The sequence below is a fragment of the Elaeis guineensis genome, chromosome 2 (assembly GCF_000442705.2).
Source record: "Elaeis guineensis isolate ETL-2024a chromosome 2, EG11, whole genome shotgun sequence".
NCBI classification, from domain to species: domain Eukaryota; kingdom Viridiplantae; phylum Streptophyta; class Magnoliopsida; order Arecales; family Arecaceae; genus Elaeis; species Elaeis guineensis.
In genome coordinates, this window is record NC_025994.2 from 90,030,498 (window position 1) to 90,102,358 (window position 71,861).

General features: G+C 43.9%; 3 protein-coding genes across 8 annotated transcripts; 2 read left to right on the plus strand and 1 right to left on the minus strand.

The window, feature by feature from the left end:
* Window positions 1-21,055: 21,055 nt before the first annotated feature.
* On the minus strand, window positions 21,056-29,219 carry LOC105054054 (uncharacterized). The gene is made up of 4 exons (XM_010935448.4): window positions 28,432-29,219; window positions 28,155-28,354; window positions 21,863-21,943; window positions 21,056-21,781 (listed from the first exon to the last, which is right to left on the minus strand). Exons 1-4 carry the CDS (start codon window positions 29,078-29,080, stop codon window positions 21,374-21,376), a joined length of 1,338 nt encoding a protein of 445 aa, XP_010933750.3. The 5' UTR covers window positions 29,081-29,219; the 3' UTR covers window positions 21,056-21,373.
* A 13,435-nt stretch (window positions 29,220-42,654) lies between these two features.
* Window positions 42,655-55,137, plus strand: LOC105054038 (uncharacterized). Of its 6 annotated transcripts, XM_010935426.4 has the most exons (9): window positions 42,664-42,932; window positions 46,572-47,136; window positions 47,443-48,513; window positions 48,622-48,809; window positions 48,948-49,005; window positions 51,131-51,279; window positions 53,877-53,963; window positions 54,171-54,299; window positions 54,804-55,137. In XM_010935426.4, the coding sequence occupies exons 1-9, from the start codon at window positions 42,864-42,866 to the stop codon at window positions 54,903-54,905; spliced, it is 2,418 nt and encodes an 805-aa protein (XP_010933728.1). In that variant the 5' UTR covers window positions 42,664-42,863; the 3' UTR covers window positions 54,906-55,137. The 6 variants fall into 6 exon arrangements, 5 of the variants coding, with proteins under 5 accessions (XP_073108234.1, XP_010933720.1, XP_019702238.1 ...); XM_019846679.3 differs by having other exon boundaries at window positions 42,660-42,932; window positions 46,572-48,513; window positions 48,688-48,809; XM_019846676.3 differs by having other exon boundaries at window positions 42,661-42,932; window positions 46,572-48,513.
* A 1,834-nt stretch (window positions 55,138-56,971) lies between these two features.
* On the plus strand, window positions 56,972-57,908 carry LOC140855703 (thioredoxin H2-1-like). Its single transcript, XM_073252134.1, has 3 exons — window positions 56,972-57,195; window positions 57,334-57,456; window positions 57,605-57,908. Exons 1-3 carry the CDS (start codon window positions 57,070-57,072, stop codon window positions 57,734-57,736), a joined length of 381 nt encoding a protein of 126 aa, XP_073108235.1. The 5' UTR covers window positions 56,972-57,069; the 3' UTR covers window positions 57,737-57,908.
* Window positions 57,909-71,861: the final 13,953 nt, after the last annotated feature.

Sequence of the window (71,861 nt, forward strand, 5' to 3'; positions counted from 1 at the left end):
GACAGCCCCCACGGCGACATGACGTTTTCACGGCGGCTCTGACAGGCCACAGTGAGTTGATAGTTCCTCACTTGTCTGCGCCATTAATGACGGCGCCATACCACGCTCCACTATATAAACCGGGGAAGGCAACAGTGCAAGGGATCCGCTCCCCCCACAGGCTCGCCCCTCTCCCTCTCTCCCTCTCGCTCGATCGAGCTCTCTGTCTTCATTTCGCTGTTGCCCAGTCACCTCTCTGACTTGACCGTCGGAGGGTCCCCGCCAGAGCCCCCTCCGGTCAGTGCGGACTTCATTTTGCAGGTGCTCGTTCCCCGACGATCGGACGACGAGGCGATTGGCCGCAACAGATTGGCGCGCCAGGTAGGGAAAACGATGACAAAGACAAGAGCCCAACGATCGAGGATCACCGGGTCGGCGAGGCGCTCTTCCCGCCGGGAAGAGGCCTCCCCGCCACCATCGGCGGCGGAGCCCAGCTCTCCGCACCCCGCGGTGACCACGGAGGCCCAGATCGCGGCCATCGTGCGGCGGATGACCGTACTGACGGACGCGGTCGAGAGCCTCCAGCAACAACCGGCGGCCCGTCCGGTGCCCCCCAGGAGCATCCGACCGACGTTTGGCCGGGCCCAGAGGCCCGAAGGAGGAGCGGAGGAAAGGTCGGGAACCCGCCGAACCTAGCAGGCCCCCCGACCGATAGTCGGGTCTCGCCACCCCGACGAAATCAAAAGTCACCCCGACGACGGAGTCCGAGACCGACGCATCGCGGGTATGACTCCTACACCCTCTCCCTGCTCCTTGTGCGCAGATCCTGATAGAGATCGAAGGAGCGGAGAATCTACAATGGCCGATCGCTGATCGCCGAATCAACAGCTCGATCACCGATCGCCGAACCAACGGCCTCGGTCTCTGAAGGCAAAAGGCCTCGACCAACACGGCCGATCGTCGATCGCCGAATCAACGGCTCGATCACCGATCGTCGAACTGACGGCCTCGGCCTTTGAAGGCAAAAGGCCTCGACCAACACGGTCAATCGTCGATCGCTGAATCAACGGCTCGATCACCGATCGTCGAACCGACGGCCTCGGCCTCTGAAGGCAAAAGGCCCCGACCAACACGGCTTGATCGCTGATCGCCGAATCAACGGCTCAATCACCGATCGCCGAACCAACGGCCTCGGCCTCTGAAGGCAAAAGGCCTCGACCAACACGGTCGATCGTCGATCGCCGAATCAACGGCTCGATCATCGATCGCCGAACCGACGGCCTCGGCCTCTGAAGGCAAAAGGCCTCGACCAACACGACCGATCGTCGATCGCTGAATCAACGGCTCGATCACCGATCGCCGAACCGACGGCCTCGGCCTTTGAAGGCAAAAGGCCCCGACCAACATGGCCGATCGTCGATCGCCGAATCAACGGCGATCACCGATCGCCGAACCGACGGCCTCGACCTCTGAAGGCAAAAGGCCTCGACCAACACGGCCGATCGTCGATCGCCGAATCAACGGCTCGATCACCGATCGCCGAACCGACAGCCTCGGCCTCTGAAGGCAAAAGGCCTCGACCAACACGGCCGATCGTCGATCGCCGAATCAACGGCGATCACCGATCGCCGAACCGACGGCCTCGACCTCTGAAGGCAAAAGGCCTCGACCAACACGGCCGATCGTCGATCGCTGAATCAACGGCTCGATCACCGACGCCGAACCGACGGCCTCGGCCTCTGAAGGCAAAAGGCCTCGACCAACACGGCCGATCGCTGATCGCCGAATCAACGGCTCGATCACCGATCGCCGAACCGACGTCCTCGGCCTCTGAAGGCAAAAGGCCCCGACCAACATGGCTTGATCGCTGATCGCCGAATCAACGGCTCGATCACCGATCGCCGAACCGACGACCTCGGCCTCTGAAGGCAAAAGGCCTCGACCAACACGGTCGATCGTCGATCGTCGAATCAACGGCTCAATCACCGATCGCCGAACCGACGGCCTCGGCCTCTGAAGGCAAAAGGCCCCGACCAACATGGCCGATCGTCGATCGCCGAATCAATGGCTCGATCACCGATCGTCGAAACCGACGACCTTATCGCCGATGACACATCGGACCTTGACTTGACGACCGATGCATCTACATTGACGGGAGTCAACACTCCTTCTACGGTCGAACTTTCGGGCCAGACCATCGGCTAACACGCCGATCGGGCCCGGACCAAGAAAGGGCGAAATGCCTTCGCGACCGACGTCGCGACTCCCGATCGAGCCACGGCCGGTCGAAGGATATTCGGCTTACCACCGTCTATCGCACGACGCGACCTTAGTCGCATCTACTTGCCGACCGAGCTACGGCCGGCCGGACAATATGCGGCTTACCACCGTATATCACAAGGCGCAAGGGTGTGCCCGACACAAAGGTATCGGGGCCTGACTTATCGGTGCCCCATCGACCGAACGCATCGGACGACATCCGACTGAACGCGTCAGAGGGGACCCGACTACCGAACCTTTATCACGGTCGGTCGGCTCCCGACTCAACAGACGCGCCCGACGCCGATGGGATGAGACGTCTGACACCGACTAGACGACGGACGCCAGCAAGCCTCTCGACATTTATGAGGCGACTGACACCGTATCAACCGGCGGTACGGTCGGATCTTTGCGTACGACGAATCCACTCCTGTTCGCCCAGGGTCGCTGTCCCGATGGAAGCATCGGCCAGCTTACCGTCCAACTCAGGAGTGGAGGGGGGCAACTGTTGGGGGATATCCACCGACCGACCGACTGATGGCCGGAGGGACCGACCGACCGACTGATGGCCGGAGGGACCGACCGACCGACCGACTGATGGTCGGAGGGATCGACCGACCGACTGATGGCCGGAGGGACCGACCGACCGACTGATGGCCGGAGGACCCGACTGACAGACCGACTGATGGCCGGAGGGGCCGACCGACCGACTCCGACGGCCGACCAACCGACTGGCCGACCGACTGGCCGACCGACCGACTCCGACGGCCGACCAACCGACTGGCCGACCGACTGGCCGATCGACCGACTCCGACGGCCGACCGACCGACGACTGGCCAACCGACCGACTCCGACGGCCGACCGACCAGGAGGTCTGATGGCCGACTCACATGAAGCTCGCCGATCAACGGAGGAACCCGATGCCACTCTGCTGGCCACCGACCTAGGGTCGGCCGACTCCTCCGATCGCCGTACAGCCGCCAGATCTTGTCAGTTCTGACAGCGACATGCGGCTCGACCATCGAGGGACATTGTCAACCCTGATGATTTGACAGCCCCCACGGCGACATGACGTTTTCACGGCGGCTCTGACAGACCACAGTGAGTTGACAGTTCCTCACTTGTCTGCGCCATTAATGACGGCGCCATACCACGCTCCACTATATAAACCGGGGAAGGCAACAGTGCAAGGGATCTGCTCCCCCCACAGGCTCGCCCCTCTCCCTCTCTCCCTCTCGCTCGATCGAGCTCTCTGTCTTCATTTCGCTGTTGCCCAGTCACCTCTCTGACTTGACCGTCGGAGGGTCCCCGTCGGAGCCCCCTCCGGTCAGTGCGGACTTCATTTTGCAGGTGCTCGTTTCCCGGCGATCGGACGACGAGGCGATTGGCCGCAACACCAAATTTTTTCGGTGAGAATTCCAGTCATGAATCGAGCCGCGTGGGTCAAACATTCATCCAGTCTTTCGAACGGTAATGCCTATCTTTATGAAGAAATTACAATGTGCACTTCGTTGGCTTGGGTCATGCACGCCTTCACTGATGGAGATGTATCGTATGGATCAATCGCTAAGACAAGCATAAGATGAATAGAATCTATGCGTCTTCCACGTGGTGTATGCGCTAATTTCTCCTAATTATGGTCTGGATTGGTTGGATGGCCCCTACCTCTAATTTGTGGCTGAAGTGATCTGATGACAAGTTAAATTTCAAGATCTGATCGGCCTTTAAAAATGAAAAATTACACCGTCCATGGTCATGCATTTAGCCAATCACAATCATTTATTTTGTAAATCTCATATATCACATGCTTATCTCGGTCACCACTACAGAAATGAGCGGTTGCTATTACTAGCATGCCATTTGATATAATTTCTCCTAAAAAACGGTCACTTCCGAAACCATCGGACCCGGTCAGATGGACGGGACCACAGGAACCAAGAAAAGTAGCAAAACTCCCAACTAAAAGGAGCTCAGATAGCTTGGGATTGGGTTTACGTGGACATGAGTGGAGAAAGATCGCTGCAGTCCAAAAGCAAAGTGAGTGGAAGGGAGAAGGATAAGGCGAAAAGCAACAGAGTCCCGTGGAATTTAACTATAATTACAAGGTAGGTATCGTTACATGGCCCAGACTGGTTATCAAGGTGGTTCCCATTCCATTGTGGATGTGGTGATTTTTGTGAGAAGTGTGATTTCCAAGTGCAGTTTCTCGGTGCCCAACGTCTATGTCTTGTATCACTGTCGATAGCTTGTCGTATGCATAATGATTGATCCGCAGCATGTGGTGATGAGTCCCCCACCGAGGGACAACATATCTGCAATTAAAGACATGATCTGTATCTGCATCGCATGTGAGTTGTGAGGATTGGTCTATAAATTAAAATTAGAGCAAGTAAATGCTGTATTTACTTTTAATAGAGTGACAATAAAGGGGCAGAGCTGGTGCGATGCACCTATCTACATGCCTTTTTCCAATTTCACGTGTCCAAAGCCATGAGTCTCGTGCCAGTTGCTGTCGCCTACTCTTTTTTCCATCAATTTGTCTTTCTGAATGAAGCTAATACTGTACACTCGGCGCGCAGAAATGACATTGGGGTACGGGAGCCCACTGAAAGCAAGAGTAGGTCGTGACCTTATCCTTCTCATCTAAGAAATATGCATCATCACCACGTAGTGCTGGTAGTGGAAGTGGCGTAGGAGTGGATAAGATAAACAGTCAGCCATATCCATAGGTGGAAGGCCAAACAAAAGATCAGGTTTCAAGTTATCCACATTTGCAGGGAATTATGTGGAGTGAAAGTAATTGAATGCATGGATATCAGGATGCGTTTGAAAGAGCAAGTGGTTCGTGGTTGATGAATGAAATTTTTAGCTACATCAGATCTACTGCTTAGCTGATGAATTGATCCAACCACGAACCAGCATACATAAATATATTGGTATTGTTTTTCTATTTTCTTTTCATCCATCTTTATCTGTGTTGGTTTATGGTTGGATTAGTTCCCCACTGAGTCGATGGATCTAATCCGATCAATAAGTTTTCAATTCATAATGTACTCCAAATATGGCATGGATGCAATAGACATCACTACTTGAATGAACCATATTTACAAAATGAAAATTTTATAGATCATAGAGCATATTGTATTCTGTAGGGAACTAAGGTTCCTACAGCAATCCTATATCCCTCGAATTGTATTCCAAGGAGCAACGATGGTTAGTAGCATGAATTAAATATTATCAATTTAATTTAATTTAATTAAGATAATTTTGAAAAATCTAAAAAAATTATAAAATATAATTTTAAAATTATTAATAAAATTTTTGATTTTAAAGAAGGGGTATGCAACCACCTGGGCAAGCTCCGATTCATATTACTAATCAAGATTTTGTAATATGATATATTGAATTATATTATAAAATTTTAAATTACTATTCTTAGCACTAGATTTTAGAAATTTGGACTTGAATAATTGTAGTGCAAGAGGGACACCATCCCTAATTTCAAAAAAAATCAATAAATTAAATTTAGATTTTTGTCTTTATCATAAAAACTTTCTATATTGAACATTTTCTATCCGACAGTGTAACACCTTAAATATCTAGAACTTTTTTTAAAAAAATCAACCATTTCAAATCATAGCTATAATAAAATTATTTTTTTAATCTAAAATTCTTGCTATATCTGGAAATGATAGCCAAACAAGATAGCATCAATGATATTTTCGTGATAATGATGATAATGATGATAATGATACTGTTGTTGTTGTTGTTGTTGTTGTTGTTAATCCTTGCAATACCCAAAAATAATAGCAGAACAAGATAGCATCAATGGCATTTTTATGATCGTGATGATGATGATATTATTGTTGTTGTTGTTGATGACGCGTAATAGTAGACAATAACTCGTTGCCAATAACACTAACTAAGGATTATAATATAGATATCTAGAGTATCTACTCTAATAGTAAATTGTTGCCGCTGTTGTTGTGGTTGACGATGATGATGGGTACCAATCGGCAACAATAATGATTATGGATGATAAGACAGATATCTGGAGTATCTAGTCTAACAGCTAATTGGCAATCCAATGTGAATTCATTGTATGAATTAACATAAAGCTGCGCTACAACAAGGTTTAGATTTTGCATGACCCCAATGCCTGGTTGCTAATCCTCTAAAAGCTTTCGAGTAAATAGATAAAACAGTGCACTCCCTAATATAATGATCTACTTGTATGCTGTATAGAAAAGTGATCTAATCATCAGAAGTGCTACGCGGCTCCACATAAAGCTAGCTATTCTCTCGATCACCTAAGGCTAAAGCTGCAGGCAGCAATTTAGCAGCGAAAGTATCCCGGTTTTCTCCAAAAAAAAAAACCAATGAAGTATCACTTCAAGGAGGGGAAAAAAGCATACCTGGACCTTCTTACACTGGACAGATTTTAGATATGGGCCAAAGTATTATTATTATTATTTTTTTTGGTAGAAAAAAAAATATATATATATACTTGCCAAATCAGAGCCAGGGAAAATGGTGCACCGATGGATGAGCACCCTGAAGGAGGACTAACTTAATTACCTTGCCAGACTTTTCCGTAAACAGGCTGTCAAGATCATTAAAAATATATAAATTATACAAAAAAAATAATTAATTTGAGGAGGCTCAGGTATTTTGTGACAAAACATATCCTTAGCTCTCGATCTCCCCTGTTCTCCCTAGATACTTGTGTTGGGATATCATTCTCACGGTTATTTAATTCCGGCCTATGCGGCAGATTATACCAGGGGCTTGAAGGTCTAACCAGTGGAACCAATCAAAAATAATGTCACAGAAGGAACATTGATTGACAACGAACACTACATAAGCTGCTCGAAACCCAGCAATTACACAAGACAGCATAATACCTCGGCTCACCAATATAGTTTGCGCGTTACATGAGCAGCACAGGGACAACCCAGATCCATTGGTGGCAGGTCAAAGATCAGGTTTTTCACCAAAAAAAAACAAAAGATCAGGTTTTAAGTTTTCCACATTTGCAGGGAATTATCTAGAAGTGAAAGTAATTGAATCATGTATGGTAGGATGCATTTGAAATAGTAAGTAATTGGTGGTTGACAAGGGAAATTTTTAGCTAAGCCTACCGCTCGGTTGGTGGATCGGTCTAACCACGAACCAACACACACAAATACGTCCGAATTGCTTTCTTTTTCCTCCTACTTTCTTTTTATCCATCTTTCTGAGTCAGCAGATATGGTCCAACTAATAAGTTCTCAATTGATGATGTACTCCAAATGTAGCATGAATGCAATGGGCACCACCTGCTTGGATGAACTATATTTTTATAAAATAAAAATTTTATGAATCACAGAGCATGTTGTATTTTATAGAGAACTGACTACTAAGGTTCCTACGGCAATCCTAGATCTCTTGAATTGTATATTTGTATTCCAAGCAGCAATACATACTAGTTAGTAGTGTGAATTAAATACTATCAATTTAATTAAATTAGGATGTTTTTCAAAAATCTAGAAAATCATAAACTATAATCTTAAAATTATTAATGAAAATTTTAATTATAAAGAAGGGGTATGTAACCACCTAGGTAAGCTCCAATTCGTATTACTAATCAAGATTTTGTAATATGGAATATTCAATTGTATTATAAACTTTTAAATAACTATTCTTAATACCAGATTTTAGAAATATTGGACTCAGGTAATTATAGTGCAGGTGGGTCACCATCCCCTAATCTCAAAACAACTCAATAAATCAAATTTAGATTTTTATCCTTATCATAAAAACTTTCCATATCTAAACATTCTCTATCCGACAGGTTTGCACCTAAAATATTTGGCCTTTTGGAAAAAAATCAACCATTTCAAATCATGGCTGTAATAAAATTATTTTTTTAATCTAAAATTCTTGCTATATCTAGAAATAACAGTCGAGCAAGATAGCATGGTATTTTCATGATAATAATGATGATGATATTGTTGTTGTTGTTGATGATGTACGGTAGTCACCGACAACGATGATTATAGATTATAATGTAGATATCTGGAGTATCTAGTCTAACGGCTAATTGGTAATCCAATGTGACTTCGTTATATGAATTATCATAAAGCTGCTCTGCATCAAGGATGAGATTTGGCATGAACCCAATGCATGGTTGTTGCGGCCAATCGCCTCATCGTCCGATCGTCGGAGAACGTGCACCTACAAAAACGAAAAGTCCACACTGATCGGAGGCGGCTCCGGTGGGGACCCTCCGACGGTCAAGTCAGAGAGGTGACTGGGCAACAGTGAGATGTAGACAGAGAGCTCGATCGAGGGAGAGAGAGAGAGGGGGAAACGAGCCTGTGGTTTCGAAGTCGGGGAGTGGGAGCGATGGAGCGGATCCCTTGCACTGTTGCCCCCCCCGGTTTATATAGTGGAGCGCGGTATGGTGCCGTCATTAATGGCGCAGACAAGTGAGGAACTGTCAACTCACTGTAGATTGTCAGGGTCGCCGTAAAAGTGTCATGTCGTCGTGTGGCCGTCAAATCACCAGGGTTGACAATGCCCCTAGGTAGCCGTGCCGCGTGTCGCTGTCAGAGCTGACAAGGTCTGGCGGCTGTACGGCGATTGGAGGAGCCGACCGACCCTAAGTCGGTGGCCAGCTAAATGACGTCGGGCCCCTCCGATGGTCGGGGAGTCTCACATGAGTCGGCAATCAGACCTCTGGGCTCAGTCGGTGGGAAAAGGTGCGTCCGACATATCCTCAGTCGGTCGTGAGCCGATAATTGGCCGGTGATGACGCCCGTCAGTCGGTCGGACGGTCCGGCCGTCAGTCGGTCGGTCGGACGGTCCGGCCGTCAGTCGGTCGGTCGGACGGTCCGGCCGTCAGTCGGTCGGTCGGTGGATAGCCCCCAACAGTTGCCCCCCTCCACTCCTGAGTCGGACGGTGAGCTGGCCGATGCTTTCGCTGGGGCAGCGACCCAGGGCGAACAGGAGTGGATTTGTCGCATGCAAGAGTCCGACCGTACCGTCAGTCTGATATGGTGTCAGGCGCCTTGTAAATGCCGAGCGATTCGCTGGCGTCAGGCGTCTAGTCGGTGTCAGAGGTCACGTTGGTGTCGGGTGTCAGACGGCGCGTCTTGTCGGCGTCAGACGTCGCGTCGGTGTCAGAAGATCGGACGCCACACGATACGGTGTCAGACGACCGAATATCCGGTGCTGTCAGGCGTCTAGTCGGTGTCAGAGGTCACGTCGGTGTCGGGTGTCAGACGGTGCGTCTTGTCGGCGTCAGACGTCGCGTCGGTGTCAGAAGATCGGACGCCACACGATACGGTGTCAGACGACCGAATATCCGACGCTGTCAGGCGTCCCATCGGGAATGCGAATCGGCGCGGACACGTCAATGCGGGACCGTGGCTCCGCTCACCGCGTGTCGAGGGTGGTTGGCCGGCGCCCCCCGCATTTAATCTGGGCGGTGCCGAATCCTCCGCCAACCGGCAGGCGCCACGCGTCGTGCATCTGTGGGCCTCCGGTCGGTGCGGAAGCATCTCGGCCGTCAGTCGGCCCTATATATATAGGACCTCCCGGACCCATGACCCCACACTTGCCATTTTGCTGGAGAAACTCTGTCCGGGCGATTTCTCAGTCGTCGCGGGTAGAGCTTTCTTGCTTCCAGAGGAGTTCATCTGGTTCGTGGTCCTCCTTTCCCATCTTCTTCTTCTTCCTCTTTTCTTGTTTGGTTCCGGTGCAATGGCCGGAAATCCGACTCGGGGAGGTCGGTCGGGAAAACCGACTGACAACTCCCAGTCGACTCCGGAAGTAGAGGTCTCCTCGCTTTCGGGGCCGAATGTCGATCGGCTCCGGGAGTAATATCGCATCCCGGAGCAGTTTCGGCTCTCCGCTCCAGGGGCCGGCGGTCGGGTTAACAGCCCTCCGCCTGGCGATCTGGCGCTGTATGTCGAAGACCTTCGCGCGGGTCTTCGGCTTCCGATTCCGGAGTTCGTCCGAAATTTATTGGATTATTACGAACTCTGTCCGACGCAACTGGTGCCGAACTCCGTCCGTCTCATCATCTCTTTCGCGTTGTTGTGTCAGCTCTTGCCGACCAACCCTCGCGTCTCACTCTTCCAGGCATTTTTTGTGCTCCGACCCCACCCTAAAGCCCGAGGGTGGTGGCTCTTCAACCCTCGGAAGGGTCTTGCCTTTATCACTGGTCTTCCATCGTCCATTCATGGGTGAAAGAACCAGTTTTTCTTCGTTTCTTCTTCATCTTCTTGGGGCTTTCCTTCTCGCTGGGGTGTGCCCCGAATCGAAGCCAACGACAATAGCCGGGTGGAGGCGGACGACCGGGAGGACTTCCACCAACTGAAAGACATGTCGGTCCCGAAGCAGAGGGAGCTTGTTACCGAACAAGCTCTCTATGATGCCGGCTTGAGCTTGGTCCCCCGACTAGGTATCGCCCGATCCCCCGATCTCCTTTTCATTCGGCTCTTGGTTCGGTCCTTTACTTAACATTTTTGTCGGTGTCGCAGGGATACCTCCGAGGATGCGGCCGACAGACGCGGAGATTCGTCAGTTCGCGACAAGGAAGAGGCCAGCATCGGGGGCCGGACCTTCGCGCCCCCCGAAGAAGCCTGTCCCAGCAGTGCCGACCGTCGAAGTGTCGGTGACCGATCAGTCGGAGCCCGTCATCGTGCTCGCGGCTCCGGAAGCTCGTACGGAGGAGAGGCCGATAGAAGAGGCGGCCGAAAGAACATCGGCGGCATCACCGGAAGCGGGGGAGCCGGATGTAGTTCGGGAAACCGAACGTCGTCCGGCGGCGTCCGTTGGCGCAATGGGGGGCGCCGGGTCGAACTCAAGCGTCCCCTCGCTATCGGTTCCGTCGGTCGGGGCAGCCGATCGGGGGAAAGCCCCGATGGACCCCGCGGAGGAGGCAAGATCGGGGAGCTGCTCTATGCCGCCGAGCGTGCAGTTCCCCGAGGGAGCGTCGGCATTGGCCGACCACAACCTTGCGAGGAGGTTGTGTCAGGGGATCCTCCTCCCAGCCGACGTAGAGTCGCTGAGATCTCGGCAGGTGACCGAGATGCTGTCGCGGTTCTATCCGACCATGATCGAGGTAAGCTTCGCATCATCTTCTCTTTCCCTTAGAAATTTTTCTTGTTATGTGATCCTGACGAAGCCTTTTCAATCGGCAATTGATCTATACAATGTCGGAACTGGAGGCCGGGTACCGAAGGTTCGGCAATGTCCGGGCCGCTTATAAGGAGAGGTCGGTGGCGGCTGAAGCCGAGAGGGCGATGTTGGCCGACCACCTTCAGCAATCGGCCGACCGGGAGGCCAAGTTAGTAGACGAGGTCTCCCGGCTGGGGTCCGAACTTAGGTCGGTCAAGAAGGAGGCCAGACATAAGGGTCGGGCAGTGCGTCGTCTTCGGCGCGAACGGGACGGCGCCACCGCCGAACTCCAAGGTGAGCGGGAGCAGCTTCGGGTCAGCCTGGAGAAGCTCGCCGAAGCCGAAGAGGAGCTATCAATCGCCCAGGTCGACGCCGAAATGACGAAGGCTGAGGCGGAGTCGGCGAGGGAGTCGCTCGCCCGTGCGGAGGACGAGGCAAGGTCGGCGAAAGAGTCGGCCGATTGGGCGGTGGAGGATTTTCGGGCCTCCGACCAATACCGGGAGGAGATGCTCGAGTCGGGCTTCGCCTCGTACCGGGTGGGGTTCGAGGACGGTCGGGATGTCGTCCAGGCCTTGTACCCGGAGCTGGACGTCAGCAGCGTCGTCCCGCCGGTAGCCGAGGAGGAAGAAACCGAGGAGATGGCCGACCAGCCGTCGGGAGGCGTCGTCATGGCGGAGGAGGCCGTCCCGGAGCGGGTAGCACCGACCGATATCCCCTCGCCGACCGATGCCCCTCCTTCAGCCGCCGACCCCGCACCGCTTATGGCCGACACGCCGGTCATCCCCGATCCTCCGTCGGTCGAGGAGATCGACTAAGGCAGATGATCGGGCCCTGCCGACTACCTCTGTTTTTGTTTTTCTTTTTTCCTGAAGCACTTGTAATCGGGCTTCGACTCGACTTTGTAACTTTCTTTCAGTTTTGAATGAAACTTTTTTCACTTTCTCCCTTTGTCTGTAATGTCGAGCATTTCTGTAATGTCGAACTTTTATGTGAGTCGCTAACTTCCATAGGTCGGTTAGGACGTCCGGCAACTTGTGCCGTCACGAAGGTAGATTAGGTCCCGACTTTAGATCGGCTTCTGATAGTCAAGGCCGTTCGTCGGGCGCGTCAGTTGAGTCGGGAGCCACGAAGGTAGAGTAAGTCCCGACTTTAGATCGGACTTTGATGGTCGAGATCTTCGGTCGGGCGCCCGTTGAGCCGGGATCCGACCGACCGTGATTACGGTTCGGCAGTCGGGTCTTGTCTGACTTGTTCGATCGAAAGTCGTCCGACGCATTCAGTCGGGTGGGCGCCGATAAGTCGGGCCCCGATATCCTTATGTCGGGTACACCTCCGCACCTCATGATATACGGTGGTAAGCCGCATATCCTTCGGCCGATTGTGGCTCGGTCGGCAAGTCGTAGATATGACTAAGGTCGCGTCGTGTGATAGACGGTGGTAAGCCGAATATCCTTCGACCGACCGTGGCTCGGTCGGGAGTCGCGACGTCGATCGCGTAGGCATTTCGCCTTTTCTTGGTCGGGGCCCGATCGGCGTGTTAGCCGACGGTCTGGCCCGAAAGTTCGACCGTAGAAGGAGTGTCTACTCCCGTTCATGTAGATGCATCGGTCCTTGTAAGGATCCGATGTCTCGTCGAACGTCGAAGGAGTGTCGACTCCCATTAATGTAGATGCATCGGTCCTTGTAAGGGTCCGATGTCTCGTCGAACGTCGAAGGAGTGTCGACTCCCGTTAATGTAGATGCATCGGTCCTTGTAAGGGTCCGATGTCTCGTCGAACGTCGAAGGAGTGTCGACCCCCGTCAATCTGAGTGCGTCGGTCCTCGCAAGGGTCCGACGCGTTACCGACGATAAAGTCATCGGTTTCAGGTGGACGCTAGGTCCACGTCAGCATGTCGGGGCTCAGGCTTGGCGAGCGCCGATCGTTAGTCGAAGAGTTAGGACTCCGAGATTTCAAACCGAGTTTGTATTCCGACCGAACAATTACAAAGTTCATTGGTAATACGACTTCAAGTTGTCGGCATTCCAAGTTCGGGGAATGGGCTTCCCTTCAAGGGTCTCCAGTCGGTAGGCTCTCGGACCATAAGTGTCTGTGACCTTGTAGGGCCCTTCCCAATTTGGAGCCAACTTCCCTTGATCCAAGGGCTTCGAGACCTCTGCCTTCCTCAAGACCAAGTCACCCGGCCTGAAAAGTTTTGGTCTGACCTTGGCGTTGTAATACCGGGCGACCCTCTGTCGGTACGAGGCCATTTGGATTTGAGCCTCATCTCGTAGTTCGGGGAGGAGGTCTAGGTCGGCCCTCCGACCTTCGGAGTTGTCCGGCTCTTGATACCGCTCGACCCTTGAAGATGGCAGTCCGATTTCGAGCGGGATCATCGCCTCTGTCCCGTAGGCCAAGCTGAACGGCGACTCCCCGATCGGGATGCGGGGGGTCGTTCGGTAAGCCCACAGAACGGAGCCTAGCTCGTCAACCCAGAGGCTTTTGGCTTCATTCAGTCGGGTCTTGAGTCCATGGAGTAAGGTCTGGTTGGTCACCTCAACCTCACCGTTGGACTGCGGATGCCCGACTGAAGTCAGTCGGTGCGTGATGTGGAACTTGACGCAGAAGTCTCTGAAGTCCTGGTTGTCGAATTGCCGTCAGTTATCGGTGATGATGGTGTGCGGCAATCCGAACCTGAAGATGATGGATTTTTGGATGAAGTCCTCCATCTTCCGCTCGGTGATCTGCGCCAAGGGCTCGACCTCGATCCATTTGGTGAAGTAGTCGATGGCGACAACGATAAACTTCCTCTGGCCCGACGCTGGTGGGAATGGACCGAGAATGTCGACTCCCCACTGGGCGAAGGGCCATGGAGCGATAATAGGAGCAATTTGGCTGGCCGGTAGGTGTTGGATATTTGCATACTTTTGACATGGCTCGCACCTCCGGACCAACTCGGCTGCATCCCTCTTCATGGTAGGCCAGTAATAGCCCTGTCGCAGGACCTTGTAGGCCAGGGACTTGCCCCCCAAGTGGTTTCCGCAAATTCCTTCGTGAACCTCTCGGAGAGCATAGTCGGCGTCGGTCGGTCCCAAACACCTAAGCAGGGAAAGGGAGAACGACCTCTTGTAGAGTCGGTTGTCCATGATCACATATTGAGAGGCCGACCATCGGAGCCGCTTGGCCTCCGCGGGATCTTCGGGACTGGTCCCGTCGGTCAGATACCGAACGATCGGATCCATCCAACTCGATTCGGCCACCAGCTGTTGGACCTCCTCGACCCGATCGATACTTGGTCGCCCGAGGTTCTCCACGAGCGTCCGACCCAGAGAGTCGAAAGCCGAAGTCGCCAATCTGGAAAGTGCGTCGGCACGGGCATTCTCTGACCTGGGGATGTGGGTGATTTCGAAATACCTGAGGCGTGCCACGAGATCCTTCACTTTTCGAAGGTATCTGATCATGGTCGGATCTCGTGCCTCAAATTCGTCCTTGACCTGCCCCACGATCAACTGAGAGTCGGAGAACGCCCGGAGACTGTCGACGCCCAGCTCGTTCGCCATCCTCAAGCCAGCGAGGAGTGCTTCATATTCGGCTTGGTTGTTGGAGGCCTTAAAGTCGAATCGGAGGGCGTACTCGGTGACCACTCCATCCGAATTCGTGAGCAGGAGCCCGGCCCCGCTTCCCTGAGCATTTGAGGCTCCGTCAATGTGGAGTACCCAGGTGGAGATCGGGTCTGGCTCAGAGACTGCATCTCGTCCTGGGTCTTCAACACCCGACCCTTGGTCGGTTGTCGGGCACTCGACGATGAAGTCGGTCAAGACCTGAGCCTTCAGGGCAGGCCTTGGCCGGTACTGAACGTCGAACTCGCTGAGCTTCATCGCCCACTTGGCCAGTCGTCCGGACGTGTCCGGTCGGCGCAAAATTGCCCTCAGGGGCTGGTTGGTGAGCACCACTATGGCATGGGCCTGGAAGTATGGTCGAAGTCGTTGTGCGGAGACGGTCAGGGCGAAAATCATCTTTTTCGTCTCTGAATATCTGGCTTCGGCACCGTGGAGTACTTTGCTGGTGTAGTAGATGGGCTGATGAGTTCGGCACTCATTTTTCCGAACGAGCATCGAGCTGATCGCCTCGGAAGATGTGGCCAAGTAGAGATACAAGGTCTCCCCGACCTGCGGCTTCACGAGCAACGATGGGGAAGTCAAGTACTTCTTCAGGTCTTCGAAGACCCGCTGGCACTCATCCGACCAAGAGAAACCGTTCGCCTGGCGCAAAATCTTGAAGAACGGGAGGCACCTTTCAGCTGATCGGGAAATGAATCGGCTAAGAGCGACGATTTTTCCATTCAGCTGTTGGACCTCCTTCTTGGTGTTCGGATGGCGCATGCCGAGGATCGCCTTTATTTTCTCAGGGTTGGCCTCGATCCCTCTCTGTGAAACGAGGAATCTGAGGAACTTCCCTGAGGTCACCCCGAAAGCACATTTGGCCGGGTTAAGCTTCATTCGATGTTGTCGAAGGGTGTGGAAGGTCTCGTCGAGATCCTGAACATGGTCCGGGATTTGCGCACTTTTCACCAGCATGTCGTCCACGTACACTTTCATGTTGCGCCCGATTTGGTCTTTAAAGACCTTATTGACAAGTCGCTGGTAGGTGGCGCCGGCATTCTTCAGTCCGAAGGGCATCACCCTGTAGCAGTAGAGGACCTTCGGGGTCACGAAGGCGGTGTGCTCCTCGTCTTCAGGCGCCATCCGGATCTGGTTGAATCCGGCAAAGGCGTCCATGAAGCTGAGCAGTCGAAATCCGGACGTCGCATCCACCAGCTGGTCGATCTTCGGAAGTGGGAAGCTATCCTTCGGGCAGGCTCGGTTTAGGTCGGTATAGTCGATGCAGATCCTCCACTTTCCGTTGGCTTTCTTGACCATGACAACGTTGGCGAGCCAATCGGGATACGTGGATTCTCGGATGAAGCCTGCTTCGAGTAGCTTGTCCACTTCTTCGTCGATGGCCCTCTGCCTTTCTGGAGCGAAGGACCTTTTCTTCTGCCTCACCGGTCTCATCGTCGGGTCGATGTTGAGTCGGTGGGTTATGGTTTCTGGGGGAATGCCCGACATGTCTGCATCCGACCAAGCAAATATGTCGGCATTGGCCGTCAGCAGCTCCGTCAGTCGGCGCCGTTCGGTGTCGGGCAATTGAGACCCGACCCAAACTTTTCTGTCGGGATTTTCTCCTATCGGGATCGCCTCGAGCTGCTCGACTGGCGAACCTCATTCTTCCTCCTCCCGTTGGTCCAGCTTGTCGATTGTCAGAGAACCCCTCGACTCGTCGCTTTGAGCGGAGATTTGGAAGCATCGTCGAGCGAGCTGTTGATCTCCGCACATCTCTCCGATTCCGCTTTTGGTCGGGAACCGAACAAGGAGATGGTACGTCGAGATGATCGCCTTGAGGGCGTTCAATCCGGGTCGTCCAAGTATGGCGTTGTAAGCCGAAGGAACTCGGACGACCGCGAAAGTTAGGTGGATCGTGCTTTGCCGTGGTTCGGTACCGACCGTCACGGGCAGGGTGATTTCTCCCTCTGTCGCGACGGCGTCTCCGGCAAAGCCGATCAAGGGCATGGAAACCCTCTTGAGTTGGTCAGTTGACAGTTGCATCCGGGAGAAGGTCGAGTAAAACAAAACATTTGTCGAACTTCCATTATCAACAAAAATTCGTTTTACATCATAATTTGCTATTGTCGCCGACACAACAACAGCATCGTCGTGAGGAGTCTGGATGCCCCGAACGTCGTCCTCCGTGAAGGTGACTACGTCGTCCGGGCGCGGCTTCTTCGTCGGCTCCCCCCCCGCAGATGTCCCCGGGCCCAGCCACTTGGAGATCACGTTAATGACTCCGGCCGTCGGCCGATTGTTCGTCCCTCTTCAGTCGGCTGGGGTCGTCGATCGACAACTGGTTGGGTCGGCGGACCCTTCCGAAATTTGCCGAGATACCCCCGGCGGATGAGGGCTTCGATCTCATCCTTCAGCTGGATGCACCGCTCGGTGTCATGGCCGTGGCTTCGGTGAAATCGACAGTACTTCCGACGGTCGAGGCCTTTTGCCTTCAGAGGCGGAGGCTGTCGTAGGTATTCCTCCCCCTCGATCTTCATTAGGATCTGCGCACGAGGAGCGGAGAGAGGAGTGTAGGAGTCATACCTGGGGCGTGCCGGCCTCGGAGTCTGTTGTCGGGGTGATTTTTGGATCCGTCGGGGTGGCGAGACCCGACTATCGGTCGGGGGCCTGCTTGGTTCGGCGGGCTCCTGACCTTTTCTGCGCTTCTCTTTCAGGCCTCTGGGCTCGGCCAAGCATCGGTCGGATGCTCCTTCATCCGCGCGCATATACTTGTATGCGCGCTCCAGTAGCTCGGCATATGTCCGGGGGAGGGTCTTGTCCAAAGAATAAGTGAATCGGGACGCCCTCAGGCCCCGCTTCATGGCTGAGACAGCCATGTCCTCGTTGAGGTCCCGGACCTCAAGCGTGGCCGCGTTGAATCGCACCACGAAGTGTCGGAGCGTCTCATTCTCCCCTTGCTTGAGGGAGAAAAGGTTGTCCGACGTTCGCGACGGCTTTCGGTTGGTGCTGAAATGAGCCACGAACGAGTGCTCGAGCTGCCCGAAGGAGTGGATACTTTCCGATCGGAGATCGGAGTACCAGGCCCTGGCAGCCTTGCGGAGTGTGGCGGGGAAGCCGATGCAAAAAAGAGCGTCGGTTGCCCCTTGAATCGTCATGAGAGCTTTATAGCTCTCGAGGTAGTCGACTGGGTCGGTGGAGCCGTCGTATGGCTCCACGTGCGGCATTTTGAACCGACTGGGAATCGGCTCGTCGAGGACCAATCGGGAGAGAGGTTGGGCGGTCTGGAAATCGACGTCGTTCGAAGACTTCTGGCCGTCCATCTGCAACTGAGCGAGTCGGCGGTCGATTTCCTCGAACCGGCGCTCGTAGTCGTCCGCTCGTCGATGCTGGGAGACCCCGGGAGTGGAGTCTCCGGAGGATTCCGAGAGGGAGGCCGACGGCGTGCGCGGTCGTTTCTCCTTCCTTGCCCGTTCCAGCGGGGAAAGGGAGGGCTGCTGGGACCGTCGGTCGTCGCGCCAGGGCCGCTCCTCCTCTTTTCCGTGGGAGCGCTGTTGAGGGCGCTCGCGCGGAGGCGACAGGGATCGGCGCGGTCGTCGGCGGCTGCTCCTGGAGGGCATCGGACGGGCCGCCGGTTGCTGCTGGAGGCTCTTGACTGCGTCGGTCAGTACGGTCATCTGCCGTACGATGGCCGCAATCTGCGCCTCCGTGGTCACTGCAGGGCATGGAGAGCTGGGCTCCGCCGCCGGAGGTGGCGGGGAGGCCTCTTCCCGGGGGGAAGAGCGCCTCGCCGATCCAGTGATTCTCGATCGTTGAGCTCTTGTCTTTGTCATGCTGTTCCCCTACCTGGCGCGCCAATCTGTTGCGGCCAATCGCCTCGTCGTCCGATCGTCGGGGAACGTGCACCTGCAAAAACGAGAAGTCCACACTGACCGGAGGTGGCTCCGGCGGGGACCCTCCGACGGTCAAGTCAGAGAGGTGACTGGGCAACAGTGAGATGTAGACAGAGAGCTCGATCGAGGGAGAGAGAGAGAGAGAGAGGGAAACGAGCCTGTGGTTTCGAAGTCGGGGAGTGGGAGCGATAGAGCGGATCCCTTGCACTGTTGCCCCCCCCGGTTTATATAGTGGAGCGCGGTATGGTGCCGTCATTAATGGCGCAGACAAGTGAGGAACTGTCAACTCACTGTAGATTGTCAGGGTCGCCGTGAAAGTGTCATGTCGCCGTGTGGCCGTCAATCACCAGGGTTGACAATGCCTTCGGCGGGACAATGCCCCTAGGTAGCCGTGCCGCGTGTCGCTGTCAGAGCTGACAAGGTCTGGCGGCTGTACGGCGATTGGAGGAGCCGACCGACCCTAAGTCGGTGGCCAGCTGAATGGCGTCGGGCCCCTCCGATGGTCGGGGAGTCTCACATGAGTCGGCAATCAGACCTCTGGGCTCAGTCGGTGGGAAAAGGTGCGTCCGACATATCCTCAGTCGGTCGTGAGCCGATAATTGGCCGGTGATGACGCCCGTCAGTTGGTCGCTTCCGACCGTCGGTCGGTCGGTCGGACGGTCCGACCGTCAGTCGGTCGGTCGGACGGTCCGGCCGTCAGTCGGTCAGTCGGTGGATAGCCCCCAACAATGATTACTAATCTTGTAAAAGCTTTCGAGTAAATAGATAAACACTGTACTTTCTAACATAGTGTCCGCTACTGTATGCTGTATAGAAAAGTGATCTAATCATCAGAAGTGCTGCGCGGCCACGTAAAGTTTTTCTCTCGATCACCGAAGGCTAAAGGTGCGTTTGGTAATATTTTTTGATTTTTAATTTTTAAAAAATATTTTTTATTTTTTTTAATTTTATTATTGAGTAAAAAAAAAAAAAATTTGATAACTACGTTGCTATAAAGTAAAAAATAATATTTAAGGACGGCAGACGAAGAACTCGATGAGAGAGAAGGATTCAGAAAAAGAAGGAGAAGAGGATGAAGAGGTAAAAAGCTCAACAAGGAAGAAAGATTCGGACTCTTTATTTTTTGATTTGACGTTTTAGACGTGCGGAACTAAAAAAAATAGAAAAATAAATTTTGAAAAGTAAAAATTTTTTGCTTTACATAAAATAATTATTTTGATTATTTTAATTTTAATTTTTATTTTTCATTTTTCATAATATTATCAAATATTATTTTTTTATTTTTATTTTTTAAAAATTAAAAAAAAATAATAATCCTAAGACTGCAGTCACAGCAGTGAAAGCATCCCGGTTTTCCCAAAAAAAAACCAACGAAGCATCACTTCAAAGAGGGGAAAAAGCATAACTGGACCTTCTCGCACCCTGTAAGAGTTTAGATATGGGCCAAAGTATTACTTACAAAATGCTAATATGCTTGCCAAATCAGAGCTAGGCACAAATGGTGCACCGTTGGACGAGAAGCCTGGAGGAGGGCTAACTTAATTGCCTTGCTAGACTTTTCCGTAAACAGGTTGCTGAGCTCATTAAAAATATATAAATTATACAACAAAGATAATTAATTTGAGGTGACGAAACATATCCTTAGCTCTCGATGTCCCCGGTTAACTCGTGATATTTGTACCTATCACATTAAGTTATTTGTTCGCATTCTTGTCTTGGGATATCATTCTCATGGTTATTCAATTCCGGCCTATATGGCAGATTAAATGAACAACAAACGTACTATAGGATCCTAGCTCTTACAAATCCAAATTGGAAGCTTCACTTATAACAGGCGCTTGAAGTTCCAACCAGGGGAATCAATCAAAAATAATATCACAGAAGGACAATTGGTCGACAACAAACACTACAAAAATTGCTTATAACACAGCCATTGCACAAGAAAGCATCATACCTCTGCTCACCAATATAATTTTCTAATATACTAAATCTGTGTTACATGAGCAGCGCAGGGACATCCCAGATGCATCTCAAAAAGATTTTCAAGGCTTCAATGGGGGAGAAAAATGTGAAGTTGCAATTTCTACACGCCTTGAATATTCTGATGAATGATATAAAAAGCAGCAGTTAGTTGGCAACAATGCCAAATTATCCCATCACATACTCCATGCCAACTAAGTTGCTGAACTTATCTGAATCTCTTGATAAACTGCTCAGGCCTTTGAATCCCCAGTATACAAAGAAAAGTCAAGATGGACAAGTCAAACATGATCAGAGAAGAGAAATAAGACATTTACCTACAACTAAGAAGTCTCTGTTTTCCTTTTCTACAACCACTTGCCTATATAAATTGCATGCAACCCATCTATAGTTCCTTCAAAATATAAGCAGAATCCCCACATGGTAATGTTAAATCAGCATCTTTGAAACAAGCAAAGGCAAGACTGGATAGAAGCTCTCAAAATGAAGTCTACTCCTAGAACATCAGACATGAACTTTAAGCGCTTGTGCTCAATTCAGCATTCGTAGGGACATTACCTCCATGAGGTCCTTCCCCATGATTGTTATACACTGCTGAACCACCCGAGCGACCTCCCCTTCCCCTTGAGTTGTAGTTTCTTGGATAGTATCCAGGGTCATAATACTGACTCTGCCCATTTTGATAACCGCCACCCCCACCTCGGCCACGACCACCACGACCATTTGGATAGCCCCTCCTGCCCCCACCTCCAGCACCACCACGACTTCCACCTCTCTGGTTCTGGTAACCCCTCCGATGAACGTATTGTTGATCCTTTGGTTCTGGATCTCTTTGGTTCAGCTCCTTCACATCTGCCTCCAGTTTCTGCTGCTCCTGTTGGACCGAGGCAACGTCGTCTGATGGGTTTAGCACATCTGCCTCATCCTGACAAGCAAAAAGTGAAATAAATTTGTGAAGATAAAGTTCGACAGAAGGCAAAATGTATTTTAATGCTTTAGTAGGTACCATCTTTGGAGGTTCATCAGCAGGATCAGACTGATGATCAGGGTGGACATCTGTTGGTTGAAAATCATCTTGCTCATCCTCCTGTCACAGCAAATCTCAGATCCCAAACTATTTTCCGTAACGATCAAATAGCATCTTAATATACAACAAACTTTAGATTACAAGACCTGCATCGCTGCTAGATAGTTTGTCGAATCGCTAACAATCATTGCATGCACAATTAAGGGAATAATGAAAAGGCATCAATGAGATATTCAAAGCAAAACAAGATAAGGTTCCTTGTAAAGCTAGAACAAATTAAAATATTAAGGTGATTTTTCTGATCTTCAATGATAGAAGCAAATGAAAGACATAGCAGCAAAACTCGATTTGATCAAAGCCAAAAAATTTCACCAAGATTCCGCCACACATATTGAGGTTCAGGAATGCAGATATATTTGCATGAAAGACAACAGTATATACAAGCGTCTAAACATTTGAGGGCTGTTGGATGTGCAGATTAGGAATCCAGTGAATTTTTGCACAATAACAGCAGTAGATACAAGTGATATATAGCATTGTGGGGCTATTTGGATGCTCAGATAAGTAATCCGGCGACTAGACTCTAGTTTGCAGCAGCCCAGGAATCTACCATCCCAGATAAGTAATCTGGTGGATGAACCTCAATTTTGAACCTATTCGGTGGTTCTCCTCATTAGAAAAACCCCGCAGCTAACTTTTCTCTTGTTGCACACACACACACACAGAAAAAAAAAAAACACGCTTCCCTTGCCTCGGGCCATAGCTCTTCCATCATCAGAGCAGTTCCATTTAATCCAAAGTGTAAAATACGTACATATCCTAGCAGTGCCTTAAAGCCCATCCAGATAACCAAACAGACTGATCGGTGGATAAACCCATTGTAAACCGATCCCCAGAAAAGGGGTAGTGGCCAGAAAAGGAGAAACACCCACACACCCCCAGAAAAACCTGATTCAGTAACCCAAAGAAATAGGAATGATGGATCCCTTTCAAAAGTTGATTCATGCTATGAGTTTTCTTAGGATTGTGCATTCTCTAATTGACACAACAATTACAACTCTAGTTCACCCCACAGCTAATCTTCATCCCATGTTTGTCCATATAGGGTTAATCCTATGAATAAACCCTGCAAGCATCCAAAACAAGCTTAAAAGATCAGCATAATCAGCCAACATTATGCCTTACGTTGGCATGAAATGGAAAACGGTAAACCCTAAAACTCTTGATTCGAAGAGTCAAACATAAAGAACGTAACTTGTTAGCTTTACATAACCAAATTAATCATAAAAGATGTTTAAACATCACTTGTTAGCTTCACATAGACATTACAACTTGTTAGATTAAAAGACCAATGCTACAATTTTAGTTGGCTAAAAGAGATACCATCAAAACTATGAAAGCGATATGGCATCATCCAGTGAAACGATCCACAACTTCCAAGATGCTATCAGAAAAGTTATCCCAGCAGTGTGGTTATGAACATAGATTGGACTTTCTACAAAATCCAATAAAATAATTTCTAGACTTTCAGAACCGGATTTTCCAAAAGTCTAAGATTGAAGCACCTTGGTGACACCGATTCACCATCAAACTCAAATACATTTCTCATTAATGGAAAAAGAAAATTTCCGTGGGTTAGATACTTTTGCAAAATCAACACTAAATTCACTCTACAATTTTAAAAGAAGATATACCATATGGCAATCAAAACTCACATGCATTAAGTTTGGTCTTATAAGGCTGCATAAGGGCATCTCTATATAACCACCATTTTCACTCACGGCAATTTCATTCCAAAAGTGACATTGGATGCATCGATTAAAAATAAAAGCCTTGAAAACTCCAAATTAGAACAGCTGGGTTATAATGAATGAAAATTTCTAATATTTGCACTTCTCCCTCAATGAAAATGATGGGATCATTTGTTTCGTGGAAAAAGAAGAGGAGAAAGTATAGTCAACAGGAAAATAAAAAAATGCCTCATGTTTGGTTGGAGGTTTCAAAGGAGAGAGATGGAAAAGTAGCTTCCATATGGAAATAAGTTTCCCATGTTTTATAGAAAAGAAAAACACATGGGGGGTATGGGAAAGCCACTTTCATATAGGCTGAAAATTGTAATAATTTTTTTTACCAAAAATGCCCTTAAGCAATCATGATCTTCTTGATAGCTATTTTAAATAGTTAATCTTAAACTATTAAAAATTACCGCAATATAAAGAAGTTGTGTTAATTTTAATATAAAAATATATTAATAACTATTAAAAATTACCACAAGATAAAGTTGTCTAACTACTAAAATTGTCAGAACTCTAAAAACTCAGCCTAATAAAAATTTTTAATACCTATTTTTAAATATTTTTATATTTAAAAATATTTTAAATAGCAATTAAAATTTATGCATGTGATGTTTTATAGGTATTTTACACCACTTTACTAAAGCGTAACAGATATTTTACACAACTTTCCAGAAAAGTAGATGCTTAACCAAACATAAGTCGCTCTAAAAAATATGTTTTCTATATCACTTATCCATGGTTAACTAAACATGCAAAAACCACTTTACCTCGTATCATATAACTGGGCATCGGCTTCCTAAGAACGACATTCCGGTGAGGTAAAGTTCTTCCCGCAAACGAAACAAGTCTGATATATGCTAGATTACAAATGCACGTCAATGGATCTAGTGGTTCATCAACAAAGGTACATTAGTTTGATGGGGTACATAGCATCTACAGAACTTGGGTAATGAAAAATCTACCCTCCTCCCCCCCAAACCAACACACACACACACACACACACACACAAAAAAAAAAAAAAAAATCAAGTATAACAATGGTGAGAGCCAAGCTAATACTAAGTTTGATCATCAATAAAAATTCCATTTGCACTTTTGCAGAGCTTTATATATATAAATTATTAAAGAAGAAAACATGACGCCATGAGAAACACAAAGTGCAGATATAGTTGAAATCTTGCACAAAAAACATCATATGAATCCATATCAATATGTTCAACAATGATAGCACAATGCCGATTACAACTTTTGAGTGCAATGCTCTAACAATAAAAACCAGTAATATAAACTCGGTACTGATTGCAAAACCACAGACCTCGTTAGAATCTTAAGATAATTAAGCAGCACAAACAGAACACTTGTTGGATATTTGTATGCCATAAACCATGATAGGCTATAAACAATAAAAACAATAATACACTGGGTACAAAACCACAGCCTTTTCAGAACCTTAAGATAGCTAAACAGCACAAGCAGAATGCTCATTATATATTTGTAGGCCATGAACTAACTATGATGTCCATCACATACTAGTATGGCATGGACATTTGTAATAAATGAATGCACAATGTAAAAGAAGAAAAGGAAAAACCTTGGCTAGCCTCCTCACAAGACATTATTTGAAAATCCAGTAATCAAAATTATGAACAAATTGAGCCAGAAATATAATGCAGCTGAACAAAACTAGTTGTCTCACAAAAAATGAAGCTTCTACATCTCTTCGAATAAGAACTATGTGGAAGAGAGAAGGAATAAGGGTTACAAATATTCTAAATTTCTAACTTCAGAATCCACGCCTGATGCTTGTTTCTGGAATTTTAATCTAAATTTGGTGCTAATCAGAATCAGTTCAATCCCAGTCAATTCTGTTTCTACATAGAGTTTGGGGTCAGGTATGCATCAAAAAATTCATGAAGAATTCTATATTTGGGTCATGGTCTAGGTTTGGTAAAGACATACTCAAACTGAACTAGCAAATATACCTGATGGTTGTTACGTGTATCGTATGATAGTAAAAATTCATGAAGAATTCCTAGGCTTCATGCTAGGTATGGCAATGGGTCAAGTATGGGTCGAGTATGCCATTACCCGTACCCACCCCACAATTGGGAACCACATACCCATACCCATTTTTTACCTGCCTCGGGACGGGGCGGGTAAAGCTGTAAAAACCTTTTTTTTTTTTTTTGGGTAAACAAATCAAAGTAATAAAAAAATAAATATAAAAGTAAATCTCAGTACTTCATATAATATTAAACAAAATAAAAGTTGCAGACATAAAACATAACAAACCAAATATTCAATAATAATAGAAATAACAAACAGAAATATTGTTCTTTAGAAAGTCAAATATCCCTTAAACTGATACAAGCATTCAATCAACAAAACGAACAATCAATCATGTATTTGTTAGCCTTTAATTAATCTTTCTCATGATCGATCATAATACTTTCTTCTCCATTATCATCATAATTATCATAATCATCAAGGTGATATATAATTAGGTTGGCTTTGGGGCATGCATTATCATTATCCACACCCACCCCGAATCTGCTGCAGGTTTTAGAATGAAGACCCGTCCCCACTGTCAACTTTAAACAGATTGGGTAAAACCCACTCCATTAGCATCAAGTCAGGCTGGGTACTTGACGGGGCGGAGTAAATTGCCACCTCTACTCCATTCTAGGTTTAGTAAAACTATACCCCAGTGTTAGAAGGCAACACAACTTTGTCACCAATCTATACCCAAAAGACAAAAGGACCTACTTTTCAAGAACAACCTCACTAACCTATTGAGAAACATAAAAACAGAATATTGAGAGCAATGTCAAAACTTCCTATATTCACTTCATAGTCATGGCTCAAAAAGATAATCACTCGCCCTATGTTAGAAAAATAGCAAGAAACATTACATAGAACAACCAAGGATATAAGGACACTTCAATACCATTTATGCTAGCACATGCCATCACACATTAACAAGTATCAAAGATCATCGAGGCGATACACACTACGATAGGTTCACAAATGATGGTGCATATTTAAACTGATTTCCCATCTTAAACGAGTTGCAACAATCCTGTTCGGAAATCGTTCCAATCAAATTCTTTTTGGCCTTTTTTTCAAAAGAAAGGATTATAAGGCTTGAACCACAAATTGGATAAAGGCATCTCATCATATAATATTCTCAAAGCATCAAGCATGTCTATAAAACCTACTACGAGGATTTCTTTATTTTGACTTTTGAGATTACATGTGCCTTTAGTGAGTAAACGTAAAAGTGCTGCGTTAGTTTGCATGACAAATTACACGAAACTGTAGTTTACATGATGCACAACAATCAGCACATGCATGCACACATATACATGCATACATATATGAATTAGAAGTCTTATAATTTTGCCATTTCGTGTTTTCAAAATAAGACTAGTTGAACAAGGGGGTTATATCTAAAGCTTCTTTTGCAAAGCAGTTCCAGCTGATATGCATCCAGCAATGTGCATTAGTACAGCAGTGCGAATCCTTCTTACAAATTTGATTAGACCATCATACAGTATGCTTAACCCTTAAGCAAATAACAACAGAAAGCCTCCTATCTCCTTCCTTCCCCTATGTTTATATTCAAAGTGTCTATTGCAAAGCAGTTCCAACTGATATGTATCTAGAGCGCAAATGCTTTTACAAACTTGCTGGGACCATGATTCACGATACTTTAACCCTTAAGCATAATAATAGCAGAAAGCCTCCTAACTCCTCCATTTTCATCTAAACTTCAAAACACCTTCAAGCTCATGAACCCACTAAAATATCATATCTTGCTTGACTGATCAATCTATACTTGATATGACCAACATTGAACCATGTTATGCAAAACGGATATCACCTTCGATTTAATTGCAAATCAATTGTAACTCAACTAAAGCATTCAAAATTTTTAACATGTTCACAGGCACATTCTGTTTTCTTCTGATCAATTCAGTTGCACAAATAATCAGCATTGCAAGATGCCCTTAACTATATGAGAACTTACAAATTCCTCTAAAATTAGAAGAGATGAACACAAAATTGTATAAAATATTATCAGTTGCCATTGGATCTATTTCCAATAAGGAGGGAAGTATAAGAAGGAACTCATCATTTTTATTAGTCCTCGTTTTCCATGGCTATGTATAAGCCTGAAAACAAGCCACATTTGTGGATCAAACTTGGCAGCACTACGTTCAATCTCCTCAAGCACATTAGTTGGATTGACGGACATATTCCAATACATGGTACACCTTCCAGTTCCCTAATATGAAGAAAATAAAGAGGAAAAAAAATGCAAGGAAAGGGAGAGGCCTGACGTTCAAAGTGATGCTAAATATTAATAACAAACAGAACCAATAAATAACAGGAGACATAATGGCAAAACACACACACACACATAAAAGAAAAGGCAACGAACTTTGGCATAATATTATGCAGTAAAGAATTCACCTTCTGCTGATAATGTGCTGGGGAACCTTCGATTTGGACAACAGGTGATGCCACAGTGGTGGCCTCAGAAATCTGCACTTGGTGAGTCGTGCTGTATTTCCCGACAGCCGCAGCCACATCCACTGGAGCTTTCATCTCTGGTGTTGCGGTGAAGTAGTCTGACGCCATAATCTTGTCCAGCTTGTCCCTTAATCCAGCATCTGCAAACCAACCCAATAGTCTAAAACCAAGAATACCAATAAAAATTCAATGAACAGCCTAGGTGGCAGACAGATACAGGTCAACGAGGCCCCTGGATGAATGGGCTGATCGGACTTCTGGAGCCAGAGCCTGGCACGCTGGAGGCATTCCTGGAGCGCGTTCTTGTGGGAGACCCCGGAGTAGGCCGGCCTTGAGATCACGAGCGAGCCGAGCGCCGAGATTGTGTCGAGGTCCCGCTCACCAAGCAAATCGGTGGCATCGTCGGTCACATAGTCATAAGTCAAGCAGCAGTCGCGCTCGTGCGTCCGCGTAAGCATCATGGCAGTGAACTCGTTCTGAGGCTTGACATCAAAGAGGTTGCCGAAGTAGAGCAAGACCACGAGGTCCTCGATGGCCTTATCGTCGGGCTGCGTGGCAGCGGCGGCGGGAGGAGGGGAGGATTGTTGGGGCGGCGGTGAGGAGAGGCGGGAGAACTCGTCGTGGAGGGCGGCCGCGAGAGGGGAGCGGAGCTTCTCGAGCTCGTCGATTAGGGCGGTGACGGCAGGCTTGGAGCGGAGGAGTTCCTCCTGCTCCTTGTTCAGGGATTTTCCCTGGATCAGGCTCTCCTCCGTTTGGAGGATGCGATTGTGCTTCTTTCGCAAAGCCCTGAGCCGCTTGCTTATCAGGCTCAGCACCGGCCCTTCCGTCTCCGCCGCCGCCGCCGCCGATAGCCCCGAAACCGCCATTAGAACACGCCCTCTCTCTCTCTCTCTCTCTCTCTCCCCCTCCCTCCCTCCTCTTCTCCTCTCTCAGATGGGATGGCCGCTGGGATGAGAGAGAGAAGGGTTTAAAGAGCCGGGGGAGGGGGAGTTGTGGAGATGCGAGGCAGGGGTTTTGATGGGAGAGGAACGGGATGGCGATTGGATAGGGGCCCTTTGGGCTGGGGAATTGAAGGGCTACTAAGTATACGGCTTTGAGAATCGTGCATGATGTGTGTCAATTGAAACGCCCAGAATTGGAGTAACGCTTGGGGACCGTACGATGGTGCTCGAAAAGTCGCGCGGCTTTGATGAGATGTTGATGGGGCTTTGGGCCTTGCTATGGTTGGATGTCTAAACTCCATGGGTTTCTTCGTTGTTAAGAAATCCTTGTCCGGCACGGATTCCGCTGATAAATTATTGATTTTTGAGTGGTTGAATAATTTGTTTAATTGATTAAAACAAGTGCGTTATGGGTACGTAAGAGATAGGTTTTATTTGCCGGCCAGCTTTGTGCAGCTATTTTATTGCGGTTGCGTACAAGCTACTTGGGAACTCATGACCCCTTCAACCGTTATGGTCCACACTTGCTAGTTGCTACAGCTAGGTAAACAAATATTACTGGCTAAATGGCTTCACCAATCTCCAACAGAAAATCTTGTGCTGCAGCATTGTTCGTGTTGCTTGCTTTGAAACGACAGGATGGTTGGTGTTCGATATAATGCCCAAAATAGGAGTTTTATAAAGAAAAACATGTGGCATGAGATGGTTTGCTAGGATCAAACGAAAAGAGTCGAGGATCTGGAGGCTTTGTTGTTCTTAATTGTTTCGTTCTTGTAGTTGGGCATTCTTCTTGTACGTATCCAGATTTGGACGTGTAGGACCATGTTCGGATGAACTATGTGTTTGAGAGCATGGAAACAATCTGGCATTTCTCACGGAAAGAAACTCTGTTATTTTCTTTTAATGTGTATCTTTTACTCTTTCAAGGGTTAGTTTTTTTTTTGTGCCTTTTAAACAAAACAACAAGATGCAATTGATTGCAATGGTCACATACCCACCCCTCTTCTGGTTGCAGTCAAAATACTTGTAAACTGTATCATGTTCTCGGTATGTTCTCAGTGCCACAAAATTCTGGAACTTATTTGGATCCTTATAGTCCTTGTTTAGTCTTTGACACAGATAAAGTTATTGATTTTAGTTCTACTTGTACTATAATCTTGGTTGGACAAAAATGGTGTCATTTGGTTGTCAGGCAGAAAGAGTTTTTTTTTTTTTTTTTTTCAAAAAAGGGTTTACATAAATTTTATAATTGATTTGATTTCAAAATATGGATTGATTTCATTGCACTAGAAAAGATGGTAACAAGCAAAAATGCTGCATACAAAATTATACCTCGAGGAACTTGGCATATTGTAACTTGTTTGATTGCCATTCAAGTTTTAACTCTTACAAGTTTAGCATTTTAAGCCTTCCCCGTTTACGTGGTTAGACCCCTGCATTGTGCATGCTTTTATAAACTATTACCCTCGTACTAAGCAGTCAAAGTAGGAGAAAGTTCCCACCAATTCAATTAGAAATTAGAGGCAGATAGCGTAACATGAGTATATTAATTATCAGTCTAGTAGTCCAAGTCCATGACTTATATTATTCTATCTTTGCTCACGAAAAAATATTTGTTGCAACAATGATGCCACGTCAAATCTATAACAAATCAATAAAATTTTTTATATTTTATCGGTTATCATGTATTTCATCGATTTTTATAGGTAATATCCCACACTATCTTTCTGTATTTTTCTCATTTTCGACTGTTAATTGATTTGTTATAATAGTGACCACCGTTGCAACAAAAATTTACTCTTTTGCCTGTGCTTCCAACTCTTCTTTCAATCTTCCTGCATGGTCCTGATTTGTATGCTTAATCACCAATCCATTCTTAAATTTTATCGGAGCCAAACACCGGCATGCGTCAAAATCAGAGGCAGATAGTGTAACATAAATATATTAATTATCAGTCTATTGGTCCAAATCTATGACTTACATTATTCTATCTTTATCCATATTTCCAACGCTTCTCTCAATCTTCTTGCATTATCCTGATTTGTATGCTCAATTGCTAATCCATTCTTAAATTTTTTTGGAGCCAAACCCAGCATGCGTCTCCCCGACATACTGTATATTTACATGCAACCCAAAATTCAGCAAATCAATTTGAAACTCTCTACGAACACATTTTAAATATTAAAATTAAGCTTTTTTACCAAAAGAAAAAAAAGAAAAAGCTTGAATATGAAATGATCATAGGATAAGTATTATACGTCCACAATCATCCAATTATTTTTCATCAAAAAATCTCCGACAATTTCCATGAGAATTTCAAATGCTGTTGAGATGCCTGTTGTCTTTGCTGTGCGGTCGCTAATGAGTGATCCCAGGGGATAAAAGGTAGAGATATTTGGAGAAGAAAAGGAGCGGCATACTTTAGGAGGGTGCTTTATTTAATTAATTTAAAAAAAATATTTATAAAAATAATTTAATTTTTAATTTATTTATCAGATTGATGTAAAAAGGATAAAATATCATTTTGAATGGCGCTTTATCATCATCACGTCACTCCCCATTTTCCACACAGACGATGCAAAAAAAAAAAAATTTAAAATCGCCAAAACAAATGGTGTCTTTCAAAACGCCATTCCAAATGATGTCTTAAAAAATATCATTTGTTTTGGCGATTTTAAATTTTTTTTAAAAAAATAATAAAAAATAAAAAAATAAAAATTTTAAATTTATAAAAAAATAAAAATTATAATTTTGATAAAAATAAAAATTATCATTTCAAATTAGTATCCCCATTTCAAATTATCTTTTTAAAAAAATATCTGAAAAAAAAAATTACTGTAAAAAAAATTAAAAATACCATAAAAAAAATTGAAAAGAAATAGAAATTATAATTCTAAATTTTAAGAATATAAAAATTTTAATTTTAATTCAAATAAAAATCATCATTTCAAATTACAATCTCCTTTTCAAATTAATTTTTCTAAAAAAATATCATAAAAGAAGAAAAAAATGAAAAAAAATAAAAATTACAAATTTAAATAAATTTTAAAAAATAAAAATTCTAATTTTAATATAAATAAAAAAGATAATTTTAAATTCTTTTATCCATTTTAAAAAATATCTCAAAAAAATATTAAAAAATTAAAAAAATACCATACAAAAAGAAAAAATGAGAAAAAAATAAAAATTATAATTTTAAATTTAAAAAAATAAAAATTTTAATTTTAATTCAAATAAAAAACATCATTTTAAATTACTTTCTCCATTTCAAATTAATTTTTTTAAAAGAATATATCAAAAAAATAAAAAATTAAAAAAACCATAAAAAAGTAAAAAATTATAAAAATTATAAAAATTATAATTTTTAATTAAAAAAGTAAAATTTTTAATTTTAATTAAAATAAAAAATACCATTTCAAATTACTTTCCATATTTCAAATTATTTTTTTTTAAAATATTCCAAACAAAAAAGAAAAAAATGAGAAAAAAATAAAAATTATAATTTTAAATTTTAAAAAATAATAATTTTAATTTTAATTTAAATAAAAAAGATAATTTCAAATTATTTTCTCTATTTAAAATTAATTTTTTTAAAAAAAATCCAAAAGAAAATCTTAAAAATTTAAAAAAATAAAATATACCATAAAAAAGAAAAAAATGAGAAAGAAATGAGAAAAAAATAAAAGTTATAATTTTAAATTTAAAAAAATAAAAATTTTAATTTTAATTCAAATAAAAAACATCATTTCAAATTACTTTTTTCATTTAAAATTAATTTTTTTTAAAAATATGTCAAAAAATAAAAACATAAAAAGTGCCATAAAGAAGCAAAAAATTTAAAAAAAATAGAAAAAAAAATAAAAATTATAATTTTAAATTTAGAACAAATAAAATTTTTAATTTTAATTAAAATTAAAAAATATCATTTCAAATTATTTTTTCCATTTCAAATTATTTTTTTAAAAAAATATTTCAAACAAAGATAAAAAAATGAGAAAAAAATAAAAATTATAATTTAAAATTTTTAAAAATAAAAATTTAAATATTAATATAAATAAAAATATAATTTCAAATTATTTTTCTCATTTAAAATTATTTTTTTAAAAAAATATTCCAAAAAAATCTTAAAAAATTAAAAAAAATAAAAAATACCATAAAAAAAGAAAAATGAAAAAAAAATAAAAATTATAATTTTAAATTTAAAAAAATAAAAATTTTAATTTTAATTCAAATAGGAAACATAATTTCAAATTATTTTCTTCATTTTAAATTAATTAATTTTTTTTTATACCGCACCGTACGTAGCTGTTTGTGCCCGTACCAGATCGAGATGTGTCAGTACGGTTCGATTCTTCTCATAATTAAATTATTCGATATATTATTATTATTTATATTATAATTTTTATAGCCCTTTTAGCATAATTTTTTCTCTCCTAATATTCTAAGACACATTAGAGTATGTGTATCCATATCCACAAAGCATAATATCCATCACTTGAAATAAAATAATATAAAATAAAATTAATAATTAATAATATTAAATAAAATAAAAATATCAAGCGTACAAAAAATAGTACAATAAAAATTTCAAAAATACTAAGTACAAATCTAAAAAAGACTAAGTCCCATAAGAACGTTGTGGTGCCCATGATCGCTTTGACCTGCTCAGAAAGGTCCTCAATGGCTGCTCCTGCTCTTGCTGTGATGGCTCCTCCCCTATATTAGTGGAAGAGGTCTGCTGGTCATGCTGCTCAGGAATAACTGATGCTGTCGGATTATCTACGAACTGAGCGACCCACTCAACCCTCTCATCTGGATACACGAATGGGCCTGAAAAGAAAGTATCATACTCATGTGGCTAACTAGTACCCGATGATGTCATCTGGGGGATGTAGGAAGAAGAAGGCGCTGTCATCTATGGATCAAAAGGCAGTGGCATCTGTGCAGCATCTAGTGATGACATCTGCGGAATATGCGGTGATGGTATATGTGAAATATATGGTGACGGCATATATCTCATATCTGATGCATCAGCTGCTCCATACCAAGGCGCACAGCTAAATAGATCAACACCAATCGCCACCAATGTTCCGAAACTTGTTCTCTCTATCTCACGCAGTATCCGAATCCGTTCATCCTCATCAGTCGTAGATAAAGCATGACGATCGTCTAACACAAGACCCGACATAGAATCAGTCTACAAAATAAAAATAAAACATTCAATATACTGTAAAATATAAAATAAAAATATAACACAAACAATATAAACTAATTTTCGTAGTCTTACCAAAAGACGCACAGCAGAACTCTCGCCATCGTATCTAGAAACTGCATACCGAGGCTGTCCAATGACTCGCACTGTAATGCTAAAAAATCAAGCCATGCATCCTCGGTATATGAACGGCCTCTCAAAATAGGATCACCATGAACAATGTGATCTCGACGTGCATCCCAAATATTGATGTACTCTGCATGTCTGATACGTTAGTCAATACAAGCTCTCCCTCATCGATCAATATGTTGAAGTCCCTGACTGGTATCAAACTGCTCTAGGATGTCCTGAATCTGATCAAACTGCCGCAGGACACGATCAAAAAGATGCCACTTTACCACATCAAAATAAATAAGTGGCACCCTAGTAGTCCATATGTCATGTCCAACTATACACATCTGCGGCAATATAGCCAATATCTCATCTGTATATGGCTCCCACAAAAATTGATAGAGTTAAAATAAAAAAAATTAGTAAACTAAAATTTTAATAGATTATGAATACTGTAAAATGATATTTGTAAAAAATTTAAAATTTATCCGTCTATATGTAACAACTAATGTATCCAACTGGCACCTATAAACCCGTGCCACTTTCATCGATACGTGATGAACGTTGAATGCAACGTTCCATCTGTTTCACAATCTACTCATTTTAAATAAATTTTATTAAATTTAAAATAGCAAGTTTCAAATAAAAAAAGTAATATTTTTATACCTATATTCTAATGGTCCATCTAGTCTGAATGAAACATCAGGATCATGCTGCTCTGATGGCATCTTGACCAACTATCATTGTAATGGACTGATAGTCGGCATACGCTCTCATACCCAAATCTGCAAATTTTAAAAAAATCATACATGATATACCCAATGTGAAATATAATTGAAAATTAAAAATAAAAAATTTTAATTCACATACCTGTAATAATATAAAATAACCACCAATCTCGTTCTGATCAGTATAAGAATCCCGACACATAGCTATGTACAGGCAAGCTAGTACTGCACTGCCCCAACTGAATCTACGAGTGAAGTCTAAATCCTCTAATAATGGCAAAAATATCAACTTCATCTTATTCGATGAAGTATTGGGTAACAGGACACCACCTAACAACCGCAGCATCTGACCCCTAATATACTGCTGCATCATCTCCTCTGGTGCATCATCCGCAATATGAAAATATTGATAACGATCATCCAAACACTCAATCCTGAGTCGTGAATGATCGAAAAAGTATACGTTGGACTCAAACTTTAGCAATCGCAAGCACAAAGCCTACCACTCCAGAATGGTAAGCGTGGGATCAACTCCGATAACTGGATCGCCATCAACTGGTAGTCCAGTAAGGATGCTGACATCCTGTAAAGTGATGGTCACCTCATCAAATGGAAGATGAAATGTGTGTGTCTCTGAATGCCATCTCTCAAGCAAAGCAGTAATAAGATCAACGTTCATCTGTATACGATCAATCCGATATACTCCATAAAATCTAAGATATCGTAAATAATCCAGTACTCTATGTGGGATGTCCTCTGTCCTCCAGAAGTCAGCATCGGATTGTCGTAGACGAAGGTGTCTGGGCTCCTGTAATAAAATATAATAATTAGATAATGTATATGACTTTTTTAAAAAAAATTAAATAGTAAATAGGATTGGAATGCTTACACCGCTATCTAAAATAATCTGTGATCGATGGTGCTCTTGTAATATAAGAATACTGCCTTCTCGAAGATCGGGATGCCGCGGATCGTAAGTCATAATACGCTAATGAATCTAAAATAATGATATTATCACAAGTATATTAAAAAATAAGAAATATGATAGCCATTCATTTTATGAGAAATATATTTTAAATACAATATTGTCACACAATACAACTTAAACACAAAATTCAGTTCATCTCTAGATATTAAACAAGTATATTCAAATACAATATCACATAAATATATAAAATAATGATGAAAATACATCTTCGGAGTCTTTAATTTCTTCCACTGCTTGAAGTTGAAGTGTATTGAAGTATCCTAGGACAGCGACGGCGGTCATGACCCTGTTCCTTACAAATGCCACAGTGGTTATTACTTCTTATTTGCCTATCATCCATTTTATTTCGTAGTCTTGTTGACTTTGGTCTACCTTTCTGCTTGGGTATCAAACGATGATGATAAAAAATATATTTGAACATACGTGTATGCATCCAATAATCTTCATGTGGTAATGGATTAAAGTCACCACTCCAAGCATTCATATATGCTGTAATTGTATATGCATCATCCAAAAAATTACTAAAATATACAGCAATTTCTTGACGCACAGCTAAAACATATGAACATGGATATTTGTATATGCTCTACTTTCTACAAGAATATTTTTTTTCAGCTAAAGTAACAGTATGATAATTTTCTCCACCTCGTAATCCTGCACTTGCTCTCCTTGTAAATACTTCATATATGCCTCTTTGAAGGTTGAATGCTGTTATTCGGTACTGGTTAGCTTTAACTTGATCTTCAGCAATCTTAATTGCAATATGAGAAGTAAAAAGATTATTTGAATTCTCCTCTACATATCTCAAGGCTTGGGCATGTCTCGTATTGAAGTATTTCATAAGACAATAAAATGTCATTTGAACATAAGCTGTAATTGGCACATTTCTAGCTCCTCGTAAAATACTGTTAAAAATCTCCGACAAATTTGTAGTTAAGACACCATAGCGCAAGCCATCATCATATGCCAATGTCCACTTCTTCTTTTCTATCTCGGACAACCAGTTCCAAGCCTCTTCATTCACTGTTCTGATCCTACCCATGATAAAGTTGAACTTGCGAACTTGATGAGTGCTTCCTTCTTGCCATACTGCTCTTTTCAGCTGCATATTTTTAAAATGAGTATTGAAATTACTATAGATATGTCTTAAGCAGTATCGATAATAGGCACGTGGTGGACTCCATCCAATAGACTCATCTGCGATGGCATTTAATATACTTGGATGTCTGTCAGAAATTAAGCATATTCCATTTCTATCTTTGACGATATGTGTTCTGAGCTGGAAAAGAAACCAACTCCAACTTGCAATCGTCTCCCCATCCACAATTGCATATGCTAATGAAAATATCCTATTCTCTGCATCAATTCCTGTTATAATTAACATCTTATCTTTAAACTTTCCATATAAGTGCGTACCATCAATACTGATTACAGGACGACAGTGCGTAAAATCTTGGATAAATGGTTTGAAAGCTCAGAAAATATAATTTAAAACTCAGATATTGAAATTCACAGTTTGAAAAAAAATTCTATGAAATAACTGTACCGGGATTTGCATGTTGAAGTGCAGCCATATAGTATGGTAATTTAGCATAAGACGGCTCCCATTCTCCATAAATATCAACCAATGCCTTCCGCTTTCCACACCATGGTTTCATGTATGACACTGTATATTGAAATTGATCATTAACGGTTGTCACAATAGCTTCAACTTTAACATCGAGATCTTTTTCAACAATATGTCGGACTAGTGTGCCAATCATTCTTCCACTAATATGTTTGTGGTCTCGACTCAATCCCGTAAACAAACAAGTGTGAGGACCCTCATATTTTATGATTTAAAAATATCCATATTTTTTTAACAATGTAGCACGAAGCCTTCTTTTACAATTTTGAACATTATCTGATGATATACATCGTACGGACCATAATTTCAAATGCGACTGAACTACATTGTATGTCCGATGCTTCATAATGTGATAAAGATCAATAGCTCTCCTTATATAATCTTTACTCTCAAATATTAGATCTTTAAAAAATTCAGTCATCGAGGAGTCTCAAAACTGATAGTTAGAGTTCAATCTTCGACCAGTACTAGCACAACCATCATCATCTAAATTTATATCGTTAAAAAATTATGGAGGTTCGTGCAAACGAAGTTGAGGTTCTTCCACATTAATATTAGCCTGAACATCTTCAGCATTATTCTTATCTTCACCATCATCATTACTGCTACTGTCCTCATCCATCCAATAGTCTTCATCTCCACTTTCATCTGACTCAAAGTCTAGATTATCAAAATTTATTCCACCGACTACCCAGTCATCATTCCCTATATAAGTGTCATATCCTGCACTTACCACTACTTCTAACAAAAGAGAAGTCACTATAGCAGAAGACACAGGAGAAGTCACCATAGGACTCTGAATAATTAGACAACTAGGACTGGCAGTAGTGGAATGTTATTCTGCAAATATGATTTCAACACTATCGGTTTGCACCATAAGAGTTACGAAAGGTGAGAAAGGCCCAACATTATTGTCCATTTGAGTTAAAAGCCGACTATAGTATCCAAAGCTCAGTACATCTTTCTTTTCAATATATAATTCTAAAAATCGATATTCTGAATATTTCAAAAGAAATATCAGTATTTGTTCGACATCTTCATCGTCATCAATTGAAACTAAGATATAATTGCTCTGTATTAATTGTCCTGACAGATTAGGAGATTTTCATTTTAATTTTATTTTATATTTTTTTGTCTACAGGAATACTGCTGTATAAATAATCCAATAATCCTTGACGTGATAATGATGAAGATACTCTAATCATCCGATTTGCAAGGTGACTATACTGCACACCAGTTTCATCATTCTGTATCATGTCATCATAATACAATAGTACACGAAATCGAGTACTGGCCATTTTCTCAGAGAAACCTATGACAAAATCAAAATCAAAATATTTAGTATTACTAATTATTTTATTGTTTCAAAAGATTTACATGATAAATACATCATATTATCAACAAATAGGTACAGATAGATCCTATCCCATTCAGAAATTACATTAATTCTATAGGTTAATTACATTAATCAAACGATATGCAAAAGAGACCGAAAAAAATTTTGACAGCATTTTTCCTTAGTTTTTCCTACACGACTGAAAATGTGTGAGGAGAACTAAAAAAAAATACTGTCCAAAATTTTTTTCGAACCCTCCGCATATCATTCAAATAATGTAATTACCTATAGAATTAAATACAATTCTCAAACTATCCAAACTGGACAATCAATTGACCAATGTATATATTTATGGTATCCGTATAAAAATATATAATTAAATATATAATTTATATGGATATCGTAGAATATCTTACATTGATCAACTGACAGGTCTACATTTTTATGAAATATAATATATTTTAAAATTTTTAAATTAGGATCGAATCAAATTTTAAAATAAATCTGAATCTAATAAGATAAAAATAAAAAATAATGAGATAAAAATAAAAAATAAAAAGATCAAAATAGAAGGACACCACAGGACCGCACGAGCCCACCATCGGAGGGCCGACGCAGGGCCCGCCGTTGGCTGTCTGTCGCCGGCGGGCCAAGGAAAAAGAGGGAGAGAGAGAGAGGAAGAGGGGGCCGGCCAAGGGAAGGGGAGGGGCGGGGCGGCCGCCGACGGCCCACCGACGACCAACCGATGGGGGCGCACGGGCCCGCCACCGACCGTCTATCATCAGTGGGCCAAGGAAAAAGAGGGAGAGAGAGAGAGGAAGAGGGAGAGAGAGAGGAAGAGGGAGAGAAGAGGGGGCCGGTCAAGGGAAGGGGAGGGGCGGGGCGGCCATCGGTGGCCCACCGACGGACCAACCGGCGGGGGCGCACGGGCCTGCCGTCGGCCGTCTATCGCCGGCAGGCCAAGGAAAAAGAGGGAGAGAGAGAGAGGAAGAGGGAGAGAAGAGGGAGAGAAGAGGGGGCTAGCCAAGGGAAGGGGAGGGGCGGGGCGGCCGCCGGCGGCCCACCGACGGACCAACTGATGGGGGCGCATGGGCCCGCCGCCGGCCGTCTGTCGCCGGCGGGCCAAGGAAAAAGAGGGAGAGAGAGAGAGAGAAAGAGGGAGAGAAGAGGGAGAGAGAGAGGAAGAGGGAGAGAAGAGGGGGCCGACCAAGGGAAGGGGAGGGGCGGCGGCCGGCGGCCCACCGACGGACCAACCGACGGGGGCGTGCGGGCCCACTGCCGGCCATCTGTCGCCAGCGAGCCAAGGAAAAAAAGGGAGAGAGAGAGGAAGAGGGAGAGAGAGGAATAGGAAAGAGAGAGGAGAGAGCTCACCGTCGTCGGGAGCTCGCCGCCGTACTGTCGGAGAGGAGAAAATGCCAGAGAAATGCCGAAGAAGAGGGAGAGAAGGGTTTTTTTTGGATTTTATGCTTCAAAAATGCCAAAAGGAATGGCGTTTTCAAAAACGTCATTCTCTTTGGCATTTTCGTTCAATTTTTTTCTCCCTTTTTTTAATGATATTTTTATTTTTTTAATTTTCTTTAGTTATTTTTATGTAATTTTTTAATAAATAAAATTAATTTAAAATGAGAATAGTAATTTAAAATATTAATTTTTTATTTGAATTAAAGTTATTTTTTTTAAAATTTGTAATTATAATTTTTATTTTTTTATCATTTTCCTCTTTTATTCACTTCTTTTATGGTATTTTTTTTATTTTTTAGAATTTAAATTAAAATTTTTATAATTTAAAATTATAATTTTTATTTTTTCCCATTTTTACCCTTTTTGGCATTTTTTATGTATTTTTTTCTTTTGTTTGGGATATTTTTTAAAGAATTAAATTTAAATTAATTTAGAAATTTGAAATGATATTTTTTATTTGAATTATAATTAAAATTTTTATTTTTTTAAATTTAAAATTATAATTTTTATTTTTGAATTAAAATTAAAATTTTTATTTTTTTCAATTTAATTCTTTTCCTTTTTTCTTTTTTTATGGTATTTTTTTATTTTTTTACACCAATTTTTTTTCTTTTTTTCAAATATTTTTTTTAAAAAATAATTGAAATAGAGAAAGTAATTTGAAATGATATTTTTTATTTGAATTAAAATTAAAATTTTTATTTTTTTTATAATTTTAATTTATAATTTTTTTTCACATTTTTTTTCTTTTTTTACTTTTTTATGGCATTTTTTCTTTTATTTTTTTGAATTCAAATTAAAATTTTATTTTTTTTTATTATTTAAAATTATATTTTTACATTTTTTTCCATTTTTTCCATTTTTTTCTATTTTTATAAATTTTTTAAGGTATTTTTTTCATTTATTTGAAATATTTTTTAAATAAATTATTTGAAATGAGAAAAGTAATTTGACATGATATTTTTTATTTTAATTAACATTAAAAATTTTATTTATTTTAAATTAAAAATTATAATTTTTATTTTTTTTTATTTTTAAAATTTTTAACTTTTTGATGGCACTTTTTATTTTTTTAGATATCTTTTTTTAAAAAATTAATTTGAAATGGGAAAAGTAATTTGAAATGATATTTTTTATTTGAATTAAAATTAAAATTTTTATTTTTTAAATTAAAAATTTTAATTTTAATTTTTTTCTCATTTCTTTCTTTTTTTATGTTATTTTATATTTTTTAAGATATTTAGATATTTTTTTAAAAGTTTTATTTCTAAATAGAGAAAATAATTTAAAATTATCTTTTTTATTTGAATTAAAATTAAAATTTTTATTTTTTAAAATTTATTCAAAATTATAATTTTTATTTTTTTTATTTTTTTCTCATTTTTTTCTTTTATGATATTTTTTAAAAAAAATTAATTTGAAAAGGAGATTGTAATTTGAAATGATGATTTTTATTTGAATTAAAATTAAAATTTTTATTTTCTTAAAATTTAAAATTATAATATCTATTTCTTATCAATTCTTTTTTATGTTATTTTTATTTTTTTTTACAATAATTTTTTTTCAGATATTTTTTTAAAAAGATAATTTGAAATGGGTATACTAATTTGAAATAATAATTTTTTATTTTTATCAAAATTATAATTTTTATTTTTTATAAATTATAATTATAATTATAATTATAATTTTTATTTTTTTTAATTTTTTTTAAAAAAAAATTAAAATCTTCAAATGAAATGGTATTTTTAGAAATGCCATAAACGCCATTTCAAATGGTTTTTTTAAAAATACCATTTGATTTGATGATTTTTATTTTTTTTGATATTTTTCACGTGAAAAATGGAGAAAAAGATGGGTGATGTGGCGATGGTAAAACGTCATTCAAAATAATATTATATTTTTTTTACATCAATTTGATAAATAAATTAAAAATTAAATTATTTTTATAAATAATTTTTTTAAAAAATTAATTAGGTAAAACACTCTGTCTTAGGATCTGGGCGGTACACAGAAGTACGAACTGCCTCGGATGGAAGTCGGGTCTCGACCTGGACACGAGAGGCCAGGTTTATCCAAGGGATGTTCCGGCCGGACTGATCGTTACGGAGTAGCAGTCCGGGACGGATCGCGACGCGGCTCGATCTATTCGCAGTCGCAGCCCCACCCTCTTTTTTCCCTCTCCTCACCAAAAGCCTGAACCCTGAATCCTGAACCCGAAACCTCTCTCACTCACCCCCCTCTAAAGATGGGAGCTCCCACAACCCTAACCAAGTGGATCCCAGAAGACGATCTCCTACTAAAAAACGCCGTCGAGGTAATTGGATCTCTCGTTCTCTTTGTTCTTTCATTTAATCTTGGTTCAATCCATGTCCTCAAATATTGCGATTATCCAACAATTTTCATACTCGAATATTTTTTTCTGTCATGCAGTTTTATATATCAAATTAATCTCAAAAAATTGCTTCTATATGAGGCTTAGGTACTTATTTGAACGTTTTTTCTGCAAAGTTCTTTTAATGCATATCCATCTGGACATTTGAGTTTTTATTTATTTATTTTTTTCAATCGGGTATTGAGAACTCGTCTAGCTTTATTTCACCCTATTTCTACTCTCTTAGTATTATTCTACCAAAATTTCTCAAGATTAAGAGGAGCAGCATGCTGTACAACCTTATAATGCCTCACTTATTTAAAGTTTTATTTCGATCCTTGATAGCAACGTAGGGAATTCCCGATATTTAATTTAATTTTATCTTGTGTATAAGGCGATATCAACCCTCTGTCTGGATGTTGGATCATTCTTCGGCATCATGAAGATTGAAAAAAAGGCTCAACTGTAATCAGGGCTACATGGCATCTCGAATTACTACATTGATTTTGCATTGCTACTTTAAAGTTCCGCAAGTTTATAATTAGGGTTTTGCTAACCAGTGCCCTAAGGTTAAGGAACATTTAATGCTTCTTGAAAATCAGCAAAACCTTTATTCAAGACGTTGACTCATGTGATATTAAAGGCAAATGTTTTTTTATAAAGATAATTATACCCTTCACAAAGAATATAAAAGGGTATAATCCTCATTTCTGATGTCTTGAATAAAGGTTTTGCTGGTTTTCAAGAAGCATTAAATGTTCCTTAACTAGTGCCCTTAGGGCACTGGTTAGCAAAACCCAATTAATTATGTGCCTTTATCACCCTTGAAGTTTCTTTTCCTTGAAAGAATCAACCCCCTTTACTATTGTGAATCTGCAATAAACCTCAGTTGGAGTTGGAGTGCTAGTTTAAAATGATAAAGGGGAAGACGAAAAAAGGCTTCCACCTTGACTCCCACTATAACTGTTTCACGAGACCTACTCTCTTCCTGCATCTTATTAAGAAGTGGATCTTCCGACCTGCAGTTCGGTGCATTTCTCCAGATCTTAGTGATTTCATCTAATGGATGATTAGTATTTATCAAGCAGCATGATTTTTGAGCCACCATGTCATTGATTAATTTCTCAGTTGTCCAGGGAGGTGGACATTTTAAAACCCTTTGAAGTAAGTGCTTAGGTTCGAGCTTTTGAGGGGTTTCCTAAGCAAGGTCATTACACAGGGTAGAAAGTTTCTACTAAGGGTAGGTTATAGAGCACCTGCTTGATTGCATGTAAATACCTTATATTATACAATTCAAATTGATTGCACCATTCCCATTTGTTGGAACATGAAATTATGCTCTAGTTTAATAAAGTTGTTTTAATTGATCAGTCGACTTTAACTATTTGCATACAATCTATTTCACCTAGACTGAAGTGAGTTTAGCTATTAAAAGATCTAGTGTGGTGCTTCGATTTTGTTATATACATACATACATATAAAGTACATGCTTGGCATATTAATGCTGGAAACAGCCATAAGCCTTATACCAATTGCATGTAATATATGCTTTTACATTGGGGCGAATGAAGTGACAATCTGCCATTTGTTGTAAATGTTAGTTTTATCGAAAAATTTCATTTTGGTAACATAGAATATACTAGCTCTTATGTGTGGATCAAATTGGTGGATAACAAGGAGGCCCCATGACATTAGGATGAACATAGAAGAGATGAGTCTATTGAGCATTTTTAGGAGGAGTTGAGGAAAGAGTGCCATTACCAGACAAATGAACAGGGGAACAACAATAGTCATAACCAACAAGGTTGTGTACCACAAAAATGAAAGGCCTTGATTGGCTTGTTAGACTAGATGCAATCCATAGTGGATTAATGAATTCAACAAATCTTACAATGTGCTGCATAACATACACTCAGTTTGATGGCTTGGTAGAGGAGGGTCCTATACATACCAGGAACTAAGAGTTCTAGTTGCCAAAATCCATTTATTTAAATTGCAGACAGAAATGGTGTATGTATTGTTGATTGGAAGGAGGTAGAGCAGTGAACATTTTTTTTTAAAAGAATTCTTGTTATTTCCTTAACAAATGTTGCAGGTTTCTTAGGAAAACAAACTTGCGGTTTGGAGTGATCAGCATTTCTGATATCAACTGTTAAAGGTTGTTGTGGTTCATCAACAACCCAATGAAGGTGCTAATATGGAAGGTGGCTTAATCATATGAAGAAAATTGGCAATGGATTATAGTTGTTTTACATGGAGTTTCAGAAGATATTTATATGGGACTATGAATAAGAATGTTGGCTCTTAAACAATGTAATTTCAAGGTCAATTGCTGAACCCACCAATGAACATCGGCTGGCTGTTTCCCTGAAACATCCATTTACACGGCAAATTCCCTAATTTTGTAGAATGAGTACAATCCTTTGATAGAGTTATAATCGGATATATGTTAGAGTGCTTTGGCAAAGATGCCGCAGGATCTCATGTTAGTTATGTCATCTCATAGAATTTTTAACAGCATCATCACTTCTAACATAGTCTTAATCATATTCTAGAAAATTTGAGCCTTTTTACTAATGTCTATTTTGACATGTAGAGCCAACTCTACCAACATGTGGCAAGCTTCTTTTATGATCTAGGATGGATAAGCATGTAATGAGGAGTTTGTAACTTATGAGAGAGAAATATTAGCAATTAGCATGAAAAATCAAGCTATAGACTTGATTCAAATGTACTATTTTGAATTATTGTAACCAAGGTTTGCTGTCCTGCCCCAAGCTACCTAGTTTGGGGTGTGCCGTACCATATTGGGGGGTGGACCAGCATGGTTTTGCCCCTCCATTCAAGATACTGGTGAGGATAGGGGAGGGAGATGGGAGAGAGGAAGAGAGAGAAGGGAGAGAGAGAGGGAGAGAGGGGAAAGGAGGGAGAGGGAGGTGGATGGTACGAGGATGCCGGTGGAGGGTCAGGGAGGGGCACGAAGAGGCGGAGGAAGGGCTTTGCCCTCGGGTCCTCCTGTTTTATTTGAAACAGGGGTCCCAAAGGGCCCACCACCCCCCCTTTTTTTTTGAAGAAATTAAGTGAAGTCGGCTAGCCCTTGCGGACTTCGCTTAATCTTTTTAAAATAAAAATAGTTTTTTTTATTTTGAAAAAATTGAGAGATGTCAACTTCATTTAATTTTTTCAAAATAGAAAAGAGGCCCCCCTTGGGGACCCTTGTTTTGAACAAAATAGTGGTATTGGAGGGTGGAGCCCTTCCTCTGCCCCTTGTTGGCCCTCTGTTGGCCTCCTTTGGCCATCTGTCTTCCTCCCTATCCCTCTCCCTCACTCTCTCTATTGTGTCAGTATGGGCCTGGCCTAGGGTTGTATCGATCTGTGCCATTGGGCAATTGTTATGGACCCCAGTACCGGCACACTGGTCCTTGATTGCAATCTTGGGTTATTTGGGTAGATATCAGAAAATTCTTGCTGCGTGTTCATCTTACCCTCTATACTTGCTGATGGTTTAATTGCCTCTGTTACTAAATGTTTCATGAAGTCTTTAATTTTCAAAAGCCCTTTTTGGTGCTCTTTATCTTACAGGCTGGTGCTTCCTTGGAGTCATTGGCTAAAGGTGCAGTGCGCTTTTCTCGTCGATTTACTCTTCAAGAACTTAAAGACCGTTGGTATTCGCTTCTTTATGATTCAGATATCTCAGCTGAGGCATCTGCTCGTATTATTGAATTCGAGATGGAACTTTCTATATCCAATCCTCCCAAAGCTAACAGAACTTGCATTTCCAAAGGAAAAGATTCTTTATCTGGGAAACGAAAAGAGGACAGTGTACGAAGCCATTACTATACCAAGCGAAAGAGAGTTTGCCATGAACCTTGTAGTTCTGCCAATCCGGGTTTTCTTGTGCCGCACCGTCCACCCATCACTACTGGCACTAGCTATGGTTATGGAGACCAGTTAGAACCTCAGAGTCAGCATCCTGTTGATAATATTTCCTTAGGGGCTGCTTTCTTAAATTGTTATAAGCATCAAGGAACTGGCTATTGTAATGGACCGCATGATCTCTCTGATATTATGAGGGTCGATTCTGCTGCTGCCTCTGGTAGTATTGCTCACCATGCATTTCATACAGAACACGTGAGCTCAGTTGAAGGTGAGCTTCCAAACGGAATAGTAGATAGGAACTGCTTATATGGGTACACAAAAAATATTTCTTCTGTGTCAATTGACAAAGCAGGAGAAAATAATGGAAATCAGCCCCTTGGACATGAAAACATACAAAAAGATCATCTGCAGATCCTTAGAGAGGATCTTGCTTCTTTAAAAGCCTGCTCAGATGGACAGGAAATTAAGCCATTGCAACCATTACCAACAAGAAACCTGTATGACAACAAAGTTATAGAAGCAAAACCTTTACCTAATGTTGACCCATCTGACGGTAATGAAAATGATTTTGCAGGAAACAATAAAGCAAATTCACAAGTTTCAGAATCTGAGTATCCATTCCGTCAAGTTGGATGTTCATCTCCAGCACCTGGTCTCCCTATTTGGGGAACGATTCAGAATATATCTGCACCGAGCTTGCCATTGGGTGTGCACTTTGATGAAAAAGAAAGTGAGATTCTCATTGTTAATGAAAGCAAGAACATGGATATGCCATGTGGTGTCACCTCGGAACCCAAGTTGAATGATGGGATATCTGATGCTGGCTTAGGTAATGCAGCCATGATCTCAGAAAGTGACTTTGTGGATTTTTCTAGCATTAATTTTGCTGATGATGAGGAGCTTCTTTTCGTTGACATGGATGAGAAAGATGTTGATAATAACTCTTGCCTAGATGGTCTAGGCTCCATGTTGTTGAATTCTCCAAGCGACACACATCAAGATGATCTCCCTAACTCAAGTGGTCCTGAAGCAACAAAGCTTTTGGACTCATGCATCATGGTTCCTGAAGGGGTTTGTTCTGGTGGGACCAATGATAATTGTGATCAGATATGTTCTGGCCATGATAATGGTCATGATTTTCATATATCAGAAGTTAATCAGCCATCTTCTTCTTTGAAAATGTCTCATATTATTGACCCTCTTGAAGGGTCTGTAATCTGTACGTTGAATACAGAGGATCCTGAAATCCCATGCAATGATGGTGCCTTTTTACCCACTCAAGCGCTTCCGCAAGTTCCCAACTCTACACGGGAGCACAATCCTAAGGAACAAAATGATCTAATTTCCTCCTCTATCAAGATGTTATCCAATGATGGGAAGCATACTGTAAAGGACTTAACCATGGCAAAAGAGGAACAGGTGGCAATCGTGCAACCTCTTTTATCCTCCATGAAGGCAAAATCATCCACATTGCTAAAAGTGGGTACGATACCCACAGCTGATGGTTGCAAGGTAGAAGCTGAGTCCTTTAAAATTAATTCAATTGCTGGAGTCTCCAGACTTGCGGGTATTGCTGTTGATGACCCAAATTCATGCACATCAGCAACTGTTGCATTACCCTCTGCCCCATTTGCTGCCAAAGAAGGTAAAACTCAAGATCCAGGAAAACCTGGCAACTCCAATACTATCAATTTGTTCATAGAGAAACCAGTTCTAGGGTCTGATCATTTTAAACTCTATACCTTAAGAATAGCTGATGGTTGTAAAGAGGAAATTGATATACAAGCTACACAATGGGATTTTGCGCCATCGCATGCAGATTCGATTTCTGCAGAGTTTGGTCTTTTAGATCCCATGGCAAATATGTCTACTTCAGATCAAGAACAGCAAATTTCTGACAGCGAAAATGAAGTACCCAGCTTCTCTGACATCGAGGCTATGGTAAAAATCTCTTGCCTTTTCTATGATTAGATAAAGTAATTGTTTTATGCACTCTTTCAAGGTCCATTTCTGTTGATTTAATATTCCTGACTTGCATTTCCAATGTGACCATTCTATTTGTTCATACTTTTTTTGTAGCTACTTGACATGGACTTAGGTCCTTATGATCAGGATTCCAGCCTCTTCACCAAGGAAGGTAACACTTGCTCATGGTAACTAAAAGCTTGGCACTTTTGAACATTAAACCGCTTTTTCTTTTTTTGATCGCATGTGATGCTTTTACATGAGAGCAACATGATATGGAAGCAAATATGTGTGTGTGTTTTCATAAATGTAATGCAAATATGGCAAGGGAGAGGGAAGGGGGCACCTGCCTTTGGGGTGTTGTGGTACTGAAAAATAATATTCAAGGTCCATGCATGATATGCTTCTATGGACCTCTACAGATTCACAAGCATGATTTGAATACTGCACTGTGCACATCGTTCATTTATAGTTGCCCATTGCCATGTTAGTGTGCAAAAGGGGATATGAAGACCTGTCTGAATGAGCAAGGCATGTGAGGAAACTACAGAAGACTGATTACAAATATATGCAAGGAAAGAGATGTGAAGGTTAAAGGAATGAAAATTATTACCAAAAAGGAAAGAGAATAAAGTAATGAGAGATGTGACTGAATAAATGAAAACATTTTTGGAGGGATTCATAGCTTGTGATTGGTTGACAAAATAAGTTGCGAAAGTGTGTGTGTGAGAAGATTTAAAATATGGAATAAACATAAAAAAGCAGAATATCAAATGGAATAAAGATGCACCAAAAAAAGTTATAAAACCAAAAAAAGATTAACACAAAGTTGAGATCATTCAATGGATGATTTTGATTCCATTTTGCTGCACTTAAGGTGCTAGCATGTTGTAGGTTCTGCCAGACATGAGCCTTGCATGTTGCTGGACTAGAGACCCAGAGTTGTGGTTGATATCTTTGAAACCCCCGGGTGGTGATGGGCTGGATGGGTAGCTAGGGTAATAGGAAGGTGATTTAAGCCTTTGTTGCAAATTGTAACATCGCTGTGGCATGGTTGCAGGGGCCATCTAGAGCATATTTTGAGGCTTGGCAATGAATTGCCAAGACATATGTTGGAAACTTGAGAATATCTTGAAAGTTTTGAAGCATGGTTGCGGTGCTTCTTGTTTACTTCTTTTTTTTTTTCCTCTAGAGTGAGAGGGAATCAAAAGGGAGCACTCATGAAAGGAGTGAATATGACATGCGGCACATGCCTTTTTGCAAACTGTGAGGATGATGACACAACATAGGACTATAAGGAAAAAAGAGAGAGTTGGATCAAAATTGTTAAGTGTGGGTTTGGTATTGCTCAAAAAGTGCTTTTACGACTTTTGAAATTATAAACTGCTTTTGGGTTTGCTAACATCATCTAAAATGTACTTTTATAAGAAGAAAAAGTCCAAAAAGCTCATTTAGGAGAAGCTAGAAGGTGTAGCTTCACTTCTCCTTCTCCTTTTCTAAAGTAGAAGCAACACCAAATATGCCGTAAAAAAAAAAAAAAATTCTAGAGTTCAGATTTATTAGAGAAGGGAGGTGTTACAATGTTGGAGAAAGTATATTAAAGGGAGAAAAATCTAGTAATGTATGGTTTCTTATGATGTATGTGAAAAATGTACCCAATAGATGATCTTTTTTAAATGGGAACCATTTAAGTCTTTTCTTTCAAAAAAAAAGGAAATAAATTGGCTTCCCAATTGGTTAGAATATGATGGATAGTGATGTACTCAAGACAGATTTAGAATCCAAACCATTTAGGGTTTGGTACTTTTAAAAAGGAAAATATTTTCTATCAGGTCTGATAGGATTCTCTAGGGATATAGTTGGAATCTAGGGTATTTTGTGAACAAAAATTGACACATGCAATATTTCTAGAAATATTGATAGAACTCTCTTTGTAGTTTAGAAAAGTGTGGATGTATGATGGATCATAGTATTAATTGTCACACAAGATTAACAGTAAATAAAATAGTTTAAGCATGTGGAAATTTTTACATCAGTTGGAAACTTAAAATGATTTTAAAAGAATTAAAGGCTTTAGAATGTTATTAAGAAGACAGCTAATTGTATTTGTCAATTAAAATGACAAAACTTGTATCATTTTAGAATTTTTACCTTTTTCTAAAGGAATGTATAATAGATTTGTGCATTATTTTAATTTTGTATTGCGTTTCTTATATGCATATGCTTGGGTGTGACTGCATAAAATATTATAGTGACATGCTTTGCTGAACTATTATCCCTTCTGTTTTCATGATCAGTGTCAAGATATCAGTCTGTGTGTAGCAAGAAGGCCATCATGAGGTTGGAGCAAGGTGTGCGCTCATTTATGAATAGAGCTATCTCATCTCATGGAGCTTTTGCAGTTTTTTATGGCCGCCATATGAAGTATTTTATAAAAAGCTCTGAGGTATTTACTTAAACCAGACATTTTAATTCTTATGGATTCTGCTTTTATAGCCTCTGATTTTAATAGTATAATTAAGTGTATAATTCTTCTTAATACCTAAGGTAGCGTTTGGTGATCCAAATGGGATCACCATGGTGATCTTATTTTTATTAAAAGTCTTGAGGTATTTACTTAAACTAGTCATTTTAATTCTTATAGATTCTAATTTTACAGCCTTTGAATTTAATAGTATAATTAAGCATATAATTCTTTTTAATATATAAGGTAGCATTTTGGTAACCCAAATAGGATCACCACGATGATCTAAGATCACCAGTGATCCGAATCCTATGGTGATATGATCACCACTGATTTAAGATCACTATGTTTGGTAGGCCATGGTTCGATGATTAAAGATCCTCGGGTATTCATGAGTAACTTATTTGGTATTCTATGAGAATCCAAGATTCTTGATTGTATAATACCAAACTACCCATAATATATCCCATAAAAATATATTTATTAATCATATATAATATATTATAAATAAAATATTACTATATTTATTAATATATTAATAATTAATAGATTCTGTAAATATATATTTATTAATCCTATCAATTATAAAAAATATATTAATTGTTATTATAGAATTAATATTTTTATTTATACTTATAATATATTATTTATTAATATAAATATTTAGTTTGATTAGAAAAATAAGGCAAATAGAAGTAATATATTAAATATTTTTATTATATAAATATAAAGTTTTTACTCTAATTTAAAATTATCATTGAATCATAATATGATAATAATATAATTAATAATATAGTATAATGTAACATATATCATAAATATAAGATATAATATCAAATATAATATAATATCATATATATACAATATTGATATAATATATTAATGATATATTGATATATCAATTTTTTTGCTAGACTGAGGAGTATTTATGTCGTTATATTTCAGCTTAAGATTATTGCCTAGGGGTGATCTTAGATTTCCGACTGCGAGGATGGGTATCCTATCACTGGATTGGGGGATAATTTGAAATCACTGCTATGTAGGATCACTATGGTGGAACCAAATGCGGTGATTTCATCACCTCCATCCATGTCATCCTTGATCTTGCATGGATCATCCCATACCAAATGCCTCTAAATGGCTTCAGTTAGGGGCTGTCTGAATTCAACTACTTTATCAGAATAATTCTCTCATGTGGGTGGGATATGCAAAATGAAGCTTTTCATTCATCTGAGAAGAGGAGGAATAGAAAAGAAATAATGGGAATCAAAGATGCTGTTGATCTTGCAATTTGAAGATATCTAGGATACTGTAATTGATCTAAAAGGTGATTTTGATATCCCAAAAACTTTGAATTGCAAGATGTCCTTTGTGATTTCTGCTTGCCCCTATGCCTCATCTCCTTGGCTAATAAAGAGGCTTCAAGTTAAATTTTTGACCCATCTATGAGAAATGATATCAACATGGTAAAGAGACTGTCTTTTTGAATGGTTGAACTTTTTTGATCATGGGGAACTGAACTTCTATTTTACTGCATCTTGGTTCAAGTTTTATTCTCTCGAGGATTGATCACATTTTTGCCTTGTTTTGGATTCCATTTTGTCAGTTAGTTCTCCTTTTTGAGAATATTTAAGAATAAATTTTTTGTCTTTAATAAGATTACAATAAGGTGAAATAAGTTCTTTGTAATGATAGTATGCGACTGAGACTTCAAGGAATGTATTTACAAAACAGCAATAGGACTGATTTATTGAATGGATCAGATTGTTGGTTATGGAGTTGAGCTTATCGGCATAATTTAGCAATTATGAGAGTGTTGAACTGTCCATATAAAACTTTGGTAGAACTAGGATGGTTAGAGACAGAAATGGGCTCTTTAAAAGAATGTTAATGCTGGCATCGGTGGTGGATGACAAAACAAGGGCTAACTGTTAATAGATGCTTTAGGACATGGATCTATACCAGAGAAAGGTAAAAGTTTAGTACTCCCCTCCCCATTACCCCAACCGCTACCCACCCCCCCCTCTCTTCCAATGCACGGACGCACGCACGCAACCCACAAAAAAAAAAAAGATCAATAGGTGTATTGAAAGTGATTTGAAGACTTCGTCTTGGAATATTTACCCTTGTATGATTCAAGTAGCTGACGATGAGCTGTCATATATGTTTATATTCATGTATCTAGAAGACCCAGTTCTAAATCAAAATCTAAACATTATGTGAGGATATGTTTTAGGCGATGCCTGTGCATTGCCTATCCTGGGTGAGAATTTGGTAGTGAAAACTTATATGTGGAGTAGTAGTTGAGAATTTGATTTCTTTCATTGGTTTGGTACTTTTTGTTTAACGAAACTATGGTATTTTCTAAGAAAAATCAGGGTTTCTTTCTCAGCAGATTTAAGGGATCTCTGTCAATGCCATGCCATAATATCTGTCAATGCCATGCCATAATATCTTTTCCAGTAGATAATTGTTAGAGAAGTTGTGTCAAGTTCATTTATAGTCTACATAAGTGGTTTATCCACATGCTTTGCTGTTGCTTGTCTCCTTTGATGATTTAGTCTTTTCTAAACATGGAGGTATCACTTGGAAGAGCCACAGAAGATGTAAAAGTTGACATTGACTTGGGAAGAGAAGGACGTGCTAATAAAATATCTCGACGTCAGGTGACTATTGTTGCTCTACTAGTGATTGACCTTAAGTTATTGACCTAAACATAAGATTAGTTAGAAGATGATTTAAGTTGCATGACTGTTGAGGAAGATTCATTTTTGTCTCATTTTTGCTTCAACTTAAAATGTATTATTAGTTACCTGGGTATTATATATGCACCTTACTGTAATAGAATGGGTTTTTTATCTCTTCTTACACAGGCAATTATTAAGATGGATGATGATGGATCATTTCTCTTGAAGAACATTGGCAAGTGTTCAATTTTTGTCAACAGCAAGGAAGTAGCTGCTAAAAAGCGTATAAATCTAAGTTCAGGTTCTTTGATTCAGGTACAGGGATGGTTACTTTTTGGCATTAAATTGTTATATTTCTTTTGAAATTTGCTCACTATCCCGCAAGCTTTTTATTCATGGTATAACCATGAGTAATATTCTTTTAATTATTTTTTTACTATATTTTTTACCATTATGAGCATGCAAATATGCACATCCCCAAGCCAAGTTCCAAAAAGCCTTATCCCATCCATATGAATCTGGCTTTAAAAATACAAACTAGATTAAGATCCATTGAAACTTGAGGATTTTTATTACCATCTGCATTGGTGCTGAATTTGTTCGAGGCATCTACATTTTTCTGTCATTTAGTCAAACAATTTTCATTAATTTAATTCTTAATGAGACAAAATTCTCTTGTTTTTTGTAGATTTATCAACAAATGTATTTTGTAGGTAGTTGTCATGTGGAGTTTTTCATCCAGAAACATACCACACATTCATTAGTATGAAATGTTTGGCCAGTAAAAATCTAATGAATAGCATTTGACTGTGCTTGCAGATAAAGAACATGAGGTTCATTTTTGAGGTCAATCCGAAAGCAGTGAGACAGTACATTACTATGAGAGGGATCAGTCAAAAGAAGAATACAGGAACCGAATGAACTCCAAGCTAGAATCTATGAATGGATGTAGGGTGATTGAGACTTTGTATCATTCCACCATAAATCATGTTTTGTATCTTCCAGTTAAGAGAGATTATATTATGCCCTACTCTGTATGATGTATGTGCTTTGAGATTTATGCCCTCTTCATATACATAGATTAGTTGAAATTTCTCTTAATAAGTACTGTACAGTGGCAGATCTTCAATATAAATGTCAAGAAGTTGGTAGCTGTTTTGCTCGGGTCACAGAAATGTGATGAAGGCTTATGTTATATAAACTGAAAGCCCATCCATTGGAAATGCTCTAACCTTGCGGTTCAACATTTGAAAGTTTTCTAGAACTTCCTTGGCTTCCTTTTTTCGTTTTTGGCTAAACATTATAGTTTCCCTTCAAACCAACTTCAATCTACTCGTAATTGGTCTAAGATCCAAGCTAGGTTACTTTTGGCATTTTAATGGTCTATGATGAAATGCCAATGACTAATTGTTGGGAGAATAATCTTGTGAGTAGCTGATGCAATGACCAGGTTCTTGGGCTACATATCCTGTTTTCTTATGTTTGCAAGGGGATTCTTGAGTCTCTTGTCGAGAACGCATCCCATACGTAAAGAACTCAATATTGTTAGTTTGCCTAACCTGTCGGATTGCTTGGAGTCTAATTGCACATCAAAGAATTTATGAATTGGGAATGACGGCAGATCCCATCCCAAGCGTATGTCTGAAAGGGTAATCAGATGGTTAACATTTTATTCTGACGAGTATGAGAGCGGTTTTTCCTTTGGCAACCGCGTAAGTTCACTACCTTAAAAGTTCAGAGGCAGAGCCATGAACACCTCCTAAGGAATTTGCTAGTCCCTGATATTGACCTTATTAGGAGGACTGGCTCAGATGCTCTGAAGGACTGGCTCAGATGCTTGATCTCTTTCGTTGCGTAGATACATTATCTTATTCTTTCTCATGTATTGGTTTCATCCGACTTTCTGTATTTATTTATTCATATGCGGGTTGCTATTCACCATTATTTTTGACAAACTTATTGAACAGGACTGGCTCAGATGCTTGGTCTCTCCCATTATGTAAACACATTATTATATCCTTTCTTATGTATTGATCTCATCCGACTTTCTGTATTTATTCATTCATATGCGGATTGTTATTTACCATCATTCTTGGCAAACTTATTGAACAAGACTGGCTCAGATGCTTGGTCTCTCTCATTGCGCAAACACATTATCTTATTCTTTCTCATGTATTGGTCTCATCCGACTTTCTGTATTTATTCATTCATATGTGGGTTGCTATTCACCATCATTTTTGACAAATTTATTGGACTAATTCAGAAATGCTAAATTTTCAATTGGGGACAGCATTGTCAAGCTGCTGAGAAATATGATTAAATTTAAACATACATGTGATGCATACCACCAGCATGGCTTTTGACTTCCTACGAACCAGAACCTTGTACGTATTATTAGTGGCAATTATATAATGTAACCTTTTATATATATATATATATATATATATATATATATATATATGAACTTTATGTTTAAATGCGAATACTTGTGCTTGAAAGTGCTCGTCCAAAAATCCTATGAATAATGCCACATATATTCTACCGCTAACGGCAAAGAAAAATGCTACTTTAAATTCCAAAAATCCATGCAACATTTGCTTTCCAAACGCAAATGTGACCGGAGGAATGATACGAAAACATACAACTAAATTTTATTTAAATATGTCAAGCACTATATATATATAATAGTTATACCATGGGAACTGTAGATTAGGGGTACTGGCGAGGGATGCGGGTTGCGGAGGGCTACTTCCGGTTTATAATTTTAATTTTTCTCTTTCTTTAAAAAATAAGTTTTTATGTTTTTCATTATAAATAATTCTTACTTTGATTATATTATTATTTTGCTTGTTTTCGGGAGCAATCAGATGGCCTCGCGCTGGCCGTCCATCGCCAGCACACAGCGCGCGCACGTGCACGGCAGAGCCGGTTTCGAACCTACCGCACCAAGTTGCCACATAAAAAAGCCAGCTGTATCACCAAAAAAAAAAAAAAAAAAGGGCCAGCGGCGTCGGCAGCAGGTATTCTAGGATCCAACGCGCTCTCGGGCCTTACAAAGAAAAATCAGAAGAAAAAAAGGGGAAAAATGGGGCTTCTCTTCTCCTCCCCCGCCGCCGCCGCCTCCGACGACGGCGTCTCCCACGTCCTGGCTATCCACTCCAAGGACGCCTGGAGCGATCAGTGGCAGTCTCACAAAGACTCCTCCAAGCTGGTAAAATACTTCCTCTCTTCCCTATTTCCATCCCATCCCATCTAGGATTTTACATCCATGGATTTCAGTGGTGATCCATTGCCTTCCTCCTTTATGATCGGTTCATTTCTTGATTAATTGATGGATTTTATGCGCAAGATGGTGATCGATTTCTCGGCATCGTGGTGCGGACCGTGCCGCTTCATCGAGCCGGTCTTCAAGTCTATGGCCGCTAAGTACACCGACGTGGTCTTCCTCAAGATCGACGTCGACGAGCTCTCGGTATCGTCTTTTTTTTTTTTTTTTTTTAATAATATAATTTTTAATAAATGACTTTCTTGTTGGAGACAACGAGATGGGAGTTGGGTTAGGGGTTTTACAATCTTGATTGGATTTTTGTGGATTTTTTTTTTTCAAAATTTTTTTTCAGGAGGTGGCGCAGCAGTGGAGGGTGCAGGCAATGCCTACGTTCGTGCTGGTGAAGGGAGGGGACGAGGTGGGCAGGGTGGTGGGCGCAGATCAGAACGAGCTCAACAAGAAAATCGAGCAGCTGAGGGCTTGAAAGATATGCTTGTTGGTGTATTCCTCTCCCATCTTTGACCTTTGCTTTTGTTAGTGAATGCCACATACTTGGATAATTTGCAACAGTAATTAAGATTTTCTACTTGTGGCTTTATAAGTGTGAAAAATAATGTTTATATTTATGTCTAGAAAGTTGCTGATTTGATTGGGCATTTTGTTACTGGTGCAAGTAAAATTCTGACATGGGACTGTTTCAGCATCATGCCTGATATGTTTACCACTTTTGATCGTGAATGTGACATGTTAAAGGGATTGTTAATGGCAACGTGAACCTTTTAGTAACTGCATGAGGGGATTAATCCCACAGTTTCGATCTATGGGACTGAATTATTCTGTGCGCACCGTACGGTCGATCATTAACACTTCTTTTTATTTAGCCAATCTTTTGATCTAGCAGATATCACAGTTTCATTCCTTGCCAGTGTTGACATATAATTTGAGTATTATCTAATATTATCCTTGTTGCGGCCAATCGTCTGATCGTCGGAGAACGTGCGTCTGCAAAATGAGAAGTCCACACTGACCGGAGGCGGCTCCGGCGGAGACCCTCCGACGGTTAAGTCAGAGAGGTGACTGGGCAACAGTGAAATGAAGACAGAGAGCTCAATCGAGAGAGAGAGGCGAGCCTGTGGTTTTGAAGTCGAGAAGTGGCCAGATCCCTCGCACTGTTGCTTTCCCTGATTTATATAGTGGAGCACGGTATGGCGCCGTCATTAATGGCGCGGACAACTGAGGAATTGTCAACTCACTGTAGACTGTCAGAGTCGCCGTGAAAGTGTCATGTCGCCGTGGGGCCGTCAAATCACTAGGGTTGACAATTCCCTCGGCGGGACAATGTCCCTAGGTGGCCGTGCCGCATGTTGCTGTCAGAACTGACAAGCTCAGGCGGCTGTACGGCGATTGGAGGTGTCGATCGACCCTAGGTCGGTGGCCAGCTTAGAGGCGTCGGGCCCCTCTGTTGGTCGGCGAGTCTTGCGTGAGTCGGCCGTCAGACCTCCGAGTTCAGTTGGTCGGGCAAGGTACGCCCGACACATCCTCAGTCGGTGGTGGGCCGTTAATTGGCCGGTGATGGCGTCCGTCGGCCGTCGGTCGGTCGGTCGGTCGGTCCCTCCGCCTGTCGGTCGATCGGTCGGTCGGTCGGCCCCTCCGGCCGTCGGTCGGTCGGTGGGCATTCCCCAACAGTTGCCCCCCTCCGCTCCTGAGTGGGACGGTGAGCTGGCCGATGCCTTGATTTGGGCAGCGACCCCGGGCGAACAGGAGTGGATTCGTCGTATGTTAGGTTCCGACCGTACCGCGGGTTGATACGATGTCAGGCGTCTCATGAATGCTGAGCGATTTGCTGGCGTCAGACGTCTAGTCGGTGTCAGATGTCGCATCGGCGTCAGGTGTCAGACGTCACGTCTCGTCGTCGTCAGCCGTCACGTCGGCGTCAGGAGGTCGGACGCCGGACGATCCAGTGTCAGGTGTCCGGATATTTGGCGGCTTCTGGGGAACGCAGACCGTCGCCCAGCGCCGATTCTGGGAGCGCGGGGCGATGTCAGGCGTCCCATCGAGAACGCGAATCGGCGCGGGCGCTTAAATGCGGAACCGTGGCCCCGTTTGCCGCGTGTTGGAGGTGGTTGGGCCGACGCCCCCCGCATTTATTATGGGCGGTGCGGCCGTCATGGGATGGGCGCGCCGAATCATCAGGCCGCCCGGAGGCCGCCACGTGTCGCACATCCGCGGGTCTTCGGTCAGCACGGAGGCATCTCGACCGTCGGACGGCCCTATATATATAGGACCATCCGGACCCAAGACCTCACAATCACCGTTTTGCTGCCGAAACTCTGTCCGGGCGATTTCTCAGTCGTCGCGGGCAGAGCTTTTCCTCCAGCTTCCAGAAGGGGTTTTCCTTCCGGTTCGTGGTCTTCCTTTCCTCCTCCTCTTCTTCTTCTTCTTCGCTTCTCCTTCTTCTTGTTCGGTTCTGGTGTAATGGCCGGAAATCCGATTCGGGGAGCTCGGTCGGGAAATCCGACCGACGACTCTCGGTCGACTCCGGAAGTCGAGGTTTCCTCGCTTTCGGGGCCAAACGTTGATCGGCTTCGGGAGCAGTATTGCATCCCGGAGCAGTTTCAACTCTCCGCCCCAGGGGCCGGCGGTCGGGTTAACAACCCTCCGCCCGGCCAACTGGCGCTATATGTCGAAGACCTTCGCGCGGGTCTTCGGCTCCCGATTCCGGAGTTCGTCCGGAATTTGCTGAATTATTACGGACTCTGTCCGGCGCAACTGGCACCGAACTCCATCCGTCTTATAATTAGCTTTGCGCTGTTGTGTCAGCTTTTGCCGACCAACCCTCGTATCTCGCTCTTCCGGGCCTTCTTTGTGCTCCGACCCCACCCTAAAGCCCGAGGGTGGTGGCTCTTCAACCCCCGGAAGGGCCTTTCCTTCATCACTGGTCTTCCATCGTCCATCCATGGGTGGAAGAATCAGTTTTTCTTTGTATCATCTCCATCTTCTTGGGGCTTCCCTTCCCACTGGGGCGTGCCCCGAATCGAAGCCAATGACAACAGCCGGGTGGAGGCGGACGACCGGGAGGACTTCCACCGACTCAAAGATATGTCGGTCCCGAAGCAGAGGGAGCTTGTTACCGAACAGGCTCTCTATGACGCCGGTTTGAGCTTGGTCCCCCGACTAGGTATCGCCCGATCCCCCGGTCCCCTTTTCATTCGGCCCTTGATCCGGTTCTTTGATTAACACTTCTGTCGGTATCGCAGGGACACCTCCAAGAATGCGGCCGACTGACGTCGAGATTCGGCAATTTGCAACAAGGAAGAGGCCAACATTGGGGGTAGGACCTTCGCGCCTCCCGAAGAAGCCTGCTCCAGCGGCGCCGGCCGTCGAAGCGTCGGTGACCGACCAAGCGGAGCCCGTCATAGCGCTCGCGGCTCCGGCAGCGCGCACGGAGGAGAGGCCGGTGGAAGAAGCGGCCGAAGGAACATCGGCGGTCTCACCGGTGGCGGTGGAGCCGGATGACGTTCGGGAAACCGAACATCATCCGGCGGCGTCTGTGGCCGCAACGGGGGGTGCCGGTTCAACCTCGAGCATCCCCTCGCTGCCGGTTCCGTCGGTCGGGGCGGCCGATCGAGGGAAGGCCCCGATGGACCCCGCGGACGAAACAAGGTCGGGGAGCCACACTGTGCCGCCCAGCGCACAGTTCCCCGAAGGGGCATCGGCGTTGGCCGACCACAACTTGGCGAGGAGGCTATGCCAGGGAATCCTCCTCCCGGCCGACGTGGAGTCGATGAGGTCTCGGCAAGTGACCGAGATGCTATCTAAGTTCTACCCGACCATGGTCGAGGTAAGCCTTGTTCCGCATCCTTTTTTCTTAGTGTTCTCGTCACTTTGTTTTCCTGACGAAACACTTGTGTCGGCAGCTGATCTACACCATGTCGGAGCTCGAAGCCGGATACCGGAGGTTCGAAAATGTCCGGGCGGCTTGGAAGGAGAGGTCGGCGGCGGTCGAAGCCGACAAAGCGATGTTGGTCGACCACTTAAAGCAGTCGACCGACCGGGAGGCTAAGTTGGTAGACGAAGTCTCCCGGCTCGGGTCCGAGCTAAGGTCGGCCAAGAAGGAAGCCAGACACAAGGGCCGGGCCGTGCGTCGTCTGCGGCACGAGCGGGATGGCGTTGCCGCCGAACTCCAAGGCGAGCGCGAGCAGCTTCGGGTCAGCTTGGAGAAGCTTGCCAAAGCTGAGGAGGACTTGTCGATCGCCCAGGCCGACGCCGACATAGCGAAGGCAGAGGCAGAGTCGGCGAAGGACTCGCTCGGCCGGGCGAAAGAAGAGGCAAGGTCGGCAAAGGAGTCGGCCAGTCGGGCGGTGGAGGACTTCCGTGCCTCCGATCAGTATCGGTAGGAGATGCTCGAGTCGGGCTTCGCCTCGTACCGGGTGGGGTACGAGGACGGTCGGGATGCGGTCCAGGCCTTGTACCCGGAGCTGGACCTCAGCAGCATCATCCCATCGGGGGCCGAGGAGCAAGCCACCGAGGAGATGGCCGACCAGCCATCGAGAGGCGTCGTCGTGGCGGAGGAAGCCGTCCCGGAGCAAGTGGCGCCGACTGCCGGTCGCCCGCCGACTGACGGTCCTGCTTCGGTCATCCCCGATCTTTCGTCGATCGAGGAGATCGACTCAGAAGGGTGATCGGGCCTTGCCGACTTTTGTTTCCTTTGTCTTTTCCATTTTTGGAATACTTGTAATCGGGCTTCGTCCCGACTTTGTAAACTTCCTTTTAACTTTGAATGAAAAACTTCTTTCACTTTTTCTTTTGTCTGTTTCTTTCATGTGTGTTGCTGAATGTCTTCGTGAGTCGCTAACTTATGTAAGTCGCTAACCCCCATAGGTCGGCTAGGACGTTCGGCAACTCGTGCCGCCACGAAGGTAGAGTAGGTCCCGACTTTGGATCGGCCTCTGATAGTCAAGGTCGTCAGTCGGGCGCGTCTGTTGAGTCGGGAGCCGACCGACCGTGGTAAAGGTTCGGTAGTCGGGTCTCCTCTGACGCGTTCAGTCGGATGTCGTCGTGCGCATTCGGTCGAGGGAGCATCGATAAGTCGGACCCCGATACCCTTGTGTCGGGTATCTGTACTGCGCCTCACGATATACGGTGGTAAGCCGGATATCTCCCGACCGGCCGTAGCCTGGTCGGTGAATCACGAATGCGACTGAGGTCGTATTGTGCGATAGACGGTGGTAAGCCGAATACCCTTCGACTGGCCGTGGCTCGGTCGGGAGTCGCGACGTCGGTCGCGTAGGCGTTTCGCCTTTCTTCGGTCGGGGCTTGATCGGCATGTCAGCCGATGGTCTGGCCCGAAAGTTCGACTGTAGAAGGAGTATCAACTCTCGTTAATACAGGTGCGTCGGACCTTTTAAGGGTCCGACGTGTTATCGAAAGTCGAAGGAGTGCAACTCCCGTTCATATGGATGCATCGGTCCTGGCAAGGGTCCGATGTATCGTCGACCGTCGAAGGAGTATCAACTTCCGTCCATCTGGATGCATCGGTCCTTGTAAGGGTCCGACGTGTTACCGACGATAAGGTCGTCGGTTTCAGGCGGATACTAAGTCCATGTCGGCATGTCGGGGCTTGGCCTTTGGTAAGCGTCGATCGTTAGTCGAAGAGTTAAAACTCCGAGATTTCAAACCGGATTTGTATTCCAACTGGTCAAGTACAGAGTTCATGGGTAGTACAACTTCAAGTTGTCGGCGCTCCAAGTTCGGGGAATGGGTTTCCCTTCAAGAGTCTCCAGTCGGTAGGCTCTCGGTCCGTAGGTGTCTGCTACCTTGTAGGGCCCTTCCCAATTTGGAGCCAACTTCCCTTGGTCCAGGGGCTTCGAGACCTCTGTCTTCCTCAGGACTAAGTCACCAGGTCTGAAAAGCTTTGGTCTGACCTTGACGTTGTAATACCGAGCGACCTTCTGTCGGTACGAAGCTATGCGAATTTGAGCCTCGTCTCGTAGTTCGGGAAGGAGGTCTAGGTCGGCCCTCCGACCCTCGGAGTTGTCCGGCTCTTGATACCGCTCGACCCTTGAAGACGGCAGTCCAATCTCGAGCGGGATCATCGCCTCCGTCCCGTAGGCCAAGCTGAACGGCGACTCCTCGGTCGGAACGCGGGGGGTTGTTCGGTAAGCCCACAGAACGGAGCCTAGCTCGTCGACCCAGAGGCCTTTGGCTTCGTTTAGTCGGGTCTTGAGTCCGTGGAGCAAGGTCCGATTGGTCACCTCGACCTCGCCGTTGGACTGCGGGTGCCCGACTGAAGTCAGTCGGTGCTTGATGTGGATCCTGGCGCAGAAGTCTCTGAAGTCTTGGTTGTCGAATTGCCGTCCATTGTCAGTGATGATAGTATGCGGCAACCCGAACCTGAAGATGATGGACTTTTGGATAAAGTCCTCCATCTTCCACTCGGTGATCTACGCCAGGGGCTCGGCCTCCACCCATTTGGTGAAGTAGTCGATGGCGACAACTATGAACTTTCTCTGACCCGATGCTGGAGGAAAATGACCGAGAATGTCGACCCCCCACCGGGCGAAGGGCCACGGAGCGACAATAGGAGCAATTTGGCTGGCCGGTTGGTGTTGAATGTTGGCGTACTTTTGATAAGGTTCGCACCTCCGGACCAATTCGGCCGCGTCCTTCTTCATAGTAGGCCAATAGTAACCTTGTCGCAGGACTTTGTAGGCCAGGGACTTGCCCCTCAAGTGATTCCCGCAAATTCTTTCGTGAACCTCACGGAGAGCATAGTCGGCGTCGGTCGGTCCCAAGCACCTAAGCAAAGGGAGGGAGAACGACCTTTTGTAGAGTCGGCCGTCCATGATTATATATTGGGAGGCCGACCATCGGAGCCGCTTGGCCTCCGTGGGATCCTCGGGACCGATCCCGCTGGTCAGATACCGAACGATCGGGTCCATCCAGCTTGGTTCGGCCGTTAGCTGTAGTATTTCGTCGACCCGATCGATGCTCGGCTGTTCGAGGGTCTCCACCAACGTCTGACCTAGAGAGTCGAAAGCCGAAGTAGCCAGTCTGGAGAGTGCGTCGGCACGGGCGTTCTCCGACCTAGGGATGTGGAAAATTCTAAAATACCTGAGGCGCGTCACGAGATCCTTCACTTTCTGAAGGTATTTGACCATGGTCGGATCTCACGCCTCGAATTCGTCCTTGACCTGCCCCACGATCAGCTGAGAGTCGGAGAATGCCCGGAGGCTGTCGACGCCCAGTTCCCTCGCCATCCTCAAGCCAGTGAGGAGTGCTTCGTACTCAGCTTGGTTGTTGGAGGCCTTGAAGTCGAATCGGAGGACGTATTCGGTGACCACCCCATCCGAATTCGTGAGCAGGAGCCCAGCCCCGTTCCCCTGAGCGTTTGAAGCTCCGTCGATGTGCAGTACCCAGGTGGAGACCGGGTCTGGCTCGGAGACCGCGTCTCGTCCCGGGTCTTCAGCTCCCGACCCTTGGTCGGTTGTCGGGCACTCGGCGATGAAGTCGGCCAAGACCTGAGCCTTCAAGACAGGCCGCGGTCGGTACTGAATGTCGAACTCGCTGAGCTTCATCGTCCACTTCGCCAGTCGTCCAGATGTATCCGGTCGGCGCAATATCGCCCTCAGGGGCTGGTTGGTGAGCACCACTATGGCATGAGCCTGGAAGTATGGACGGAGTCGTTGTGCGGAGACGGTCAGGGTGAAAATCATCTTTTCCGTCTCCGAATATCTGGCTTCGGCACCGTAGAGCACCTTGCTGATGTAGTAGATAGGCTGATGGGTTCGATTCTCGTTTTCTCGGATGAGGACCGAACTGACCGCCTCAGAAGATGTGGCCAAGTAGAGATACAAGATCTCCCCGACCTGCGGCTTTACGAGCAGCGGAGGGGAAGCCAAGTACTTCTTCAGGTCTTCGAAGGCCCGTTGGCACTCATCCGACCAAGAAAAATCATTTGCCTGGCGCAAAGTTTTGAAAAACGGGAGGCACCTTTCAGCTGATCGGAAAATGAATCGACTAAGAGCGACGATTTTTTCGTTCAGCTGTTGGACCTCCTTCTTGGTGTTCGGATGACGCATGTCGAGGATTGCCTTTATTTTCTCAGGGTTGGCCTCAATCCCTCTCTGCGAAACGAGGAATCCGAGGAACTTCCCTGAGGTCACCCCAAAAGCGCACTTGATCGGGTTGAGCTTCATTCGGTGTCGTCGAAGGGTGCGGAAGGTCTCCTCGAGATCCCGAGCGTGATCCGGGATCTGCGCGCTTTTCACCAACATGTCGTCCACGTACACCTCCATGTTGCGCCCGATCTGATCTTTAAAGACCTTATTGACAAGTCGCTGGTAGGTGGCGCCGGCGTTCTTCAGTCCAAAGGGTATCACCCGGTAGCAGTAGAGGCCCTTGGGAGTCACGAAGGCGGTATGCTCCTCATCCTCAGGCGCCATCCGGATCTGGTTGTATCCGGCGAAGGCGTCCATGAAGCTGAGCAGTCGAAATCCGGACGTCGCGTCCACCAGCTGGTCGATCTTGGGAAGTGGAAAGCTGTCTTTTGGGCAGGCTCGGTTTTGGTCGGTATAGTCGATGCAAATCCTCTATTTTCCGTTGGCTTTTTTGACCATGACAACGTTGGCGAGCCAATCGGGATACGTGGATTCTCGGATGAAGCCTGCTTCGAGTAGCTTGTCCACCTCTTCGTCGATGGCCCTCTGCCTCTCTGGGGCGAAGGACCTTTTCTTCTGCCTCACCGGCCTCATCGTCGCGTCGATGTTGAGTCGGTGGGTTATTGTCTCTGAGGGATGCCCGACATATCCGCTGCCGACCAAGCAAATATGTCGGCATTGGCCGTCAGTAGCTCCGTCAGTCGTCGTCGTTCGGGGTCGGGCAGTTGAGACCCGACCCAAACCTTTCGATTCGGATTTTTCACTATCGGGATCGCCACGAGCTGCTCGGCCGGCGAACCTCGCTCTTCCTCCTCTTGTTGGTCCAGCTTGTTGATCGTCAGGGGGCCCTTCGACTCGTCGTTTTGGGCGGAGATCTGGAAGCATCGTCGGGCGAGCTGTTGATCCCCGCGCATCTCCCCGACCCCGTTCTTGGTCAGGAACTGAACGAGGAGATGGTACGTCGAGACGATCGCTTTGAGAGCGTTCAGTCCGGGTCGTCCAAGTATGGCGTTGTAGGCCGAAGGAACTTGGACGACCGCAAAAGTTAAGCGGACCGTGCTTTGCCGCGGTTCGGTGCCGGCCGTCACGGGCAGGGTAGTTTCTCCCTCTGTCGTGACAGCGTCTCCGGCAAAGCCGATCAAGGGCATGGAGACCCTTCGAAGTCGGTCGATTGACAGTTGCATCCGGGAGAAGGTCGAGTAAAACAAAACATTCGTCGAACTTCCATTATCAACAAAAATTCTTTTTACATCACAATTTGCTATTGTTGCCGAAACAACAACAGCATCATCGTGGGGAGTTTGGATGCCCCGAACGTCTTCCTCCGTAAAAGTGATTGCGTCGTCCGGGCGTGGCTTTTTCGTCGGCTCCCCTCCCGCAGACGTCTCCGGGCCCAGCCGCTTGGAGATCATGTTGATGACTCCGGCCGTCGGCTGGTTATTCGCCGCTCCTTCAGTCGGCTGGGGTCGTCGATCGGCAACTGGTTGGGTCGGCGGATCCTTCCAAAATTTATCGAGATACCTCCGGCGGATGAGAGCTTCGATCTCATCCTTCAGCTGGATGCACTGCTCGGTGTTGTAGCCGTGGCCTCGGTGAAATCGGCAGTACTTCCGACGGTCGAGGCCTTTTGCCTTCAGAGGCGGAGGCCGTCGCAGGTATTCTTCTCCCTCGATCTCCATTAGAATCTGCGCACGAGGAGCGGAGAGAGGAGTGTAGGAATCATACCTGGGGCGTGCCGGCCTCGGAGTCGGTTGCCTCGGAGTCTGTTGCCGGGGTGACTTTTGGATTCGTCGGGGTGGCGAGACCCGACTATCGGTCGGGGGCCTGCTGGGTTCGGCGGGTTCCCGACCTTTCCTCCGCTTCTCCTTCGGGCCTCTAGGTTCGGCCAAGCGTCGGTCGGATGCTCCTTCGTCCGCGCGCATGTACTTGTACGCGCGCTCCAGTAGCTCGGCGTACGTCCGGGGGAGGGTCTTGTCCAGAGAGTAGGTGAATCGGGACGCCCTCAGCCCCCGTTTCATGGCCGAAATAGCCATGTCTTCGTTGAGATCCCGGACCTCAAGCGTGGCCGTGTTGAATCGCACCACGAAGTGTCGGAGCGTCTCATTTTCTCCCTGTTTGAGGGAGAAAAGGCTGTCCGACGTTCGCGGCGGCTTCCAGCTGGTGCTGAAGTGGGCCACGAACGAATGCTCGAGCTGCCCGAAGGAGTGGATACTTCCCGATCGGAGACCGGAGTACCAGGCCCTAGCAGCCTTGCGGAGTGTGGCGGGGAAGTCGATGCAAAAAAGAGCGTCGGTTGCCCCTTGGATCGTCATGAGAGCTTTATAGCTCTCGAGGTGGTCGACTGGGTCGGTGGAGCCGTCGTATGGCTCCACGTGTGGCATCTTGAACCGACTGGGAATCGGTTCGTCGAGGACTAGTCGGGAGAGAGGTTGGGCGGTCTGGAAGTCGACGTCATTCGAAGACTTCTGACCGTCCATCTGCAACTGCGCGAGCCGGCGGTCGATTTCCTCGAACCGGCGCTCGTAGTCGTCCGCTCGTCGGTGCTGGGAGACCCCAGGAGTGGAGTCTCCGGAAGATTCCGAGAGAGAGGCGGACGGCGTTCGTGGTCGCTTCTCCTTCCTCGCCCGTTCCAGCAGGGAAGGAGAGGGCTGCTGGGACCGTCGGTCGTCGCGCCATGGCCGTCCCCCCTCCTCTCCGTGGGAGCGCTGTTGGGGGCGCTCGCGCGGAGGCGAAGGGGATCGGCGCGGTCGTCGGCGGCTGCTTCTTGAGGGTATCGGACGGGCCGTCGGTTGTTGCTGGAGGCTTTTGACCGCGTCCGTCAGTACGGCCATCTGCCGTACGATGGCTGCGATCTGCGCCTCCGTGGTCACCGCAGGGTGTGGAGAACTGGGCTCCGCCGCCGACGGTGGCGGGGAGGCCTCTTCCCGACGGGAAGAGCGCCTCGCCGACCCGGTGATCCTCGATCGTTGGGCTCTCGTCTTCATCATGTTGAGTTCTGCGGGGGGTAAAGTACCGTGGGAGAAGCTACGACCCCTTCCTGGCGCGCCAATCTGTTGCGGCCAATCGCCTCGTCGTCTGATCGCCGGGGAGCGTGCGCCTGCAAAATGAGAAGTCCACACTGACCGGAGGCGGCTCCGGCGGGGACCCTCCGACGGTCAAGTCAGAGAGGTGATTGGGCAACAGTGAAATGAAGATAGAGAGCTCAATCGAGAGAGAGAGAGAGGCGAGCCTGTGGTTTTGAAGTCGAGAAGTGGCCAGATCCCTCGCACTGTTGCTTTCCCCGATTTATATAGTGGAGCACGGTATGGCGCCGTCATTAATGGCGCGGACAACTGAGGAATTGTCAACTCACTGTAGACTGTCAGAGTCACCGTGAAAGTGTCATGTCGCCGTGGGGCCGTCAAATCACTAGGGTTGACAATTTTCTCGGCGGGACAATGCCCCTAGGTGGCCGTGCCGCATGTTGCTGTCAGAACTGACAAGCTCAGGCGGCTGTACGGCGATTGGAGGTGTCGATCGACCCTAGGTCGGTGGCCAGCTGAGAGGCGTCGGGCCCCTCTGTTGGTCGGCGAGTCTTGCGTGAGTCGGCCGTCAGACCTCCGGATTCAGTCGGTCGGGCAAGGTACGCCTGACACATCCTCAGTCGGTGGTGGGCCGTTAATTGGCCGGTGATGGTGTCCGTCAGTCGGTCGGCCGGTCGGTCGGTCGGTCGGTCGGTCCCTCCGCCTGTCGGTCGATCGGTCGGTCGGTCGGCCCCTCCGGCCGTCGGTCGGTCGGTGGGCATTCCCCAACAGTTCTGACAGCAACATGCGGCACGGCCACCTAGGGGCATTGTCCCGCCGAGAAAATTGTCAACCCTAGTGATTTGACGGCCCCACGGCGACATGACACTTTCACGGCGACTCTGACAGTCTACAGTGAGTTGACAATTTCTCAGTTGTCCGCGCCATTAATGACGGCGCCATACCGTGCTCCACTATATAAATCGGGAAAAGCAACAGTGCGAGGGATCTGGCCACTTCTCGACTTCAAAACTACAGGCTCGCCTCTCTCTCTCTCTCTCTCTCGATTGAGCTCTCTGTCTTCATTTCACTGTTGCCCAGTCACCTCTCTGACTTGACCGTCGGAGGGTCCCTGCCGGAGCCGCCTCCGGTCAGTGTGGACTTCTCATTTTGCTGGCGCACGCTCCCCGACGATCAGACGACGAGGCGATTGGCCGCAACAATCCTATAGTGATAGGAATGTGTTGAGATAAGGGATCAAATATTTTTGAGCATCATCTAACTCTTCATAGTAATCATCATCCATATATCAACAATCATCATTCGTGTAGGAATGATAATCATCTATGTTGGAATGACAGTCAGTATCAAGTAATATAATGATGATCATTAAGATAATAGTAAGGAGATGCATGGTAAGATTCATCAATTACAGGAGAATAGAAGGATACAAAGTGATTGAGAAAGATCAATATAGAATGAGGACACATAGATAAGCGCTATTGTAGGTCAAATCTTTATTCTGGAGAAACTTTGTTTATGTTGATTTGACATCAATATGCATGAATGTATAAAATCTTGAACGAAATCTTGTCGGAAAATGGTTTTTCAGAGCAATGACTACATTCTTTTATAAGGTTTTTGCATTAGTAACTTCATGGTGGTAACTGATGGTTCCCTGTATGAGCATTGTTGTCTAAAGAATCTCCTAGGCAGATAATTCTAATAATGCAAAATCTACACATGTTCTCTTGTATGAGCAACAAGCAGTCAATTATAATTTCTTCAAGTGTCAATATATAAACAACTTAATAAATCTTTGTTGATGTGTCATTATTTATCACTTAGTTAATCACTTGGTTAATCACTTGGTTAATTTCAGATGTAAAATATGCCACAGAGAAATGCTACCGTAACTCAACTCACCCATGAAAATGCTTTAATAACTCAAAAATCTCATTGAAGAAAATCACTCAGTTCGTATGTTGTAATTTTGTAATCTTTTTCCATTGGCATCATGAAATTTACCATACAATGAAGCAAAATGAAAGGTGGAAATCAATAGTGATTTTTTTTTTCCCCAGTGACATTTTTGTGTAACTACGGAATTGCTTGAAATTTTAATTTAGCAATTATTAAAACTAATGCTCAAACTTCTTCCTCATGTTTGATGAATTGGCTGATCACAAAATGTTGATATCTGAATTGTTTGACATTGTCCCAAGGTATTTGGATATCTTAATCTTTCGAATTATCCCTTCAATTTTGTTTTCTCCAGTAAACATGAATCGAGTACCCCATTCATTACAATGTTAGTAGGTCATCAAGATGGCATGCTTAATGGTTGAACTAGCATCTGAAAAGGATGATGGTCTTAGAATGGAAAGGAGAATTAGAAGGGAATTTCATCACTAGACCATAACTGTGATGGCTGATGTCCATGCTGTTTATGTGCTTATTTTATGTGATAATTTCTATGTGATCTTTTTTGGTTTTCCTTTTGCAGTTTAAGATATCAGCCGTTATGATTTAGCTAGGATGTGGGTTTATAAAAGTGGCCAATTGGGCGAATTCTCCGTCGCACCGGAATTAAGGTGTCTAATTGGCCTAGTGGCCCAAAAGGCACCGCTCCAAAGAGACCTGGTCCAGTTTAGACTAAGTGTGGGTCGGAGGTAACGGAACTTGGTGTCACTGACTCAGTCTCTGTTGGGCGGGATCACGATTTCAATCTATACAATAATAATAAAGTAATATATGATATTAAAAATAATATTTCGTATTGATATGTTAGATTATAAAATAATTTTTATAATATCACGCATCACATTTTAGTGAGGGGAGGCGATCAGAGGCATGCATGAGCGCGACACTTGCGTGACGCTAAGTGTTTTTTCAAAGTGGGATTCCAGCTAACCGATCTACGCGCCCCACCTTGGACAGCCACAAACATCTCCGAAACCATCTAATCACTACCCCCCATCTCCGGTTTCCGACCATTAACTGGCTTGGATGGGAGTTTTCTCTTTCCTATCGCACCCCTGTTCTTTTTTTTTTTCCGGTAAATATACCCCTGTTATTAGAGCTCCCAAGGTGCATCCATCCACCTCCGTGCAACGTTAGAGAACTCAAAAAACCGAAGTACTTTTCTATCAAAAAGGAAAAAAAAAAAAATACTTCATGCACCTAGAGCTTTTTTTTTTTTTTTTGGGTAAAAACCTAGAGCTACTTGCACATCTTTAATGGTGGTACCTACTAGAGCTATTGTCGCCGAGGTTGGACCCAAAAAGAAGGCCTCTTGCATAAAGAGGTGCATGCATGAATGTACGGCGTTCAATTAGTATTGCTCAATTTGGAATTAATTGCTGGAGCTTTTTCAAAATATTAAAGTTAAGAAGATTTTTTTTTTTCTTTGTACCTCTTCCTAACATTCAAACAATCAAATATAGAA

Bases quoted from the DNA above. Each gene is read 5' to 3' on its own strand.
- LOC105054038 (XM_010935418.4), top strand. From the start codon at position 42,864: ATGGGAGCTCCCACAACCCTAACCAAGTGGATCCCAGAAGACGATCTC. The intron at 49,006-51,130 runs GTAACACTTGCT...TTTCATGATCAG, and splicing joins CAGCCTCTTCACCAAGGAAG to TGTCAAGATATCAGTCTGTG. The intron at 51,280-53,876 runs GTATTTACTTAA...CTAAACATGGAG, and splicing joins ATTTTATAAAAAGCTCTGAG to GTATCACTTGGAAGAGCCAC.
- LOC140855703 (XM_073252134.1), top strand. From the start codon at position 57,070: ATGGGGCTTCTCTTCTCCTCCCCCGCCGCCGCCGCCTCCGACGACGGC. The intron at 57,196-57,333 runs GTAAAATACTTC...TTTATGCGCAAG, and splicing joins ACAAAGACTCCTCCAAGCTG to ATGGTGATCGATTTCTCGGC. The intron at 57,457-57,604 runs GTATCGTCTTTT...ATTTTTTTTCAG, and splicing joins TCGACGTCGACGAGCTCTCG to GAGGTGGCGCAGCAGTGGAG.
- LOC105054054 (XM_010935448.4), bottom strand. From the start codon at position 29,080: ATGGCGGTTTCGGGGCTATCGGCGGCGGCGGCGGCGGAGACGGAAGGG. The intron at 21,944-28,154 runs GTGAATTCTTTA...TTGCTGTGACAG, and splicing joins CAGCACATTATCAGCAGAAG to GAGGATGAGCAAGATGATTT. The intron at 21,782-21,862 runs GTACCTACTAAA...TTTGCTTGTCAG, and splicing joins CTGATGAACCTCCAAAGATG to GATGAGGCAGATGTGCTAAA.